The following is a 72,089-nucleotide window of genomic DNA, read 5'->3' on the forward strand; positions in this document are numbered from 1 at the left end:
ATCTACCAGTCACTCCCAAGAGGCCATACTCTATAAGCAATGTGCTCTTGAACTAATTCTCTTGTGCCAATAAAGGTGCACACAGTATTAAAGTGTTACACCTGGGCTTTAAGGAACAAAGCCGGGTGCATCTCATACATGCACCAAGAAGACAATATATATAATAACAGAGTGTATAGAGATAAATGTCACAATGACATTAGAGTATTTATTACATAGTAGAAGTCTTATTACAAAATAAAAGATAAATATAAAATGAACTAAGGATCATCCTTGGCGCAAGAATCAACTGGGGAAACGCCACCTAGATCAGATCAAATTCCTCGATGTGTGGCTCCTCCTGAACCACCTGCTCTTCTCCTATGGGGGGTGTGAGACAACAAGGGTGAGCTCACACATGATCATAGCTCAACAAGTTGTGGGGAACCAGTGGCATGAACTCACCAAAGGTGGGAGTTCACGAGATGTGTAAGGCTAATCAACAAAAGGGGTTAAAGCTGAGCATTGCTTTTAATTAGTTGGTCAAAATTTTATTAGCAGTTACTAGATGTAAGTAAATACCAAACCTTAAATAAAGTAATAAAACAAAATTAATAAATAAGCCCATGCAATGCAAATGACAAATTGAATTTAAGTTCCATAAATTAATCATCAGAGAGTTCTGAGCTGCTCATGACCGTGAGCTCGGCTAGTATACCAGTTTTACACTCTGCAGAGGTTGTACCCTGTACCCACAAGTCGTGTATCCCATGTCGCCAAGGTTAGCTAGACCCTTAGACACTACCGAGGTGAATGGCTAGGGATCCACTATGAGGCCTTTACAAAGTTCCACTAGCTTCCGAAAACTCGCTACAGTTTATGGGAAGAGCACTTGCAAGAATCCCCTGTCTGACCGCCATCCCAGCAAAATCAACCCGAGAACCTCCTTGCATGCAATCCCCTACTGCCCTTGCCCCTTTCGAGTAAGGTAGTCTTCCACTAGCTTTCCTAGTTAGTTGGCCAAGGGCGTCCCATTAAACCCTTGTGGTGGCACGTGTTTCTCAAGTTAAGCTCCATGTTCCAATTAACATTAATGAACTTGACATGAACGTAAATAGAATAACAAAATAACTGGAACATGGATATAATGAAATATTTATCCCAAAACCATGTAAAGCAATAGCAAAACTACCCAAGTGATTCAGGGATAACAAGGTAACGAGATAAACAATCTAGGGTGACCTATCGGGTCCCATCAAAATTAAGCCTATGCAGGGTAAATGATTACAAAGAACATTATTGGGTAACAAAAGTGAATCAAGGGCACAACTTTCCTTCAATGAGCTCCTGCTCAGCTACTTCTATCTGCTGAACCTCAGGATCCACAGTGGCTTGCTCGTCTACTCGCATCAACACAATACATACATAGTATAGCAAAAATTAACATCACACCAAACATGTAAATAAAATACATAATAATAATCTACACATTAAAATATGAACCTAGAAACAGGATTTAATAATTTTGGAGTTATGGATTTTAAGTTATGAATTTCCAAAGGTTTAATGTGTTTGAAATAGGATTAAATGCGAAATAAATTTCCTTACTGTTTTCATGTTAAAAATAGAGACTCTAGGTGATGGACATTAAATTTACAAAATTTTAGAAATTGGAATGGACCAATTTGGAGTAAGAATGGATTTTTTATGATTTATACAAGTTATAGGAATTGTTTTTATATTAAAAACTCATTTTCTAATTCATTTTCTTAATTTCATAACTCTCTGGACTGGGCCTCATTTTCTGTAAAGCGCAGGGGGGTTTGGCGCAATATTTCCACAAACTCTGAGCACAGTCAGGGTGGACGACAGGTTATTTTCTAAAATCTATAAGGGGTTTTCTGCAAAGTGGCCTGGCGAAGAGGTATCGGCCGATTACGGCCGTTGGATCAACAGCCGATGCCTTAGATTAGATTCCAGATCTCACGAATCGGTATGCTACACGGACTATTGGATCTAGATCCATCGGCTAGAATTTAATGACACCCAGGCTCGCCTCCCACCGTTGGATCTAACATCCATGGCCATCGATTGCTCGGTCAACGCGACAGGAGGCATCTGATCCCAGCCGTAGGGGACCGATCCAACGGATGAGCGCCCCCCCATTGGCCAGCACCCCGTGCGGCGCCGCCGCCCGACATGTGGTGGCGCACCGCCGGAGAACGCGTGTTCTTCGCCCAGAGAGCCCTATTTCCTTCTACTGCGTGCGCTACACGATGTGAATCAAGAGGGGATCTCGGTCGAGGCCACATACCGGCGTTTGGAGGTGACAATGCGCAGAACCCGGCGATGTTGGTTCCGTGGCGTGACAAGACCTCCGGCAAAGAATTCTGGTGACCCTGGTGCAAAATCCCTTCGCCCGAGTGGATGCACGGCTCCCCAGCGACTCTACCAAGCACCCAGACTTGTTGTTGGGTTCCCAAGCGATAGCGTGGGCGAGTTCCATGGCGGCGGAACCTTGTCCTGCAGCAATGGCGCCCTTGCTTTTGCCCATGACCACGGTATGAGTGGGATGACCAGGGGATGAATAGGTAAAGGGGGAGCGAGGTCTCTTTATCCGGGAGTTGGCGCAATGGCTCCACGCGTTAGTTGCAACGGAAATCCGACCCTACTGGTGCACGAACTTCGCGTGGGTGGTTGAGCCATGGAGCTCGAAAATCCCGGGACGCCGAGCGGGTTGTTGAGGAGGGGGATAAGCATGATGAGTGGGGCCCACCGCGACAGAGTTACAGGCATCGCACGATGGTGACAAGCCCGAGCGCGCAGTCCAGGCGGATATTCCTCCCGGTCGTTGTTGGGGACTTGTTCTCAAATGCTAAGAGTTAAGAACAAGGCAACATAAAAAGTGTTAAATGTTAAAGTCCTTCGTCCTTAAAGACATTATGTCCCTTCGGATATAATGAATTCCGGACGAAGGTTATGAAGGAAAAGACCTTCGTAAGCCCGATAGATGATGGAGAAGAATGCATGTATGAAATACGAATAATAATACAGGTATTATCATCAACTTATTTTTATTTTGCATTATCATATTCATAATAATGAATTATAAATGTACCTTCGGATTAACGAAAAGTAAAGGTAAAGGCGTGATGCGAAAAGCGAATGCCAAGTCAGCGTGAACAGTACGGGAGTACTGTTCATCTATTTATAGGCACGGGACACAGCCCGTGTAGAATTACATTAATGCCCTTTACATTTATCAAGAACTCTATAGTAATTCTTCGAGGTCTAATTTGGCTTTTCATCTTTAAGTCGGTTCCCCTTTTCTGCTGTCATGCCGAAGCTTTTCTGCGTATAGCTTCGTGATCATCTTATCCTTCGTCATGATCGCCTTCCATCCTACTCAAGCTTCGTCTTGACCATACTCTTGTATACTCGTGACCCGATTCCGAAGATACTTGTTCACACATTTCACTTGGAAAACATTGTCAAATCATGTTTTTGAGGACCTTCGGAAGCCGAAGGCCCCCAACAGTAGCCCCTCGCAATATTAATTTGCTGGAATGATAAATTCATATTGCGACATGGACAAAGGCTTTAAGCCGAAGGTCCAAAAAACACCTTCCCTTTGCTAGAATAGCAACAGTCTTTGACAAGCGGGACCCTCCAATTTTCAACGCACTAGGTGTATAAATAAGAGCTCACCACGAGTTTATTTGGCACGCTCTCATGCCATCTGCTTTTACTCACCCAACTTTTAGCCTGCGCGCAACAACACTTGCTTGGCTTTTTAAATTTTTAAGCTTCGGTTTCGAGAGCACTTTCTCAGCGTTTGCAAAGATGTCTGAAGATAAGAAAGTTGTTGATGATTCGAAGCTAAGCCTTTCTGAGGAGATGCATCTGGGCTTTCTTCAATCAATATCAAAGACTAATACAGAGAAGATTACTAGGGAGATTTTGGAGGGTTTATCTGAAGATACTGGTGACAGTGACAGTTATGATGTGGATAGTGGTGGTGAAGACTCCAAGATCGACCTTGGCGACCAAGCCATGCGGTTTTTGGTAAATCTAGTATTAAAGAAAATCATCTTGTCAATATGAGGGGCAGATATTTTCGGGACTTGTCTGTTGTGAGGGCTGACGAAGGAGAGAAGACTTGTCCGACTCCTGAGGAAAATGAAGTCGTGATATTCCGAAGCTTCTTGAAGGCTGGACTGCGATTTCCCTTGAGCAGTTTTGTCGTGGAAATACTGAAGATATTTGAAATCTACCTTCACCAACTTACCCCCGAAGCAATCATAAGGATGGGCATCTTTGTGTGGGCCGTGAGGAGCCAAGGTTTGGAACCTAATGCAAAAAGTTTCTGCAACATACATGAGCTATTGTATGAGACAAAACCCTGGGGTAAAGAGCAGTATCACAACAATTTTGGCTGCTACAGCTTCGGCGCCCGGTCTGGGTCAAGCTGCCCCGTGCCAACCTTTCGAAAGAGGTGGCCCGACGACTGGATGACTGAATAATTTTATGTGAAGAATGACTTGAAATCATGGGAAGATATTAAAGGTATCATTATGCGCCCTATCTGGCAACGCTTCGGCCTCAAGAGGCTGAAGGTGGAAATGAATGAAGTAGCCGAATAATGCCAGAGAGCCTTCGGTGTTGTTTGCTCTTTTATTGGGACAAGGGATTTGGTCCAAGAACACATTGCCTTCAGAGTATGGCCACTTGTGGAAAAATGGGAAATGCCGAAGGAGACCATTAAAGAAACTGACGAAGGTGGACTAGTCAGGCTAAAATACGCATTCAAATACGGAGATAAGTTCGTTGAGCCAGATGATGACTAGTTGAAAAGTATTGAGGCCATCAGTGATGAATTGCTTGGGGTATACTCAAAGGCCGAAGATACTGCATTATCAGCGGCCTTCGGAGGCCGAAAGAAGAAGAGACTCAACCGAGTATTTGATGCAATTGGATTTGTCTACCCTGACTACCGTTATCCAACGCGGGGTCAAAAAAGAAAGAATACATCTTCTGTGAAGGAAACTGCTTCAGCCGCTCCTAGTGAGCCGGCGCCGAAGAGGAAAAGGGTAAAGGTTCTCACACACCGGCCATGTTATATTGAACCGGCCACAGTGCCTGAATTTGTCAGTGAGACCTCTTCGACCACCGAAACTAAAGAACCAACTCCGCTGCCAAAAATCGAAGAGCTGGCCGAAGTGCTAGCAACAGAAAAAACAGAAGAACTGAGGACTGAAGAAACAAAGACATCAGAAGTTTTAAGTCCTTCAGCAAAAATTGAGGCAGCAAAAAGCCAAAAGGGTCCAGCAGTGACCCCAAAAAGAAAAAGGATGGTTAATGTGCTGGATGTTTTGGAGACAATTAAGTCATCAAGCACAACTCCGAAGAAAATTGTTGAAACTTCCGAAGTACATACTGAAGCCTTTGTTGCCGAAGCTTCAAAGCAACAATCTAAAACTGAAGCTGGGCCTTCAGAGCCCACCAAGGTAAAATCCTTGGAAGCCGAAGAAACAAAAATGGCAGAACCAATTTTGGTTGAAGAAACTGGCACTGCTGCCCCCGAAGCATCCTCCAAAGCCCTCGATTATATTGTACGACATGCTTCGGGAAAAAGATTATCTAAAGAAGGGATTTTTGAAGCTAATCACTATGCCCGAGAACTGAAGTATCCAAAGGAGGCCTTAGTATTCAATGGCACAAACGAAGATGACTTCTTATACTGCCTCCCAGACAACAAAGAATTATCTGTTTGCCGGGAGATGGCTAGAAGTATGGGGTTCCCGAAGCTTGAAGCTGGCCTCTGCGCTATGACAAAGGACGATCTTGCAGATAGCCTCGCATATAATAGTCTAAAGGTATGAAAATTGTATATTTGGAAATTTATAAATTTTGAATTATTCTTTTATTCTTATACTAATTCTTTTCATATAGGGTTTAATACTTAGCAACGCTTTGAGAGCGCAAAAGAATGCTCAAGACGAGAGCTATAATATTGCTTTCAACAACCTACGAACAGAGGTTATTAAGCTGAGCAACGAAGCTTTGGAAAAAGATAAAATTCTGCTTACATTGGTGGATAAGATAAAGGAAGACGAAGCTACTTCTAAAGCTCAAGCTGAGGCTCAGAAGCACGAAATCGTGGATCTTCGGAAACAGTTGGCCAGAGCTAAAGAAGAACGCATACTTGAAGAGACGAAACGAGAACTTAGCGATCAGTGGGCACATCATTTAGAAAGAAACGTTGAAGAGCTTCGTGCATCCAAGAAAAGGTGTTATGACAAATCTATAGAATGCACTAAGAAAATAAAAACTAGCTTCGTCAGCGTTGGCGCATTCTCGAGCGAGGAAAACTTCACAAGGGGTAATCCCGAAGGCCGGATTGAACGGATCAGTCACGAAGCTGAGGCCTTTGAGGAAATTTTGAATAGCCGCGGAGACATATGTGCGTTTTCGGGTGCCAGGGGGATTGCTACTATTTTAGAGAGGAAGGGCTGTGAGCATGTGAAATCTTTGGCACAATCCAAAACTGCTTTATCCTCCGAAGATATAAAAGACCCCTCGGCCGAAGCAAGCCTGGTCGGTGGAAAATTTTTCACCGACATCTGGGACAATGGTGGCCGGGAAATGGCCCAAGAAATTATTCAAAAAAGCGAAAAAGGCATCCATGATGCTAGAAAAGTAGCAGAGGCCGCTGAGAAAAGCGCAGAGCCCGAAGGGCAAATAGGTATTAACTAGTGGTTTTTGACTCTTTGTTGTAATTTTTTGATTTCGAACTTGTTCACGGTTTGTAATAGTAATAAATCCGTATCTACTCTTCCCTCAGAACCTGGTGAGCCATCTCTGGGCCCCCACACGAAGGGGGATGACGAAATTAGACAAATGGCTGAAGCCATCATGGATAAAGTTGTTGATCAGCTTCTAAACGAAGCTGCAGAAGTGGTCCTAAGGGAAGATTAAATGTTGTTGTAAAAACATTTAGAATGTAATGTTTGTTGAGAATCATGTGTAATATTGTGTAACTTTGGATGTAATATATTAGCTGTTTATAGTTCTATTTTTTTACGATGCATGAAACATCATATACATACCGTTTTTGAGCCTTCGGCGAAAAAACACCTTCCCTTCTTTTCATGCTTCGTAAATAATATCCGTGTTCTCATAAAATCAGTAACCAATCCTCGTAAAATCAGTAATCAATAGATCTTTCTATTTCAGAGTTTGACGAAGATATAACTCTTCAATGGCTATTGTTTGTGCCGTGTCACTATTTCTTCAAAACGATCTTCGAATATCAATATTGAGACCCCCTTCTTGCGTTGTTGATTCACTATGATGTATGATGTTATGCTATGCAAATGATGTAATGATGTGATGTTATGCAAAGTGATATTTGCCGAAGGTCAACATTTATTTTTCTCTGTAAGCCTCCCTTAGGAGCTTCTTCGCCTTTTACTTCAGCGGAATCAGCGTTTATTTTTCGCTGTAAGCCTCCCTTAGGAGCTTCTTCGCCTTTTACTTTCAGCGGAATCAGCGTTTATTTTTCGCTGTAAGCCTCCCTTATGAGCTTCTTCGCCTTTTACTTTCAGCAGAATCAGCGTTTATTTTTCGTTGTAAGCTCTGCATTCCCTTCGGAACGACTTTTGAGCAGAAAACTTACACTGCGCTCCCTTAGGAACGACTTTTTGCTGCTTCGAAGAAATTGCACTGCGTTCGTTAGAACAAATTTTCGATAATTCGAAGGTCCTCCTTGCCACCATAAATTCCTATGCTTCGACAACTTAAGCCTATGGAGAAGATATATTTTCATTATGGTCAAAAACGAAACTGTTACAAGAGATTAAAAAACGATAAAAAGCACGTAAACTTCCCATAATTGTTCCTTATTAAAAAGAAAGTAAGACTGAAATGCGAAAATGCGAAAAGCTGCTGTCGAGGTAGGATATTTGTCAGTAAATATGCTTCGACTCTGGCACAGTGCTATTAACTGTGCGAGCTTCGGACTCCTCTCTGAAGTCCCGCTGAAGGTGAGTGTGCTGACTCCCTTCTGGCTGCTGACCTCGTTGCGTTGGTGGTGGCGGTGGAGGCTGTTGCCAAGATGCTTGGGGTTGACTTGTCGAAGCAACAGAAGCTGCAGGGTGATTGCCTACATATTCTGGAATGTAAGGCGAATGGTACGAAGCTGTATGCATGACTTGCTTCGGCTGACTCCGTTGCGCTGCAGCTTCTGCTATCTCCTTTTGCTTCTGGATGGTAACATGGCACATCCTGGTGGTATGGCCCTTGTCTTCACCACAGAATAGGCAGTAAATTTTTCTTGGCTGATCCCCAAATCTTCCCCCGAAGCCCCTGGCGCCTCTGCCCCTTGGCGCTGGCGGCCGGAAAGAGCTTTGCTGCTGCCCCGAAGCTTGCGAGGAGTACTGTGGCCTTTGCTGTTGACTCCCTCTATCATCACTTTGAGTAGAGTTGTGAATTGACCTGACGTGCCTCGGATGGAATCTTCCTCCGAAGCCCCTGGTCATTTCAGAGAACCTAAATGCTTCCTCCCTTCTTTGGCGAAAATCATTGTCAGCTCGAATATACTCGTCCATCTTCTGGAGCAGCTTCTCCAAAGTTTGAGGAGGCTTTCTGGCAAAGTACTGAGCTGAAGGTCCCGGCCGAAGCCCCTTGATCATGGCCTCAATGACAATTTCATTGGGCACTTTTGGTGCCTGTGCCCTCAGACGCAGGAACCTTCGGACATACGCCTGAAGGTATTCTTCGTGGTCCTGGGTGCACTGGAATAAAGCTTGAGCAGTGACTGGTTTCGTTTGAAACCCTTGGAAGCTAGTTATCAACATGTCCTTCAGCTTTTGCCATGAAGTGATTGTCCCTGGCCGAAGAGAGGAGTACCAGGTTTGTGCAACACTCTTGACAGCCATGACGAAAGACTTTGCCATGACCGCCGTATTGCCACCATACGAAGATATGGTTGCTTCATAGCTCATCAAGAATTGCTTTGGGTCTGAATGACCGTCGTACATGGGGAGCTAGGGTGGCTTGTAAGACTGGGGCCAAGGTGTAACCTGCAGTTCTGTTGACAGAGGAGAAGTATCATCAAAAGCAAAATTTCCATGATGGAAATCTTCGTACCAGTCGTCCTCGTTGTAGAAGCCCTCCTGATGAAGCTCTCTGCGCAGAGGCCTTCGGTTCTGGTCATCTTGAGCAAGATGACGAACTTCTTCAGAGGCTTCGTCTATCTGCCTTTGTAGGTCAGCTAGACGAGCCATCTTTTCCTTCTTCCGTTGGACCTGTTGATGGAGCATCTCCAAGTTTTGGATTTGTTGATGCAAGTCGTCCTCCGGAGGCGTTGGACTGGTGGCCTTCCTCTTCTGGCTTCGAGCCTCCCTAAGAGAAAGAACATCCTGATTGGGATCCAGTGGCTGCAGAGTGGCAGCCCCTGTGGCTGAAGCTTTCTTCGGCGGCATGACGAAGGTGATGCTTGCCGAAGATGTTCAAAGTTCAAAAAATGGACGTGAGTTCACCGGAGGTGGGCGCCAATGTTGGGGACTTGTTCTCAAATGCTAAGAGTTAAGAACAAGGCAACATAAAAAGTGTTAAATGTTAAAGTCCTTCGTCCTTAAAGACATTATGTCCCTTCGGATATAATGAATTCCGGACGAAGGTTATGAAGGAAAAGACCTTCGTAAGCCCGATAGATGATGGAGAAGAATGCATGTATGAAATATGAATAATAATACAGATATTATCATCAACTTATTTTTATTTTGCATTATCAAATTCATAATAACGAATTATAAATGTACCTTCAGATTAACGAAAAGTAAAGGTACAGGCGTGATGCGAAAAGCGAATGCCAAGTCAGCGTGAACAGTACGGGAGTACTGTTCATCTATTTATAGGCACGGGACGCAGCCCGTGTAGAATTACATTAATGCCCTTTACATTTATCAATAACTCTATAGTAATTCTTCGAGGTCTAATTTGGCTTATCATCTTTAAGTCGGTTCCCCTTTTCTACTGTCATGCCGAAGCTTTTCTGCGCATAGCTTCGTGATCATCTTATCCTTCGTCATGATCGCCTTCCATTCTACTCAAGCTTCGTCTTGACCATACTCTTGTATACTCGTGACCCGATTCCGAAGATACCTGTTCACACATTTCACTTGGAAAATATTGTCAAATCATGTTTTTGAGGACCTTCGGAAGCCGAAGGCCCCCAACAGTCGTTATGACCCAAGCTCCACAACCAAAGGAGGGAGACCATCTTGATGGCTTGACCCCACAAGGCGGCGACCCAAGGTGCGCGGGCGCGGTACGAGAGTGGAAAAGGGAGATGGGCCAAGGAGGAGTGAATTTGGCCCAGCCGCAGGGTTTTATCCCTTTTCTGTTTTTTCTAATTTCTTCTTTATTACAAATTCATTTGAATTTTTTTAAATTCCACTTAAGTGCAAATTCAAGTTCATGTTAACTATGCAATTTAGTCACACCATCATGTGGTGAATTTATTCAATTTTAATATTGTTTTATATTGAATAATATTTCTTTCTTTACATTTTTATTTCCAAATTCTAAGATTTGAATTAGGTTTTAATCCTTAATTCACATTATTGATGTAATCTTATCAATATTTTAATTATTATTAAATGCACAAACAATTAAACTCCAGCATGATGCACATTTTAATGGCTTTTATTAATCCTTTGTTTTTAAATGAGGTGTTCACTTGTGATAGTAAGTGGATACAACACACACATCTAGATAAAGGAAAATAACTTTTCTCCTTTTATATTATATCTACAAATCAGGTATTACAAATCCTACCCCCTTAACAAGAATCTCGTCCTCGAGATTTAGGAAGGACTAGGGAAAAGATGGGGAAATTCTATGCAAAGCTCCTCTTCTCTTTCTCATGTAGCTTCGTCTTCTCCGTGGTGACTCCATTGAACTTTCACATCTTTATCACCTTATTTCTTGTAACTCGAGTCAAAGTGTAAAGAATCTTGATGGGATACTCCGTGTAAGTCAAATCACCCTGAACATTGAGCTCTTCCATTGGTAACTGTTCCTCAAGGACACATAGACACTTCTTAAGTTGTGACACATGAAATACATTATGCACATCAGATAGATTATCAGGTAGCTCGAGTTGATAGGCCATCTCTCCAACTCGCCTAAAAACTCTGAATGGTCCAATAAAATGAGTGGACAATTTGCTCTTGACTTTAAATCTCTTCATTCCACGAAGTGGTGACACCTTGAGGTACACATGAATCACCTTCCTCAAACTCCGGTGGTCTTCTTCTATTATCAGCGTAGCTCTTTTGCCTGGTCTGAGCTACCCTCAAGTTCTCTCTGATTATACAGACTTGTTCTTCTGCCTCTTGAATAAGTTCAGGTCTAAAGAACTGTCTTTCTCCAGTCTGATCCCAATATAGGGAGTCCTGCACTTCCTGCCGTATAAAGCCTCGAATGGTGACATCTTTAGACTAGCCTGATAACTATTATTATATGAGAACTCAGCATATGGTAGACTTTTATCCCAACTTCCTCCATGCTGAAGGGCACAAGCTCTTAACATGTCTTCTAACACCTGATTAGTCCTTTCAGTCTGTCCATCAGTCTGAGGGTGATAAGTCGTACTAAAATTCAACTTCGTATTCATATTCTCATGAAAGCTTCTCCAGAATCTTGAGGTAAATTGTGAACCTCGATCAGACACGATCTTCTTTGGTACTCCATGTAAACACACAATCCGAGCCATATATAACTCTGCTACCTGGGATCCTTTATAAGTAGTCTTGACCAGAATGAAATGAGCTACTTTAGTCAATCTATCCACAATCACCCATATAGCATCATATCCTTTCTGGGTGCGAGGCAATCCGGTAATGAAATTCATAACAATCTCCTCCCACTTCCACTCAGGTATCTTAAGTGGGTGCAGTAGTCCAGCTGGCCTCTGGTGTTCAGCCTTAACTCTTTGACACACATCGCACATCGCCACATGTGCAGCCACATCTCTCTTCAATCCATACCACCAATATTTCTGCTTCAAATCATGATACATCTTGGTACTACCAGGATGAATAGAATAATCCGAGTCATGGGCCTCCTTTAAAATAGTCTCACGAAGGCTTTCAATATCAGGAACACATATCATGTGCTTGAACCATATGGTGCCTTGCTCATCCTCCGTGAATTCCGTACCTCGGCCTTCCGTAATAAGATCCTTAATCTCTTGTATCTTAGCATCACCAATCTGTCCTTTGTGGATTTCTTGCTCCAAGGTAGGTTCCACATCAATAATAACTCCTTCAGTGTGAGCAAATATCCCCAGGTTAAGTCTCCTAAAATCCTCAACAATCTCATCGGGTAGCTGGGCAACAACAGCTGAATGAACATGCTCCTTTCGACTCAAGGCATCTGCAACCAAATTTGCTTTGCCCGGGTGATAGTGAATCTCCAAATTATAATCCTTAATAAGCTCCAACCAACGGCGTTGCCTAAGGTTGAGATCCTTCTGAGTGAATACATAGTTCAAACTCTAATGATCTGTGTATACTTGACACTTGGTTCCCATAATATAATGTCTCCAATTCTTAAGCGCATGCACAACGGCTGCCAGTTCTAAGTCATGAGTGGGGTAGTTCAACTCGTGTTTCCGCAACTGACGAGACGCGTAGGCAATAACATGTCCTTCTTGCATGAGCACACATCCCAAGCCTTGGTCACATGCATCACAATAAATGTCAAATCCCTTCTATAGATCTGGCATAACCAACACTGGTGGTGACATCAATCTCTTCTTTAATTGATCAAAGCTATCTTGGCATTTCTCGTCCCACTTGAACTCTCTTCCCTTCTCCAGAAGTGAGGTCATAGGCTTAGCAATCTTAGAAAATCCTTCAATAAATCTCCGATAATATCCAGCTAGTCCTAAGAAACTCCAGACCTCAGTAACTGTAGTGGGTATGCTCCACGCCACTATCCCCTTGACTTTAGCGAGATCCACTATTATCCCTCCATTAGAAATGATATGTCCAAGGAATGACACCTCATCAATCCAGAACTCGCATTTACTGTACTTGGCATAGAGTTGATTATCTCGTAGCTTCTGTAGCACCAATCTCAGATGTTCCTCATGATCGCTATCACTCTTGGAATAAATAAGAATATCGTCAATGAATACTACGACGAGTCTGTCCAAATACTCCATAAACACTTTATTCATCAGATTCATAAAATAGGCTGGTGCATTAGTTAGTCCAAATGACTTAACAGTCAACTCATATAAACTATATCGGGTCAAGAAATCCGTCTTGGGAATATCCGATGGCCTAATCTTCATTTGACGGTAACCCGATCGGAGATCACTCTTCGAGAATACCCTTGCACCTCTCATCTGATCAAATAAATCTTCAATGCGGGGTATTGGATACTTGTTCTTCACAGTGACATCATTAATGGACCTATAATCCACGCACATCCCTTGCGATACATCTTTCTTCTGTACAAATAGAACTGGCGCTCCACAAGGTGAAGAACTCGGACGAATATACCCAGCCTCTTGTAATACCGTTAATTGCTTCTTAAGTTCCTTTAGTTCTTCTACGAACATCCTGTATGGCAGTTTAGAAATAGGAGCAGTCCCAGGTAAAAGATCAATGACAACTCAACTTCCATATCTGGTGGCATCCCTAATAACTCCTCGGGAAAGACATCCAGAAAATCCATAACTGCACGGATGTTGTCACCCACAAACATCTCATCTACTAAGAACGCCGCTAGTCTGATGGTGGTAGTTACTGCAACTTCAACTTCAAATATTTGGCCTTTGGAACTGGTGAGTTCTACGGTTCCCTTAGCACAGTGTATATACTGCCTTTGCCTTTCTTAACCATGACATACCAAGGATCACGTCTATAGTGCTCTCTTCTAACACTATAGGGGTAGCCCATCTGGGTTAGAAACACAGGGTAAGAAAGGAAGAATTGTAGACAAGGCGAGTAATTACGAGGAATGTTACTATGGGGGATTTATTAGCTAAGTAGATTAGTGTGTCACCCACTAAAGCTAATACATTACCTTATAGTGGTACATGCTAAGATGCCCGACTATAATGTTTCAATCAATCAAAGAAACAAATCAGGCATTTATCATCAGAACAATCAACCAACATTTTTTATAGAGAAAATAGTTTTACTTTTGTCTTAGGTTCCCTTTCTCTAAAAAAGTTCATAGTTGTAGGATTCCAAGGTGTGAAATCCATCTTGTCTTAGAGTAGTAAAGGTAAGAATAATTAGAGTAGAATAGCAAAGGGTGAGACAGGATCAAGATAAGGTAAGTATGGAATGAATCAGAGTAAGATAAGTAGGTAAGGGTTTGTCCACTTCTATCTAGGTTTCGTCCTACAGTTAACATTCCTCTGATACCACTTTTGTCACACCCCGGGTTTAAGGGACAAAGCCGGGTGCATCTCATACATGCGCCAAAGAAGACAACATTATAATAATAGAGTGTATAGAGATAAATGTCACAATAATCAGAGTATTTATTACATAGCGGAAGTCTTACAAAATAAAAGATAAATATAACAGGATCTAAAATACATCCTTGGCGTCTCCCAGTTGACTTTCTGGCGCCAAGGATGGATTTTAGATCCTGTTATATTTATCATTTATTTTGTAAGACTTCCGCTATGTAATAAATACTCTGATTATTGTGACATTTATCTCTATACACTCTGTTATTATATATATTGTCTTCTTTGGCGCATGTATGAGATGCACCCGGCTTTGTCCCTTAAAGCCCGGGGTGTGACATAAAGGTCCTCTAGCATGTTTCAATCTCGTTCCCAAGAGCAGTGGCTGGCCTTCTAATGCCGAAGCGAGACCAAAAAGGGCGTTGAATAATCCCCTTTATATCTTCTCTCTCAACTAAGTTGTTCTTTACATAAAACCATTCTTCCATCCAGGATCCTGGCCACCTCTTCCGAAATGTTGGAAATGGATAGCTTACATCAGAGTGGGGCACGAAGCCGTAACAACCAAAATTATTATGATACTGCTCCTTGCCAGTAGTCGTCGTCTCATAGGACAGCTCGTGCATGTTGCAGAAGAATTTTGCACTCGGCTCTAGTCCCTGGCTCCTCGCAGCCCAAATACAAATCCCCATCCTAATGATAGCTTCGAGGGTAATTTGATGAAGAAAAATCTCAAAGGTCTTTAGCACTTCAACTAGAAATTTACTTAACGGAAACCGAAGCCCTGCCTTCATGAAGCTCCTATAAACAACAACTTCGTCTACTTCGGGCGTAGGGGCGATGCTGTCCCCTCTAGCTCTCACAATGGAAATATCACGGAAATATCTCCCTTTCATAGCATCAATCTGACTCTCCTTGTTGGATGACTTTCCGAAGATGGCATGACTCGGCCGCCAGGGCCGATCTTTGGCATCTTAGTTTCCACTATCCAAATCAAAGCTTTCGCTATCGCCAGAATCTTCAGACAACCCAGCTAGCATTTCATTGGTGATCTTCTCTCTGTTTATCTTTTCCATAGCCTCGTAAAATCCAGCTAGTGCAGGGTCAACAACCTTCTCTCCAGCCATCTAGTAAGCACTTGTGCAAATGCCGAAGCTCACAAATCAATCAAAATCTGGCAGAGCAAGAAAATCCAAGCTTGAAAAAATAGCGCAAGCAATTAAGATGGCACATCAAATGCTATCAATGCGGGTCCCTATTTATATGCCCAGCGCATCAGAACTTGGTGGGCCCTACATGTCATTGACTTTCGCTATTCTAGCGAAGGGAAGGTGTTTTTCGGACCTTCGGCTAAAGGCCTTCATTCACGTCGCAGTCTGAATTTGTTAATACAAAAACAAAATTAATACTGCGAGGGGCTAATGTTGGGGGCCTTCTTCTTCCGATGGACCTAAAAAACGTGACTAATCATATGTTTTCAGTGTAACATAGACTGTTACAGGTGGTTTCAGCTTTGGGATGAAGGTTCTCTTTCTAGTGAAAGTATATGTGATACGAAGATACAACCCGAAGGCAGAACAGGTGGACGTTGAAGCTGTGGTTAAAGGAGCTTCGGCTTAATATGATGACGAAGGTGGAAGAAGGAACCGACCTAAAGGGGAAAAGACTACTTAGACCTTGATAGTTTGCTTTATGATTAAAATAAAATGTCAGGGACATGGATGTAATTTTGTCCGGGCTGCGTCCCGTGCCTATAAATAGATGAACAGTAACACCGTACTGTTCACGCTGCATTGTAATCGCACTCGCGTCACTCTAACGTTCTCAGCTTCTGACAAGCCGATGGTATCAATGTAATATTCACTTGCGATTATGAAATGAGAATGTAACTAATTTGAATATGCGTCATCATTATTTACATTCTTTCATATTTCATTTACCTTCATTTATATCCGTTTACTGAGATGATGAAGGTACGCCCTTCACGCCCTTCATCTGAGAATCATTATACCCGAAAGGAGATAATGTTTCAAAGGACGAAGGTCTTTTATCATTAACAATTTTGTTGCTTTGTTCTTGATGTATAGCATCTGAGAGTGAAAGGAATTAGGCTTACACCTATTTCCTAATTGATTTTGGTGGTTGAATTGCCCAACACAAATAATTGGACTAACTAGTTTGCTCTAGTGTATAAGTCATACAGGTGCCAAAGGTTCACACTTAGCCAATAAAAAGACCAAGTATTGGGTTCAACAAAAGAGCAAAGGGACAACCGAAGGCACCTCTGGTCTGGCGCACCGAACTGTCCGGTGTGCCACCGGACAGTGTCCGGTGCACCAGAGGACTCCAAGTCGAACTCGTCACCTTCGGGAAAATCTAGAGGCGCTCCGCTATAATTCACCGGACTGTCCGGTGTACACCGGACAGTGTCCAGTGCTCCAAGGAAGAGCGGCTCTGGAACTCGCCAGCTTCGGGAGTTCGCAACGGCTAGTCTGCTATAATTCACCGGACACGTCCGGTGTACACCGGACTGTCCGGTGTGACATCGAAGCAACGGATACTTCGGCTACCTGCAGCGCATTGAATGCGCGCCAGCGCGCGCAGAAGTCAGGCACGCCCATGCTGGCGCACCGGACACTCTACAGTACATGTCCGGTGCACCACCGGACATCCAGGCGGGCCCAGAAGACAGAGCTCCAACGGTCGGAACCCAACGGCTTTGGTGACGTGGCTGGCGCACCGGACATGTCCGGTGTGCACCGGACTGTCCGGTGCACCATACGATAGACAGCCCCACCAAACGGCTAGTTTGGTGGTTGGGGCTATAAATACCCCCAACCACCCACCATTCATTGCATCCAAGTTTTCACACTTCCAACCACTTACAAGAGCTAGGCATTCAATTCTAGAGACACTCAAGAGATCAAATCCTCTCCCAAATTCCACACAAAGCTTTAGTGACTATTGAGAGAGATTTGCTTGTGTTCTTTCGAGCTCTTGCGCTTGGATTGCTTTCTTCTTTCTTGATTCTTTATTGCGATCAAACTCACTTGTAATTGAGGCAAGAGACACCAATCTTGTGGTGGTCCTTGTAGGAACTTTGTGTTCCAAGTGATTGAGAAGAGAAAGCTCACTCGGTCCGAGGGACCTTTTGAGAGAGGGAAAGGGTTGAAAGAGACCCGGTCTTAGTGACCACCTCAACGGGGAGTAGGTTTGCGAGAACCGAACCTCGGTAAAACAAATCCGCGTGTCTCACTCCTTATTTGCTTGCGATTTGTTTTTGCACCCTCTCTCGCGGACTCGATTATATTTCTAACGCTAACCCGGCTTGTAGTTGTGATTATTTTTGAGAATTTCAGTTTCGCCCTATTCACCCCCCTCTAGGCGACTTTCAATTGGTATCGGAGCTGGTGCTTCATTAGAGCCTAACCGCTCGAAGTGATGTCGGGAGAACTCACCAAGAAGGAGATGGAGACCGGCGACAAGCCCACTACAAGCCATGGGAAGACTTCATCGGAAGAGTCCCGCAACAAGGAGAAGAGGAAGGAGAAGAAGAAGGAAAAGAAGACTTCTTCTCACAAGTCGCATCGGAGTGGCAACAAAATAAAGAAGATGAGGAAGGTGGTCTACTACGAGACCGACACTTCATCACCTTCTACCTCTGGCTCCGACGCGCCCTCCATAACTTCGAAGCGCCATGAGCGTAAGAAGTTTAGTAAGATCCCCTTACATTATCCTCGTACCTCTAGACATACTCCATTACTTTCCGTTCCATTAGGCAAACCGCCAACCTTTGACGATGAAGATTATGCTAGGTGGAGTGATTTAATGAAATTTCATCTAACCTCACTCCACAAAAGTATATGGAATTTTGTTGAGTTTGGAGCACAGGTACCATCCGTAGGGGATGAAGATTATGATGAGGACGACGTGGCCCAAATCGAGCACTTCAACTCCCAAGCCACAACTATACTCCTTGCCTCTCTAAGTAGGGAGGAGTACAACAAGGTGCAAGGACTAAAAAGCGCCAAGGAAGTTTGGGACGTGCTCAAGACGGCGCACGAGGGTGATGAACTCACCAAGATCACAAAGCGGGAAACGATCGAGGGGGAGCTCGGTCGCTTCCGTCTTTGCCAAGGGGAGGAGCCACAAGACATGTACAACCGGCTCAAAACCTTGGTGAACCAAGTGTGCAACCTCGGGAGCAAAAAGTGGGATGACCACAAGGTGGTTAAGGTTATTCTAAGATCTCTTATTTTCCTTAACCCTACTCAAGTTCAATTAATTCGTGGCAACCCATGATATACACTAATGACTCCTGAAGAAGTAATCGGGAATTTTGTGAGCTTTGAATTTATGATCAAGGGCTCACGGAAGATCAACGAGCTTGACGGTCCCTCCACGTCCGAAGCTCAACCGGTTGCATTCAAGGCGACGGAGGAGAAGAAGGAGGAGTCTACACCAAGTAGACAACCAATCGACGCCTCCAAGCTCGACAATGAGGAGATGGCACTTGTCATCAAAAGCTTTCGCCAAATCCTCAAGCAAAGGAGGGGGAAGGATTACAAGCCCCGCTCCAAGAAGGTTTGCTACAAGTGTGGTAAGCCTGGTCACTTTATAGCTAAATGTCCTATTTCTAGTAACAGTGACAGGGGCAACGACAAGAAGGGGAGAAGAAAGGAGAAGAAAAGGTACTACAAGAAGAAGGGCGGCGATGCCCATGTTTGTCGGGAGTGGGACTCCGACGAAAGCTCTAGCGACTCCTCCGACGACAAGGACGCCGCCAATATCGCCATCACCAAGGGCCTTCTCTTCCCCAACGTCGGCCACAAGTGCCTCATGGCAAAGGACGGCAAAAATAAGAAGGTTAAATCTAAATCCTCTACTAGATATGAGTCTTCTAGTGATGAAAATGCTAGTGATGAGGAAGATAACTTACGCACTCTTTTTGCCAACCTAAACATGCAACAAAAGGAGAAGTTAAATGAATTAATTAGTGCCATCCATGAGAAGGATGACCTCTTGGACACCCAAAAGGACTTCCTAATCAAGGAAAACAAAAAGCATGTTAAAGTTAAGAATGCTTATGCTCTAGAAGTTGAAAAATGTGAGAAATTATCTAGTGAGCTAAGCACTTGCCATGAGACTATAAACAACCTTAGAAATGAGAATGCTAATTTATTAACTAGGGTTGATTCTATTGCTAGTAATGTTTCAATTCCCAATCTTAGGAATGATAATGATAATTTGCTTGCTAAAATTGAAGAATTGAACTTATCTCTTGTTAGCCTTAGGATTGAGAATGAAAAATTGCTTGCTAAGGCTAAAGATTTTGATATTTGCAATGCTACTATTTCCAACCTTAGAACTAAGAATGATATATTACATGCTAAGGTTGTAGAATTAAAATCTTGCAAACCCTCTACATCTACCGTTGAGCACACTTCTATTTGTACTAGATGTAGAGATGTTGATGTTAATGCTATACATGATCACATGGCTTTAATTAAACAACAAAATGATCATATAGCAAAATTAGATGCTAAAATTGCCGAGCATAACTTAGAAAATGAAAAATTTAAATTTTCTAGAAGTATGCTCTATAGTGGGAGACGCCCTGGCATCAAGGATGGCATTGGCTTCCAACAGGGAGGCAATGTCAAACTTAATGCCCCTCCTAAGAAATTGTCCAACTTTGTTAAGGGCAAGGCTCCCATGCCTCAGGATAACGAGGGTTACATTTTATACCCTGCCGGTTATCCCGAGGACAAAATTAGGAGAAGTCATTCTAGGAAGTCTCACTCTGGCCCTAACCATGCTTTTATGTATAAGGGTGAGACATCTAGCTCTAGGCAACCAACCCGTGCTAAGTTGCCTAAGAAGAAAACTCCTAGTGCATCAAATGAACATAGCTTTTCATTTAAAACCTTTGATGCATCTTATGTTTTGACTAACAAATCCGGCAAGGTAGTTGCCAAATATGTTGGGGGCAAGCACATGGGGTCAAAGACTTGTGTTTGGGTACCCAAAGTTCTTGTTTCTAATGCCAAAGGACCCAAAACCATTTGGGAACCTAAAGTCAAGAACTAAACTTGTTTTGTAGGTTTATGCATCCGGGGGCTCAAGTTGGATTATCGACAGCGGGTGCACAAACCACATGACAGGGGAGAAGAAGATGTTCTCCTCCTATGAGAAAAACCAAGATCCCCAACGAGCTATCACATTCGGGGATGGAAATCAAGGTTTGGTCAAAGGGTTGGGTAAAATTGCTATTTCACCTGACCATTCTATTTCAAATGTTTTTCTTGTAGATTCATTAGATTACAATTTGCTATCTGTATCTCAAATATGCAAAATGGGTTACAACTGTCTTTTCACTGATGTAGGTGTCACTGTCTTTAGAAGAAGTGATGATTCAATAGCATTTAAGGAAGTGTTGGAGGGTCAGCTATACTTGGTAGATTTTGATAGAGCTGAACTCGACACTTGCTTAATTGCTAAGACTAACATGGGTTGGCTCTAGCACCGCCGACTAGCCCATGTTGGGATGAAGAATCTTCATAAGCTTCTAAAGGGAGAGCACATTTTAGGACTAACCAATGTTCATTTTGAGAAAGACAGGGTTTGTAGCGCATGCCAAGCAGGAAAGCAAGTTGATGCCCATCATCCACACAAGAACATCATGACGACCGACAGGCCGCTTGAGCTACTCCACATGGATCTATTCGACCCGATTGCTTACATAAGCATCGGCGGGAGTAAGTATTGTCTTGTAATAGTGGATGATTATTCTCACTTCACTTGGGTATTCTTTTTGCAGGAAAAATCTCACACCCAAGAGACCTTAAAGGGATTCTTGAGACGAGCTCAAAATGAGTTCGGCTTAAGGATCAAGAAAATTAGAAGCGACAACGGGACGGAGTTCAAGAACTCTCAAATAGAAGGCTTCCTTGAGGAGGAGGGCATCAAGCATGAGTTCTCTTCTCCCTACACCCCGCAGCAAAATGGTGTAGTGGAGAGGAAGAATAGAACTCTATTGGACATGGCAAGAACCATGCTTGATGAGTACAAGACTTCGGATCGGTTTTGGGCCGAGGCGGTCAACACCGCCTGCTACGCCATCAACCCGTTATATCTTCACCGAATCCTCAAGAATACATCTTATGAACTCCTAACCGGTAAAAAGCCCAACACTTCATATTTTAGAGTCTTTGGTAGCAAATGCTTTATTCTTGTTAAAAGAGGTAGAAAAACTAAATTTGCTCCTAAGACTGTAGAAGGCTTTTTACTAGGATATGATTCAAACACAAGGGCATATAGAGTCTTTAACAAGTCCTCCGGACAAGTTGAAGTTTCTTGTGACGTTGTGTTTGATGAGACTAACGGCTCTCAAGTAGAGCAAGTTGATCTTGATGAGATAGGTATTGAAGAGGCTCCATGAATCGCTCTAAGGAACATGTCCATTGGGGATGTGTGTCCTAAGGAATCCGAAGAGCCTCCAAATGCACAAGATCAACCATCCTCCTCCACGCAAGCATCTCCATCGACTCAAAATGAGGATGAAGCTCAAGTTGGTGAAGAAGAAGATCACGCAAATGAGCCACCTCAAGATGACGGCAATGATCAAGGGGGAGATGCAAATGATCAAGACAAGGAGGATGAAGAACAAAGGCCACCACACCCAAGAGTCCACCAAGCAATCCAACGAGATCACCCCGTCGACACTATCCTCGGCGACATTCATAAGGGGGTAACTACTAGATCTCGTGTTGCACATTTTTGTGAGCATTACTCTTTTGTTTCCTCTATTGAGCCACACAGGATAGAGGAAGCACTTCAAGATTCAGATTGGGTGGTGGCGATGCAAGAGGAGCTCAACAACTTCACTAGGAATGAGGTATGGCATTTAGTTCCACGTCCTAATCAAAATGTTGTAGGAACCAAATGGGTCTTCCGCAACAAGCAAGATGAGCATGGTGTGGTGACAAGGAACAAAGCTCGACTTGTGGCCAAAGGATACTCCCAAGTCGAAGGTTTGGATTTCGGTGAAACCTATGCACCCGTAGCTAGGCTTGAGTCAATTCGTATATTATTGGCCTATGCTACTTACCATGGCTTTAAGCTTTATCAAATGGATGTGAAAAGTGCCTTCCTCAATGGACCAATCAAGGAAGAGGTCTATGTTGAGCAACCTCCAGGCTTTGAAGATAGTGAGTACCCTAACCATGTGTATAAACTCTCTAAGGCGCTTTATGGGCTCAAGCAAGCCCCAAGAGCATGGTATGAATGCCTTAAAGATTTTCTTATCACTAATGGCTTCAAAGTCGGAAAGGCCGATCCTACTCTATTCACTAAAACTCTTGAAAATGACTTGTTCGTATGCCAAATTTATGTTGATGATATTATATTTGGGTCTACTAACGAGTCTACATGTGAAGAATTTAGTAGGATCATGACACAAAAGTTCGAGATGTCTATGATGGGAGAGTTGAAGTACTTCTTAGGATTTCAAGTAAAGCAACTCCAAGAGGGCACCTTCCTAAGCCAAACGAAGTATACTCAAGATATTCTAAGCAAGTTTGGGATGAAGGATGCCAAACCCATCAAGACACCCATGGGAACCAATGGGCATCTCGACCTCGACGAGGGAGGTAAATCCATCGATCAAAAGGTATACCGGTCGATGATAGGTTCTTTGCTATATTTATGTGCATCTCGACCGGATATTATGCTTTCCGTATGCATGTGTGCAAGATTCCAAGCCGACCCTAAGGAAGCTCACCTTACGGCCGTAAAACGAATCTTGAGATATTTAGTTTATACTCCTAAGTTTGGGCTTTGGTATCCTAAGGGATCCACTTTTGATTTGATTGGTTATTCGGATGCCGATTGGGCGGGGTGTAAAATTAATAGAAAGAGCACATCGGGGACTTGCCAGTTCTTGGGAAGATCCTTGGTGTCTTGGGCTTCAAAGAAGCAAAATTCCGTAGCTCTTTCTACCGCCGAAGCCGAGTACATTGCCGCAGGCCATTGTTGCGCGCAACTACTTTGGATGAGGCAAACCCTTAGGGACTACGGTTACAAATTAACCAAAGTTCCTCTTCTATGTGATAATGAGAGTGCAATCCGCATGGCGGATAATCCCGTTGAGCATAGCCGCACTAAGCACATAGCCATTCGGTATCACTTTTTAAGGGATCACCAACAAAAGGGAGATATCGAGATTTCTTACATTAATACTAAAGATCAATTAGCCGATATCTTTACCAAGCCACTTGATGAACAAACTTTTAACAAACTTAGGCATGAGCTAAATATTCTTGATTCTAGGAACTTCTTTTGTTAATTTGCACACATAGCTCATTCATATACCTTTGATCATGTCTCTTTCATATGCTATGACTAAAGTGTTTTCAAGTCTATTTCAAACCAAGTCATAGGTTTATTGAAAGGGAATTGGAGTCTTCGGCGAAGACAAAGGCTTCCACTCCGTCACTCATCCTTCGCCGTTGCTCCGCATTTCTCTCCATCTTTTGGGGAGAGAGTCCAAAGCAAAAGGACTCCATCTTTGGTATAATCTTCACTCATTTATTTATGACCAAAGGGGGAGAGAATAATAAAAGGGCTCTAATGATTCCGTTTTTGGCGATTCATGCCAAAGGGCGAGAAAGTATGAGCCCAAAGCAAAAGGACCGCACCACCACCAATTTCTAAAATTTTAGTTTTTTCAAAGAGTATTTTCAAATTGGTATCTTACTTGTGATATAATTTCAAATTGGTACACCCTCTTCAAAATTAATATCAAAACCCTTTTGAACACTAAGAGGAGGATTTCATTAAGGGGAGTTTTGTTTAGTCAAACGAAAAGCATTTGAAACAGGGGGAGAAAATTTCAAATCTTGAAAATGCTTCGCAAAATCTTATTCATTTACCTTTGACTATTTGCAAAAGGACTTTGAAAAGAATTTACAAAAGAATTTGCAAAAACAAAACATGTGGTGCAAGCGTGGTCCAAAATATTAAGAATGAAAGAAACAATCCATGCATATCTTATGAGTAGTTATACTGGCTCAATTTCAAGCAACCTTTGCACTTACATTATGCAAGCTAGTTCAATTATGCACTTCTATACTTGCTTTGGTTTGTGTTGGCATCAATCACCAAAAAGGGGGAGATTGAAAGGGAATTAGGCTTACACCTATTTCCTAATTGATTTTGGTGGTTGAATTGCCCAACACAAATAATTGGACTAACTAGTTTGCTCTAGTGTATAAGTCATACAGGTGCCAAAGGTTCACACTTAGCCAATAAAAAGACCAAGTATTGGGTTCAACAAAAGAGCAAAGGGACAACCGAAGGCACCTCTGGTCTGGCGCACTGGACTGTCCGGTGTGCCACCGGACAGTGTCCGGTGCACCAGAGGACTCCAAGTCGAACTCGTCACCTTCAGGAAAATCCAGAGGCGCTCCGCTATAATTCACCGGACTGTCCGGTGTACACTGGACAGTGTCCGGTGCTCCAAGGAAGAGCGGCTCTGGAACTCGCCAGCTTCGGGAATTCGCAACGGCTAGTCCGCTATAATTCACCGGACACGTCCGGTGTACACCGGACTGTCCGGTGTGACATCTAAGCAACGGATACTTCGACGCCAACGGCTACCTGCAGTGCATTGAATGCGTGCCAGCGCGCGCAGAAGTCAGGCACGCCCATGCTGGCGCACCGGACACTCTACAGTACATGTCCGGTGCGCCACCGGACATCCAGGCGGGCCCAGAAGACAGAGCTCCAACGGTCGGAACCCAACGGCTTTGGTGACATGGCTGGTGCACCGGACATGTCCGTTGTGCACCGGACTGACCGGTGCACCATACGACAGACAGCCCCACCAAACGGCTAGTTTGGTGGTTGGGGCTATAAATACCCCCAACCACCCACCATTCATTGCATCCAAGTTTTCACACTTCCAACCACTTACAAGAGCTAGGCATTCAATTCTAGACACACTCAAGAGATCAAATCCTCTCCCAAATTCCACACAAAGCTTTAGTGACTATTGAGAGAGATTTGCTTGTGTTCTTTCGAGCTCTTGCGCTTGGATTGCTTTCTTCTTTCTTGATTCTTTATTGCTATCAAACTCACTTGTAATTGAGGCAAGAGACACCAATCTTCTTTCTTGATTCTTCATCATAATATTTATATTTTATTGATACCTTCGGCTTGTCAGAAGGTGTAAATGTGAGAGTGACGTGAGAGCGATTACAATGTAGCGTTGTTGGGGACTTGTTCTCAAATGCTATGAGTTTAGAACAAGGCAACACAAATGTTAATGGTTAAAAATCTTCGTCCTTCGAAGCATTATCTCCCTCGAGATATAATGATCTTCAGACGAAGGTCATGAAGGACATACCTTCATCATCTCAATAGGTAATAATGAAAGTAGAAACATATGAAACATGAAAAGAACATGGAATAATCACATTAAACCATCAGATTATTATTTATGTTCTTATTATATAATCATGAACAAACATTAATGATATTGATTACATTTGTACCTTCGGCTTGACAGAAGGTAAAAATCCAAGAGCGACGTGCAGATGATTACCAATCAGCGTGAACAGTATGGGGTTATTGTTCACCTATTTATAGGCACGGGACGCAGCCCAGTCGAAATTACATGATTTCCTTGATAACTAATTATAAACATGACACAAATTATCATGTACTGAACGGTCTTTTCCTCTTTAAGTTGGTGTCGCCCTTCGTCTTAAGGCGTGTCATCATGTCGAAGCTCCCTGGATTGTAGCTTCGGCATATACCTTCGTGTAGTGTCTGCTTGGATATCGTCCTGCCGAAGGTGTTTTTGCTTGGAGGACCTTCGACGAAGAAGAAGGCCCCCAACAGTAGCCCTTCGCGGTGCTAGATCGTTTTTCATAACGAGCTCGATCCGCGAAAAATCCCAAAGGCTTCGGAATGCCGAAGGTCTGAAAAATACCTTCCCTGAGCTCGTTGCCGAGAAACGATTGAAATACTCCAGGCGTCGGGTGGTCCACCGTTCAGGGAATACAGGCGATCTGGCGGTTCACCTTCCAAGCGCCGAGTGGTCCACCGTTCAGCAGGTGCAGGCGATTTGGCGGTTCACCTTCCCACCTGCAGCACTATATAAACAGACGGGTTGGTGCAGAGTTACCACAACAATCATTGCCATTGCACTGTTGTGCTGTTAAAAAATTTAACCATAGCCGAAGCTTTTTTCACTGCACTCTCAAGCGACCACTTCATCATTTAGAGTTAACTTCGTCAGAAGAGTGAGCTTCGTCAAAACTGCGAAACAACCATCAACTTCGTCAAAATCGCGAAAAATCAATCAAATGGCCAGAGTGCGTTCGACTGCAAGGGTGTCTCATGAGGGAGAAGAAACCGAGGTCACGGAGACAGCACCAATTTCCGAAGTCATGAATGTGACACCCTAGGTGTCTATTTCGTGTTATGTCGGGAGATTTATCCTAATCTCGGATGCTCATTGAAAATTTCTATCTCTTTATCACATTTATCTCCATTTATCAAATTACTCATGAATGTTTCACAAATTTGGAATTATTCGATCTCTAGAACATCCAAATTTGGAGCCTGTTAAAACTTTTTGTTTCTCGAAGCAAACGCAAATTTGAAAGTCAATCTCGCCTCGCAACTTCCGTCCAGACTCATTTATTCAGACTCCCGATAATTGTTATGTTATCCAATCGGTGTCCGATTCTGCCATCTCGACAGTCGGTCTATGTCCAAATACGTAGTCCGAATCCGCATTCTCCAGTGGAATCTCTATAGTGTCAACCTCTAATTATTTCTTATGCAATTCAGCTTGTTATATTTATGTCATCATTCATCTCTATCTATCAAGTGTATTCTAAGGATTTCTCAAAGTTTGAACCAAATATTTGTATGAAATTATAAATCATACGCTTGCTTGAAACTGCTCGATTAAGTAAAAGCAAATTTAGACATTCAACCAAGTTATGCCAACCTTTCCAAAACACTCTATATAAACTTTACAACAAAAGTTTTTGAGGGTCCATGCCAAGAAAATGTCAAGAAAATAGTCTGATTGCCTTAAAAATATAATTGAGAGCTTTATAATGATACTACCTTGACCAAAGTGAAACTTTTATTTATATTCAAGATATGAGGTTTGACCTTTAATAAAATTTGTAGAACCTGTGTTATACAACAAAATTTATATTTAAACTAAGCCTTGATTCAATCTCTAAGAATCTCAAACAGTGCCATCAAGACAGAATAAAAATCTGATTTCAGGATTCGAAAGTCTGAAATTAGTGTCGTTCGGGTCGACGTCTCGCGTTCCCAAATTTTTGTTGAACAACTCAAGTTTTCCCGAATATAAAAGTTGTTAATAATTAATAGCGGCACAACATATTAAAAGATGGCATTCATCCGATTCCGTTTGACATGCTTTGACATTCAGTTTTCACAAGTTTCCACTGATTTCTGAGCCACTGACAAACCAATTTTCGTGGGTCTATAACTCTCTAACCAGTGCCCGAATCACCTCAAGTTCTGTACTACAATTATAGAGTATAGATCAAGAAAGATATTTCGTGCACTGATCGAGATCTGAATCCAAACAGAAAATGACAAAAGCAGTTGTCCAATGCGTGCTCGACAGTTGCTGCAAGGAGGCAGCGCGAACAGCAAGCTGCTAGTCTGTGGCAGTGCCCACCACCCCTACCCTCCAATGGTGGTGACGCCCGTGGCTTTATAAGCACACCATGCTCTTCTCAGCACTCCCACGACCGCACTCGCCCCCTCTCAGCCCTCCTCTCCTCCCCTACCAACCGGACCCTCCCGGACCACCATTATTATGCTCGCAGCTCCGTGGCCGCGCCTGCTCGAGCCGTTTCTGGCCGGGCTGGGGCCGACACCGAGCATGGCGGTTGTTGGGGATGCCGTGGTCCGCGTCCCCTCGCTTTCCCTTGCCTCTGGTCAGCCGTTTTGCTCTCCCCGTGGAGGTACCTGGAGGTAGAAGACGGATGGACTGCGGGCACAAATTTTACCAAGTGCAGGGGGCTAACTGCATTCCGTGACCCACTTCAATAGTACCAAAAGGACCTGTTTGCTGGAATAAAGTCGTGGCCTATTTCAGGGAATTAAGCGCAAAGGTGATTTTTCCCTTTTTCTGTTTCTATTCCAGATTTTGTGCTGCAGCTTTGAAAATTCATAGAAAACCGTAGAAACATCGTAAAAAGTTAAATGAGGACTTTTTGGAATCCTTGTGAAATTATCTATGCCATGGATACATAAGTTGGAATGTTTTAGTAGAAATATTTGGCGGTAGAAATTCATATTTAAAACTGGTTTAGAGAATAAACGAACTTGCTTCTCTCCATAATTTTATTTATAAAAATCCAAAAATAATGAAACATGTTTTGTTAGTTAGATGTTGTCATACTCCATCAAGGAAAAATATAAAACTTATATGTTGTTCACTGTTTTCTTGGTGTGCTAATGAAATCATGTTAAATAGAAAAAAGAAGGTTTATTTGCTTGTTATTTTTGGATCTATAGCTCTAGTGCTCCAAATGGGTTGAAATTTTTACAGTAATCTCTTGGTCTGATGCTTAGTGACGGGTAAAAAGTTAATGAATTGTGGTGCATGTATGATTAAGTTAGTGATTTAACTTGTTTAATGCACATTAAGTAGTTTTAAATGATTTAAAAATAATGTATACATGTAAAAATGAAAAATGGTGTTTCACTTTCCTTACATGACATTATAGTAGCCTAAGAAAACTTAATATGGTTATGTACCTACAGAAAATAATTAGTTTTAGATTTAACTTGCTCTCATATGCTTTATTGCATTAACAATTTGTTACTTTTACAGTAAATAAAATATAAACGCTGAGCATGTGAAATTTATACATTAGTTATAAATTGTTATTACCTATGCCTCATAAAAGTTTCATCCCCAAATTAGATAGTTTCATATGGTGCTAAAATGACACACTTTTTATAATTATAAGAACAATTAGTGAAAAATTAGAAGTAAACAAAAGCGTGCATGGTTTTTTTGAAATGCTTAAGTACCTCAATATAAATTGAAGCTTGATAACTAAGTCATAATGGTTTAAACTTTAGAAATTGGTGGTAGTGTCTCTCCATGATTTTAATTGATGATTGAATTGAGTGCTATTGTGCTAGCAAACTGTAATTCCTGCACGTACAGTTTTTGTTGTGCGGTTAATCTAGTAAAGTAAAGTGTATTTTCTGTCGATATGTGCTATATAAAAGTTGTAATTAACTTGTATATCTAGCTCTTCCAAAAAATTCATGAGCTAATGATTAATGGTTTAGAAGTTATACTTTTCACTAGTTCAGTACCTGAATCTGTCCAATTTCTGAACAGATTTCAGAGATTGCAATGGTTGCTTAAGTTAATTTTGAAATCAGTTATTGGTGGTCACAATAAAGTTGTAGATAATTTTATTATATTACTTGTGTTAAAATCGGAGAGCCATAAGTCTGATCGTTTAGAAGTTGTGCTTTTCACAAATTCAGTAACTGAATCTGTCCAATTTCTGTACAGATCTCAGAGATTGAATTGTTTGCTTAAGTTAATATTACAATCAGTTCATGGTCATTATAGTAAAGTTGTATATTCTTCTCTTGTCTTGCTTGTGTTAAAATTTCATAACCACAGGCCTGATAGTTTAAGAGTTATGAATTTTATAAACTGGTTGTTGTGTTCTATCCAATGTCAGAACAGACTTCGAAAACTGAATTGTTTGATTTGGTTAAATATAGAATCACTTCTTGGTGATTATAAAAGTTGAGTACTACTTTTGCTAAGCTTTCCAAAAAGTCTTGGATCACTCTTTTTGGTGATCTGAAGATTAAGTTATGGATGTTTAAGGTGTGAAGACTGAATGTGTCCAGTTCTGGACAACAAAGCCTTCATAGTGTATTTTACCCTTGACACATATTAAACCAGCCAGGGATGTTTATAAATAATTTGTAGAACATTTAATTAGCTTTCCAGAAAGTCTAGGGTCACCTTGTTTGGATGTCTGAATCTTTAGTTGTGAATTTTTGAAGTCGCAAGTCTGAATCTATCCAAATCTGAATAAAGCTATCGTTTATCACTATTTAACCTTGTTAAGTGTCTAATCACATTGAGATGACAATACCAAAGTTATAGAGAACTTCTTAGACTTTCCAAAAAGTATTTGATCACTGTTTGTAGATGACTATCTTGTGAGTTATGAATGAAACAAGTAAATGTTGTGTTGCTGTCTTAATCTTGTTGATTGTGGTTGATTACTCTACTCTCTTGTCTTGCTTGAGTATGATTGATAGTGTTATCTCAGGATCCCTATATTAGTAGATTATATAATTGGAGATATACAAGTAACTAGTGCAGTAGTAAATTAAATGGTTGACGTCTAGTAAGAAATTAGCTTCGATCAACGTCAATTTAGCAAGTGTCACTATATGGACGAGAAACAAAATTAATGAGATGTTACCATTTCTAATAATTGTGCTCCTAATCTGAGTATTACTAAATAACCAACCTCAATAGATTAGTATAATAAGCAGTGTGATTAGGCTATCGCTTTCTGCGTGTGCTCTTGGGTGTGTGCTTGAATTAGATTATTGAGAATGTTGGTAGAACCCGATCAAGTAATTATTCCCTATTAAACTCAGTTTGTCTGTATGACGTTTAGGAGTCACAGTGAATGTACGCGTGCCTAAGTAGTTTAATAATAGAGTAACTAAGAAAGGATAAAAGTGAATGTGGTAAATGCTTGTACGTGTGATGTCGTGTTGTGTTGGTTAAATATAGGAAATGTTCGTCGTCATTCCAGTAATGTTGACTTGTTGTGCCCAATGACGTATAGATAGCTAGCGTTAACATATGGATGTTTATGTGTCTTACTAGTTAATGTTAGTTCGCTATCATGTACTTGGAGTATCTTGTGCTATTTCATTATATTCATACATATGCATCATGCATCTCATTTAGGACCGAGAGATGATGATCGTGCAAGTGATGTGGTGTCAACCACAAGGTGCAGTTGGTGGACAACCCAAATAAGGATGGACTTAACCAGTGGATGCTCGCCGAGCGAGTGTCATCTAGCAAACACTGTCTAAGTGTTGAATTCTAGGCAAGCCCCGGTTTTATGCATAACCAGTGATATATATGCTACTTTACTTCACTTAATGTTTGTAGGCTTGTAATGTGCACTTAGGTGTAGGAGTTGCTTGAAACCCTTAGTTGCATGAATTCAGGATTCCTTTTTGAGATGGATACTAGTATGCTAGGTCGAGTAGCTGCTTTGCTAATTAGGGATCTTGGTAGAACTTGAGTGATTTTTCTAGCACTCGCGCGAGGTCAAAAATTGGTTGTATCCATTTTTGATAATAGAATGATGATGGTCTATGGACACGGATCCATGGGGATGCATTGTCTATGAGACGAAATTAGAATAAGGATTAATGTGCGAATACCTGTGTCAAGCGTTTGAACGTACTAAACACATGTCAGGAAATATGGTAACCGGTAAACCAAGTACCTGAGTGAAGTCGGGCGCAAACTTTTCTCCTCACTTGTCCTGAGACTAGGTCTCCCATTCTAGATATGGTGGGTACAAGTGCGGCCACTGCACGGCGGTGGCCGGGGTCAGTGGAGCATTGTATGCCAAGGCGATGAGCCCTGGCTGCGAATGGGGGATCAATGGGGATGGTTGACGTGTGTGGGGACGGAGTGCCCCTACATGTCGTGTGTTTAGGTTTACCTTGCAAGGTTAAAACTCGATTCGAATCGTCTGCTTCTCATAGCTAATGAGACTACTTGATCCATTGTATTGCATTGAGTAATAAGTGGAAATGAGATACTGGCAAAAGATGTTGATTGATATAATGCTTGATACCATGTATGAGTAGACAGGTTCTCATCTAGTATAAAATTATTATTCTAGAACTTGAAAAGCTAAAACTTGATTTTAGACTCAGCTAGTGCTTTTGGCAAACCAAACCCCCTCAGCCAAACAACTTCATGTCTAGAGGTAGAGGAGTAGACTCCTCACACCGGGTAAGTCTAGCTGAGTATTAGTATACTTAGCCTTGCTTGTCGCATAATTTTTACAGGTACCTCCTTGATTTGGTTGATGGTGTGACTTGACCTCCATCCCTGCCAACGGGATAAACGGTCGAGTGGGTTACTGTTTCCGCATGAGAGGACCAGGAGGAGTAGCGTGGCCAGGCTTCGCCATGTTACTCGGTTTTCTCTGTTAGTCATTTCCACTGCATTAAAAACTTTGGTTACTGCTTTTGAAACTCCGATAATGAAATCACTATTGATACTTATTAAATTTGTGGTATTATGCTTTATTGTATTTCTCTGTGCCTCACCTTCATGTGAGCTAGTGGTATTCGATCCTGGATAAGTGGCTTTATCGGACTAGATCCGAGGGACTGACGGGTTATTCCGGTTTAAGTGTGTTACTGCCTTTAAAGGTGCGACTTGGGCACTTAAGCTGGAATAATTCGGGCGGTTCTGCCACAATGAAACAATCAGGTCTAGTTGTGACAGAGGGAACTACTGACGAAGGTACTCCTGTTGCCAAAGCTGAACAGACCGTTGCTGAATAAGAAAATATTGATGAAGATGAGGAAGATTATAGTATTTTGATCCCAACAAAACCTAGCCATCTAGATTTTGAGAAATCTACTGTGTCTGAAGCTGACATGCCCATGATGATGAAGCTGGGCTACTTTGGGGAAGCTGAAAGCAAACTTGTCCAATTTGCCAGAGAAGAGACCACCCAAGCACTGAAGATTGATGAAGTAGTGGTTTTCAAGAGCTTCTTCAGAGCAGGACTGTGATTTCCTCTGAATGAGATGATAGGGGAAGTCTTGAAAAATTTCAAAATATATCTTCATCAGCTGACCCCTAACGCCATTGTAAGGCTTAGCGTCTTCATTTGGGCCCTCCGAAGCCAAGAGATGAGACCAGATGCTGAAGCATTCTACCGAGTGCACGAGTTGCACTATCAGACGAAGACCACGGCAGACGGTCTTCATGAAAATTTTGGTTGCTATAGTTTTGCGTATCGCAAGGATACGAAGGCTCTAGTTCTCAGTTACCGCACAAAATGGCCAACCGACTGGAATGGTGAATGGTTTTATATTAAGGCTGATGAGAAGAAGAGGGGGAAACTGATGACGATGGTCATGTGCCCGCTGTCCTTAAACTTTGGAATGACCAGGCCCCTATGCAACATGCAGCTAGGGTCACCATGCCAGCTAGCCGGAGTAGAATTCAGGGTGGTGGCTATGCAAATCAGCACCAGGGACTTGGTGCAGGAATACCTGGCCAACCGGACGTATCCAACGTCAAGTGGCTGGGGGATGCCGAAGATGAAGGAAACAAAGAAGAAACATGAACTTGTTCAATTATCTTATCATTTCAAATTTGAAAAATAGTTCAGGGAACCTTGCCAAGAATGGCTAGAAATGATTGAAACTATGTGTAATGAAAGATTGGGAAACTATACCAAGAAAGAAGACCAATTGATGACAGCAGCCTTCGGCACCCGGCCAAAACAAAGGTTAAACTGGGTGATGGATGCTCTGAAATTTGAATACCCTAATTATGAGCGGCTTAGCAAGGGTGCCGAAGGGGTAAAAAAGAAAAGAATTGTCAGCGTTCTGAACAGACAAGTTGCTAGAATGCTGAAGGAGGATGAGAAGGTTTTAAAGAAGAGAAAATTGACTCCTGAGCCGAAGGTGGCAGCTTTGATGAAAAGAAAGGCTGAAATTCCAGAGCCAAAGGTGACTGAGGTAGAAGAGGAGACTCCTTCGACACCTCCTACTGCCGAAGTGGTAGAAATTTTAAAGGTAATGACTGAATCTCTACCTATCAAGCTACTAAGTCCTCTGGGACCAGAACTGACGAAGCTTTTACAGAAGAAGGACGAGCCTTCGGCTACAAAGAAGGCAGATGGGCAGAAAAAGCGAAGAATCGTTACCGTAATGCAAGCCATTGAACGGACGCCGCCGTCGGCCTCGGCATCTAAAATAACACCTATTGCAAGCATCGAGGCCACTGCCGAAGCAAATACCTCTGCCGAAGCTGCAGCTGCTGCTGAAGCCGCCAACCTTGAGAGTACACTTTCTGGAATTGATAAACTGCTTTTGGATATGGTTGCAGAAGAGACAGCTGCGGCTGCAGAGGAGGTCATGGCCATAGTGCCTGACAAAGGAAAGAAGATTGCTGATGCTGCTTCGGAGGAAAAAGACTTCGACCTTCGGAACCTGGTCGGGCAAGAATTATCCGAGGCCGAAAAGAAGGAGCTACAGGAGTATGGTATATCCTGTGGCTACTAGCCTGGAGCCATGCTCTTTGGTGGGATCGATGAAGGGGCCTTAGGAAGCATTCGCGACCGCACCGGGGCAAAGATAATCGGCACTCTATCGAAGAGTGTCGGTTTCCCGAAACTCGAAGCTGATATTTGCGGCTACCGGCGACAACATATCGTCGGCAGTTTGTTTTATTCCAACTTCAAGGTAAAATTCCTTTTTTAAGATGAAGCAAATTTTTCTTTTTTATTTTTGTGATGAAGCAAAATTTTCTAATAAAGGGTTATTTCTACAGAGTATGTTGCTGAGCAAGGCATTGAGAATGCAGCAAGACCTCGAAGACAAAAAGAACAAAATTATAATCGAGGGTTTGGAAAACAAAATTAAAGACTACGAAGCTTCTCTTGAGAAGAAAGATTTCCTGCTTTAGGCAATGGAGGGTTCACTTGCAGAAGCCCAAGCCGAAAATGTCAGAATAAACGAGGAACTTCTCCAAAAATTAGAAAGCTTCGAACAAGAGAGAAAAGATTTCCATGCAAAATACGAAGCCGAAGCTGACAAGAATATAAAGTTGCAGCAATCTCTGAAAGAGCTTCGGAACATCTGTTTAAACTTTGGCAACCGCTACGTGCAACGACTGAAAAAGGTCTTCAGCTCGGTTGGAGCCAACTCCGAAGAGTTTACCCCTTCAGCTGAAGACCTACCAAGCACCTTCGAACATATTAAAAACGAAGTTGAGGCGCTTGATGAAGTGATAGCCTGGCACGGTGACTTCTGTGCCTTGCTAGCTTCTCGCGGCACAGCTGCAGCGTTTATGAAGGCTGGTTGCACGCACGGAAAAACGGTAAACAGACCAACCTTCAGTCTGTCTCCAACAGACTTGGTTGATATCCCTAGCGAACCCGGAGTATTCGAAATAGGTTTATAACTCAGATTTGGGCGAAGGGTGGGCGAGATTTGGCTGGTGACGAGGCCCAAAGCTTGCTTAAGCCGGTATGAAACTTATACCTGTTGCTTGACATCTCTTGTAATTACTTTTTATCTTATACTGCTTGTTTGTCTGCAGGATGGTGGTGCCAAAGATTGATAATTCGAAGCACATTCCGAAGGCTGCTGAAGCAATTTTTAGGCCTGTCTGTATAGAGCTTAGAAGCATTTGTATTATCTTTGTAAAAGACATTGTAATAGAGAATTGAACATTACATTGTATACTTGTCCATACCTTGTAATATATTTTTACCTTTCCATCCATGTATAAATTGCTTTGCTGTGGACGAAACTTGTATCTTTTGAGCCAAAGGCGAAAAACACCTTCCCTTCTTTTCGTACACAACGAAGCATGTCCTTGCTTCTTCATGCTCATCGAAGCATTGTTGTCAAAGCTGGAGTATTTCTGTTTGTGCTTCATGTTATGATGATGATGATCCTACGAATGTCTACATGAATGTGTATGAATGCAATGAATGATGTAATGTAATATGCAAATGAATGTCCCGAACACACACGAAACCACACCCAAACTCTGCATCCCCTTGGGAACGACTTTTGAGTCTTTTAAGCTCTACATCCCCTTAGGAACGACTTTTGAGCTTCTTCACCTTCTATTTCGGTGGCTTTTAAGTTCTGCATCCCCTTAAGAACGACTTTTGAACTTCTTCACCTTATATTTCGGTGGTATTTGGCTCTGCATTCCCTTTGGAACAACTTCTGAGCAGAAAACTTACTCTGCGTTACCTTAGGAACGACTTTTGCAACTTCATCAAATTTTTGGCTCTGCATTCCCTTAGGAACGACTTTTGAGTAGAAAACTTACACTGCGCTCCCTTAGGAACGACTTTTTGCAGCTTCATCATGCTATGCATCCCCTTGGGGACGTCTTTTGAGCTTCTCCCTGTTTTTCTTTTTGCACTCGATGGTGCAGGCTCAGATTTTACATATTACATCTTTGGGGGATTTGGCCCCCGTAGGGCTAAATAAGAATGAAAAATTACAAGCTATGGCCCCATTAAAAACCTTTCTCCCCTCTTGAAAGGAAAAGGGTGCAATAGAAAACAAAAAAATATTACATCAAATTACACATAGTATTGCCGAAGCTCATCCGCATTCCAAGATCTGGGTATGTCGTTGCCGTCCATATCCTTCAATCTATAAGAACCGGGTCTTGACGAAGATATTACCAGAAAAGGACCTTCCCACTTCAGTTGCAACTTGCCCACTGTATCTGGGTTGGCCACTCTCCGAAGCACCAGATGTCCTGGCTTGATGTTTTTCAGTCGAACTTTTCTATCACGCCACCTTATTGTTTTGGCCTGATATTTATTGATGTGCTCTATAGCCTGAAGTCTGGTCCCTTCTATAGTATCTTTTGTTATTTGATAATCAGCTTCGTCTTCTGCTGAAGCTGTTGTTCTTATTGACCCTGTCTTTGCTTCTTCTGGAGTTATTACTTCATCACCAAATAGTAGCTTGAAGGGTGTAAATCCTGTTGACCTTGACGCAGTTGTGTTGTGGCTCCACACCACTTTAATCAACTCATCTGGCCACTTTCCTCTGGGCTGGTTGAAGATTAGCTTTATTATTCCTTTCATTATAATGCCATTTGTTCTTTCTACCAGCCCATTTGATTCTGGATGCCTGACTGATGCAAAATGAATCTTCGTACCGATTCGGTCACAAAAATCTTTGAATGTTTCGGCATCAAATTGTGTTCCATTGTCCACAGTTATTGCCTTCGGCACACCGAAGCGACAAACATTATTCTGCCAGAAGAATTTTTGGACCGTGACGGAAGTTATTGTAGCCAAGGGCTTCGCCTCAATCCACTTAGAAAAATATTCTACTGCCACTACAACATACTTCAAGTTGCCTTGTGCTGGTGGGAGTGGACCTAACAAATCTAGGCCCCATCTTTGCAATGGCCAGGTTGGCTGTATTAACTAGGTTAGCGACGAAGGTTGTTTCTAGTCTCTTGCACATTTTTGACAATTTTCACACTTTTGAACCAGATCTGCTGCATCCGAAGGTGCCTTCGGCCAATAAAATCCTTGTCTGAAAACCTTCCCCAGCAAAGGCCTAGACCCAATGTGAGATCCACACAAACCTGCATGTATTTCCTTCATCAGCTCTATACATTCGGTTCTGGATAAACACTTGAGAAGTGTAGAGCAGACCCCATGTTTGTATAACTCCCCTTCTATTATGACATATGGTCTTGTCCTTGCTTCTATTCTTTTATTATAAACTTCGTCATCCGAAAGACAGTTACCTTGGAGGAAAGATATGATTTCAGTCCTCCAATCTTCACTATGTACATGTGATATTGCAAGCACTACTCTCTCCAGAAGTTCAACAGAAGGTGATTTTATTATCTCAAAAAAATACTTCCGAAGGTAGCGGGAGCCCCTGTGCCGCTGACTTAGCTTGCAAATCTGCATGCTCATTTTCACCTCTTGGAATATTTTTTACAGAAAATCGTTCAAAGGAAGCCTCCAATCTTCGGACTGTATCCAAATATTTTTCAAGCTTCGGATCTCTTGCCTTGCTACTTTTGTCTATATGACAGAAATGACTTGGGAGTCAGTTTTAGGATCGCCCTTCTTATTCCCATTGTCTTTAGCTTCCGAAGACCCAACAGAAGAGCTTCGTATTCAGCAATATTATTTTTACATCTGAAGTCCAACCTTGCTGCGTAGCATGTTCTGACTTTAGAGGGTGCTAATAGAACAGCAGTCGCTCCTGCGCCTAAGGTTCCCCTAGAACCATCATAGAAAATGTCCATGCTTCGACGACTTTTGTTACTTCTTCTCCCTGAGCCCCTGGAGTCCAATCAACAATGAAATCTGCTAACGCCTGGGACTGAATTGAGGATCTATGTACATAATCAATAGTGAATTCATTGAGCTCAGCAGCCCATTTTCCGATCCTTCCAGTAGCTTCTCTATTCCTCATTATGTCCTTCAAAGGTTGTGATGAAGGAACAATTATATGATATGCTTGAAAATAATGCCGAAGCTTCCTGGAGGCCATCAACACAGCATATAATACCTTCTCCAATTCTGTATAATTTTTCTTTGATAAGCTTAGAACTTCGGAGACAAAATATACTGGTGCTTTTCTTTTGACTTGGCCATCTTGCTTCTCCTGTACAAGCGCCGCACTGACTGCAGAGTGAGAAGCTGCTACATATAGGAGTAACGGAGCCCATGGCGAAGGTGGAGTTAGAGTTGTCAAGTTTATCAAGTATTGCTTTGACTCTTCGAAAGCCTTTTGCTGAGCCGGACCCCATTGGAAAACTTCGGCTGACTTTAGTATTTCAAGAAATGGTAAATTCCTTTCTGCTGATCTTGATATAAATCTATTTAACAATGCCAGCCTTCATGCCAATCGTTGAGCCCCCTTCTTTGAATTTGGCGGCTCCATCTAAAGAATAGCTTCGTTTTTATATGGGTTAGCTTCGATTCCCTTCGTTGATACCAGACACCCAAGGAACTTGCCCTTCTTTACTCCAAAAACACATGTTGGGGGCCTTCGTCCTCTGAAGGTCCTCAAAAACGTAATTTAACAATGTCTTCCAAGCATGGTTTATGGACAGGTACCTTCGAATTCAGGATTAAAAGCATATGAGAAGGGCATGATCGTGACGAAGGCTACCGATGCTCCGAAGCTATGTGCAAGGGAGCTTCGGCTTAATCGCGGAAAAGGAACCGACTTAAAGGGGAAAAGGCTATTCAATCCTCATAGATTTTTCTATAAGTCAATAGTAAATGTAAAGGGCATGACTGTAATTTCTCACAGGCTGTGTCCTGTGCCTATAAATAGATGAACAATATCCCCGTATTGTTCACGCTGACTTGTACTTGCTCATGCGTCATACTTGTACTTTTACCTTCTGTCAAGCCGAAGGTACATTTGTAATTCATCATTGTCTCTATTTCTTCATAATAGTAAAATGAAAATGAATTAAAAATGCTATACAATTGTTCATGTTGTCTCTTATATCTTACATGCTTCTCCTTTTATTAACATATACTGCAATGATGATGGTATGTCCCTCATGACCTTCCTCTGAAGATCATTATATCCTAAGGGAAATAATGCTTCAAAGGACAAAGGGCTTTAACCTTTAACCTTTTGTGTTGTCTTGTTCTTAATTCATAGCATTTGAGAACAAGTCCCCAACATCGGCGCCCACCTCCGGTGAACCCTTTTCGACCACCTTCGGCAAGCACTGACCTTTGTCATACCGCCAAAGAAAGCTTCAGCATCAGGGACTGCTGCACTGCAGCCGCTGGACCCAAACCAAGAAACTCTTTCTCTTCGAGAGGCTCAAAGCCAGAAGAGGAAGGCCACCAGTCCAACACTCTAGGAGGAGGAGTTGGACTAAGAGATCAGGGACATGGAGATCATCCATCATCAAGTATAGAGAAAGAAGGAGAAGATGGCGTGACTGGCTGACCTCCAAAGAAAGATCGACGAAGCCACAGAAGAAGTGCGTCATCTTGTTCAAGATGAACAAGATCGAAGGCCCCAACACAGGGAGCTTCGTCAAGAAGGCTTATTCAACGAGGATGGGTGGTATGATGATTTTAATCATGATGCCTTTACTTTTGATGATGTTTCTCCCTTGGCAGCAGAACTGCAGGCTACCCCATGGCCCCCATCATACAAGGCACCTCAGCTCCCCATGTATGATGGACACTCAGATCCAAAGCAGTTTTTGATGAGCTACGAAGCAACTATATCTTCGTATGGGGGGCAACACTGCAGTCATGGCGAAGTCCTTCATCATGGCAGTCCGGAGTGTAGCTCAAACATGGTATTCTTCTCTTCGGCCAGGGACTATCACGTCGTGGCAGAAGCTTAAGGACATGTTGGTTACTAGCTTCCAAGGCTTTCAAACGAAGCCGGTCACAGCTCAGGCTCTGTTCCAATGCACACAAGATCACGAAGAATACCTTCAGGCGTATGTACGAAGGTTCTTGCGATTGAGGGCACAAGCGCCTACAGTGCATAATGAGATTGTCATTGAGGCCATGATCAAGGGTCTTCGTCCAGGACCTACTGCCCAATATTTCACCAGGTAGCCTCCACAAACTCTGGAGAAGCTGCTTCAGAAGATGGATGAGTACATCCGAGCTGACAATGATTTTCGCCAAAGAAGGGAGGAAGCTTACAGATTCTCCGAAATGACCAGGGGCTTCAGAGGAAGAATCCATCTGAGGCATGTCAGGTCAATCCATAACTCCACCCAAAGTGACGACAAAGGAAGTCAGTCCTAGAGGTCACAATATACCTCACAATCTTCGGGCAACAGCAAAGCTCTTTCAAGCCACCAACTCCAAGGGGCAGAGGCGCCAGGGGCTTCGGAGGAAGATTTGGGGATCAGCCTAGAAAGATCTACTGCTTATTCTGTGGTGAGGACAAGGGCCATACTACAAGAATGTTCCACGTCACCATTCAGAAGCAAAAAGAGATAGCAGAAGCCGAAGCTCGGCAGAATCAGCCGAAGCAGGTCTTGTACACTGCTTCGTGTCACTCTCCTTACATACCAGAGTATGTGAACAATCATCCTGCATCCTCTTTCGCTTCGGCTAGCCATTCACAGGTTTCCTGGCCACAACTCCCGCCTCCGCCACCACTACAACCGACTTATTCCCGAAGCCAGCAGCTAGAAGGGCGCCAGCACTCTCAACAGCAACAGGAATTCAGGGAGGAATCCGAAGCTCGCACAGTCAACAGTACTGTGCCAGAATCAAAGCACAACTATTGAGAGATATCCTACATCTGAAACATTTTTACGTTCATTGTCATTTTGTTTTCAATAAGGAACAATCAATTTAAACCTACTTTTAATTTCTTGTAATAGCTTCGCTCCTGTCAGAATGAAATATATCTTCTTCCCAAACTTTTGAAGCTCAAAAATTGTTGAAGCTCAAAAGACGTTCCTAAGGAAATACAGAGCTAAAACTCGCAGTGCAAGTTTCACCGAAGCTACAAAAAGTCGTTCCTAAGGAGCGCAGCGTAAGTTTGCCGAAGCTACAAAAAGTCCTTCCTAAGGGAGCGCAGTGTAAGTTTTTTGCTCAAAAGTCGTTCCAAAGGGAATGTAGAGCCAAATACCGCCGAAATATAAGGCAAAGCACGAAAAGTCAACGCAAAAAATACCGCCGAAATAGAAGGCGAAGAAGCTCAAAAGACATTCCTAAGGGGATGCAGAACTTACACCGAAAAATAAGCGGTGAAGCCGAAAAATAAACGGCAAAGAGATTTTGATCGTTCCTAAGGGGACGCAGAGATTGTGTGTTTCAACGTGGGTGTGTGTCTTCGGCATTAGCATCATTCTTTGCATCATATCATCGCATCATATCGCATAGCATCACATCATACATCAGTTCACACCAATGTCACGAATTGGAAATGAAGCCGATCTTCGGAGAATGCTTTACAAAAATGAAAAGGTGCTAAGGCACAAAGTAAGCTGAGAATTATAGCTTCATCAGCTCTGATGTGGAAGAAGAGATCTATGTTTATGAAGCATTGGTGTTTTTACGAAGCTTGGATATTTTTACGAAGTGTGGATATTCTCACGAAGCATAAATATTCTTCTTTACGAAACATGAAAAGAAGGGAAGGTGTTTTTTCGCCGAAGGCTCAAAAACGGTACGTATATAAAAGTTTCATGCATCGCAAAGAAGTGAATTGTAAAATAGTTTACATATTAGATTAAAAACTATACACATCAAATATTACAGACTTAGTTCAACAAATGTTACATTAATCACCTAAGAACATTTTTACAATAACTTCTATTCTTCCTTCAGAACCTTCTCTGCAACTTCGTTAAGCAATTTGTTGACAACTTCGTCAACAATAGATTCAGCTATGTTGATAATTTCTATTGCTTTCTTCGTCTCTGGGTCGGCTAGGGGGTCAAACGGCTCCAGTGGAGGAGGTAATTCAGTTATGATAGAAAAAATCAATCAGTTCGAAGTCACGAAAACAAACGACGAAGCTAAAAAAACCATTAAACGGTACCTATCCGTCTCTCGAGTTCTGCAGCTTTCTCAGCTTTTTTCGCTGCTTCACGAGCATCATGAATATCTTTTTTGCTTTTCTTCATTATTTCGTGAGCCATCTCTCGGCCGCCATTTTCCCAGATGTCAGTGAAAAATTTACCGCCCATTAAACTTGCTTCGGCCGAGAGATCCTTTGTGTCATCCACGGAGAAGGCATCTTCGGCCTGGGCCAAGGTTTTAACATGATTGCAACACGCCTTCTCCAAGATAGCTGAAACCCCTCTCGCACTAGAGAATGCGCAGACATCCCCGCGATCACTTAAAATTTCCTCAAAAGCCTTGGCCTCCCCGCTGATCCATTCGATAACACCCTCAGGATCGCCTCGTATGAAGTTATCTTCGTTTGAATATGCGCCCACGTTGGCGAAGCTAGCCTTTATCTTCTTCACGCAGCCCAGAGATTTTTCAAAACATCTTTCCTTGGATGCGCGAAGTTCTTCAACTGTTTTTTCTAAATAGTTTTTCCAATATTCGCTGGCGTCTCGGTTAGCTTCGGCGAGAGCGCATTTTTCCTTGGTCTCGGCCAATTGTTTCCGAAGGTCTTCGATCTCATTCCTTTGAACCTTAGCTCGAACTTTAGAATTAGCTTCGTCTTCTTTTACTTTGTTTACCAATAAAATTAATATCTTGTCTTTTTCAAGGCCTTCGTTCCTTAGTTCAATCACCTCTAAACGAAGGTTGTTCAGAGCCATTGTATACCCTTCATCTTCAATATTTTTCTGTGCTCTGAGGGCATTGCTAAGGATCAAGCCCTGCAAGAGGAGTACAACATTAAGTATAAACAAATGAAGGAATTCATTTTCAAATACAAAATTGACTTTTATACCTTTATGCTATTATATGCTAAGCTGTCAGCCAATTCATCCTTTGATAGTATTGAAAGGCCATCTTCTAGCTTCGGAAATCCGAAGCTTCTACCCATCTCCCGTCAGACGGATATCTCTTTACTATCCGGGAGACAGTACAAAAAAATCTTCCTCCCCGCTGTCATTAAACACCAATGCCCCCTTCGGGTATTTCCGTTTTTGGGCATAATGTTGAGCTTCTTGTTCTTCTTCCTTAGAGAGTCCTTTTCCCAAAGCATGGCGGATGATGTAATCAGTACTCTCTTTTAAAGCTTCGGGAGTAGGAGTGACAACCTTTTCAAGCGGAATTTGCTCTGTGGCCTTTTCTTCTGTTGCCTTTTCTTCAATTTCCGAATCTTGTCCTCTGGTTTCAGCACTTTTAACAACCTTTTCAAGTAGGAGTGACAACCTTCGGCTTCAGCACTTTTAAAGCTATTGAGCGAACACCGCCTTTAGCTTCGGCGTCCAAAATGATGAATGCTACAAGTGTTGAAGCCGAAGGTACTGCCAAAGCTGCAAAAATTGTGACCACAATGTTAGGAATTAACAAGCAAATATCAGACATGGTCGTAGAAGAGACAGTTGTGACTGCAGAGGAAAACATGGCCGCAGTGCCTAACAAAGGGAAAAAAGTTGTTGATACTTTTTTGGGAGGAAAAGGTTTTGACCTTCGGCACCTGGGTGGTCAGGAATTGTCCGAGGCAGATAAAGAGGAACTAAAAGAATATGGAATATCTTGCAGCTATCAGCCGGGATCTATGCTCTTCGGCAGGGTTGACAAAGAAACTTTGGATGTATTCGTGACCACGACGGGGCAAGAATAATCGGCACTCTGTCAAATAGTATTGGTTTCCCGAAGCTAGAATCTGACATTAGCGGTTAACGACGGTAACACATTGTCGGTAGCCTGTTTTACTCCAATTTCAAGGTGAAATCTTTGCCTAGATTCTTGTTATCTTTGTGATGGATTTAAATATTCTAAACTTAAATTATTTTTGCAGAGCATGTTCCTGAGCAAGGCACTAAGAATGCAGCAAGATTTTGAAGATAAGAAGAATGAAATAATAATTGAAGGCTTGGAGAACAAAATTAAAGATCTTGAAGCTTCTCTTGAGAAGAAAGATTTCTTGCTTCAAGCAACCGAAGGTTCCCTTGCGGAATTTCAAGCTGAAAATACTAAGTTAAACAAGGAACTTCATAAAGCTCAAACAACTTTAAAGGAGAAATCAGAGCGCTTCGAGGATGAAAGAAAAGAACTGCAAGCGAAATCCGAAGCCGAAGCTGAGAAGAATACGAAGCTGCAGGAATCGCTGAAAGACCTTCGGAACAAGTGCTTGGAGTTTGCCACCCGCTGTGTGCATCGGTTAAAAGGAATATTCAGCTCAGTTGGGGCCAGCTATGAAGAAATTGCCCCTTCGGCTGAAGATATACCAAAAGCCTTCGAGCATTTCGAGAATGAAGTTGATGCTTTCGACGAAGTTATAATGGGGCATGGTGACTATTGTGCTCTGTTAGCTTCTCATGGTACGACTGCTACATTTTTGAAGGCCGGATGCACGCATGCCAAAATAGTGAACAAGCCAAACTTCAGCCTATCACCATCAGACTTAGTCAATATTCCTGGTGAAGCCCAAAGCATTGGAAATAGACTTATTACCCAAATTTGGGCTAAAGGCGGGCGGGAGTTAGCTGGAGACGAAGCTCGGAAATTGCTTAACTCGGTACGAAACTTGTACCTGTTGTTTATCTTGATTTTTCTTTATTACCATTTCATTTACCTTATACCGTTGTATGTCTGCAGGATGGCGGCATCGAAGATCAATAAGCCAAAGCGCATTCCGAAGGTTGCTGGGCTGAAGCTTCTTTTTATGACTTCCCGTATAGAGCTTAGGATCTCTTTGCATTATTTTTGCAAAAGGTTGTAATTGAGAGCTGAACACAACATTGTACATATTTGTTCATACCTTGTAATATAATTTTACCTTTCTGTCCATGTATAAATTGCTTTGTTGTGGATGAAACCCATAGGTACAGCTTTTGAGCCCAAGGCGAAAAACACCTTCCCTTCTTTTCGTGTACATCGAAGCCTTTCATTGTATAAAGTGCCTCTGTGTTCTTGTCTGAGACAAAGCTTCTTCGTATTCAATGAAGCATTTTGTCGCCAAAGCCGGACAACTCTTTCTTTCATATTATCGTTCGTGCTTCATGTCATGATAATGATGATCCTACAAATGTCTAATGAATGTTTGTATGAATGCAAAGAATGACGCGATGAAATATGCAAATGTATGACCCGAACACACACGAAACCATACCGAGACTCTGCATCCCCTTAGGAACGACTTTTGAGTCTCTTCACTTTCTATTTTGGTGGCATTTAAGCTCTGCATTCCCTTAGGAACGTCTTTTGAGCTTCTTCACCTTCTGTCTTGGTGGCATTTAAGCTCTGCATTCCCTTAGGAACGACTTTTGAGCTTCTTCACCATCTATTTCGGTGGTATTTTGGCTCTGCATTCCCTTAGGAACGACTTTTGAGCTTCGGAACTTACTCTATGCTCCCTTATGAACGACTTTTGTAGCTTCGGAACTTACTCTGTCCTCCCTTAGGAATGACTTTTGTACCTTCGTTACATTCAGAGTGATTACAGCTCTGCATCCCATTAGGGACGACTTTTGAGCTTTTCCTTGTTCTCTTTGCAATCGATGGTGCGGATTCTGATATTACACGTTACATTTTTGGGGGAATTTGGCCCTTGTATTGCATAGGGCTATACAAAAAATGAAAATTACATACTATGGCCCGATTACAAAACCTTTCTCCCCTCCTGAAAGGAAAAGGGTGCCATAGGAAAGGATAAAAAGATTACATCAATTACACATAATATCGCCGAAGCTCATCCGCATTCCAAGACCAGGTATGTTGTTTCCGTCCATATCCTTCAGTCTATAAGAACTGGGTCTTGACGAAGATACTACCAGAAAAGGACCTTCCCACTTCAGCTATAGCTTCCCCACTGTATCTGGGTTGGCTATCCTTCGGAGCACCAAATGACCTGGTTTGATATTTTTCAATCAAACTTTTCTATCGCGCCACTTTATTGTTTTGGCCTAGTACTTATTGATGTGCTCTATGGCTTGAAGTCTAGTCCCTTCTATGGTATATTTTGTTATTTGATAATCAGCTTCATCCTCCGTCGAAGCTTTTGTTCTTATTAAACCTGTTCTTGCTTCTTCCGTTGTTATTGCTTCATCACCGAACAAGAGCTTGAATGGAGTGAAACTTGTTGACCTTGAGACAGCAATCTTGGGGACTTGCTCTCAAATGCTATGAATTAAGAACAAGGCAACATAAAATGTTAAATATTAATGTCCTTCGTCCGCTGAAGCATTATTTCCCCAAGGATTTAATGAACTTCGGACGAAGGTTATAATGACACAATTACGAAGGTTGTATCTTCGTAATTGAACTCTCAGAGATAATATAAGATAACACGAGACATAAAGCATTAAAGACAAGTAAATTAGAAGTAAACAACATCATTTACATATTATATAAACTTGATGTATTCAAATATAATGTTTAGGTACATTTGTACCTCTGCCTTGGCAAGAAATAATTTTCGAGTGATGTGATTGCAATTACAGGAATGCGTGAACAGTAAAGGAATACTGTTCACTATTTATAGGCACAGGACACAGCCTGTGAGCAATTACAATCATACCCCTCATAAAAGTTTACAACAACGACTCAAACTCTTATGGACTAAAAGGTCATTCTATCTTTAAGTCGGTTTGTAATTCCGAAGCTTCATGAACGGCACCCTTCGGCATCACGTACAGACATCTTCAGCCGAAGCTGTTTCTTCCTGCAGGACCTTCGGCGACGAAGCATGGTCCCAACAGTAGCCCCTTCGCGGTGCTAGATCGTTTTTCGTAACGAGCTTGATCCGTGAAAAAGTCTCTTAGGCTTTAGGAAGCCGAAGGTCCGAAAAACACCTTCCCTGAGCTCGTTGTCGAGAAACGATACAGTTTCCGAGCGCGTAGCGGTCCCACCATGCAGGTTCACTATTTTGGTCTTTGCGGCCCACCGCAGCGGGTGCGAGCAGCTGTTTGCCTAGTGTAAAAATCCTGACGATTCACCTTCTTACCTGCAGCACTATATAAACAGACAGGTAGGTGTGAAGTTACCACAGCATTCATTGCTATTGCACTGTTTTGCTGCCAAAAATTTTAACCATAGCCGAAGCTTGACTCTCGTATTCAGACGAAGCTTCAGTTTGGTGCCCACTTCGTCAGAAGAAAAGCTTCGGGAGAAAAGGTTATTTAATTCCCAAGAAATCTTTCAAGAAATTCAAAATTAAATGGCTAGAGTGCGCTCTACTGCTAGAGTTGAGCGTGAGGGAGACGAAGCCGAAGGAGCGGAGACTGTTCCTATTTCCGAAGCAATGCAGCGATCCGGACTGGTGACCTCGAAAAGAATCCCCACTGCCGAAACAGAACAAGATGTTGCCGAAGCGGAACAAGGAGATATTGAGGAAGCTGATTCTGACGGTGATTACCATATCGCAGTACCGAGCAAGCCTAGCCATTTGGACTTCGGAAAGTCGACTATCTCCAAGGCTGATTTTTCCAAAATGGTGAAGTCAGGCTATTTCAGTGAAGATGAGAAGAAGCTGATTCGCTTCGGGGGAGAGGAAACTACCCCGAAGCCAGAAAAGCATGAAATTGTTATTTTCAAGAGTTTTCTAAAAGCTGGGTTGAGATTTCCTTTAAATAGAATGATTTCTGATGTGCTGCAAAAGTTTGGGATCTATTTTCACCAACTGACTCCTAACGCCATTGTCAGGCTTAGCGTTTATATCTGGGCTCTCCGAAGCCAGGCAGTGGAGCCGCTTGCCGACAGCTTCTGTCGAGTACATGAGCTGCATTACCAGACTAAGGCTAGAAAGGATGGGTTGCATGAAAATTTTGGTTGTTATAATTTTGCCTATCGGAAAACCACAAAATTTCCTGTGATTAGCTACCAGAGCAAATGGCCGGCAGGCTGGAAGTCAGAATGGTTTTATGTCAAAGTAAACGATGACAAAAGAGAAGCTGGTACAGAGCCCTCTTGAACTTATCTTCGGAGAAACCAGACCCCGATGCAATATGGCAGCAGAAGGTCCAACTTGGACCGCACTGGCTGAATTCAAAATTATTGCAGAACACATTGGCACTAGATATTTAGTGCAGGAATTTCTGGCCTTCATAGTGTTTCCAACTATGAAGGAGTGAACTATGTCGAAGCTTAAAGGAGAAAAGAAAGAGGGGGAGCTTGTCCGACTACCCTATTATTATAAGTTTAAGAAATATTTTAAAGCACCCTGCCAAGAATGGCTCGACACGATCGAAGTAATGAGTAATGAAATTCTTGAAAATTACTCCAAAAAAGAGGACCAGCTGATGACAGCAGCCTTCGGCACTCGGCCGAAGCGAAGGCTGAACAGGGTGCTTGATGCTATAGGGTTTGAATATGCTGATTATGGTCGACTGGGCGGAGACGCTGGAGGCCCAAAGCAAAAAAGAATTGCCAGCGCTGCTGACGAAGAGGTCGCCAAGGTAGCCAAAAAGAAAAGGGAAGATTCTGAAAAACTTAGCCCTGAAGAGTTGAATCCTGAGCCGACGGTGGCCACTGCAAGAAAGAGGAAAACTGCATCTCCAGAACCAAAAACGTTGGTTCGAGAAGAAGGTACTCCTGCAACGCCTTCTGCTGTTGAAGTAGAAGAGATTATGAAGGTAATGACTGAACCTTTGCCTGTCAAGCTAAGTCCGCTGGCGCTGGAACTGACGAAGTTTTTTCAGAAGGACAAGGCAGCTTCGGCAGACGAAGGTCCTGCACTGCCGAAAAAACGAAGGATTATTCAAATAGCAGATGCAATTCATGGGACACCGTCACCGACACCGGCACCAAGAATTAGCATTGACCAGACTGCCGAAACCGCCGAAGCTAAAGGCGCCGCAGCCGAAGCCACCAGAGCGGAAACCTTCGAAGCTGAAACTGGCGCAGCCGAAGCTGCCGGGGCTGAAACCGGGGCCACAGAAGATCCGAACCTAGAAGAGACATTTGAAGTTATTGATAACATACTCCTAAAAATGACTGAGGAAGAATCTGTTGTGGCCGCGGCGAGCACAGCTACTGAAAAGGGGAAAAACAAGCTGAAGACATTTTGGAGGAAAAAGATTTTGAATTTCAAGATTTACTTGGGCAAGGACTGACAGACGCTGAAAAAGCAGAGCTTAAAAAATGTGCCATAGCCTGCGGATATAAGCCAGGGGCTACACTGTTCGGTGGGGTTAATGAAGGAAAGCTGAGGTGCCTTCGAAACCGCAGCGAAGCTAAAATTGTTAGAACTCTCTGCAAAAACATTGGCTTGCCGAAGCTAGAAGCGGACCTCTGCCGTTACCAACGACACCATATCGCCGGAAGCTTGCTTTATGCTAACTTCAAGGTAACAAATATTTTTGTTATTTTATTACTATTATTATTATCTTTTAGGTCGTTTTCTAACGAAGATCATTTCGACATAGCATATTATTAAGTAAGGTTCTAAAATGCAACAAGATCTCGAAGAAGAGAAGAACAAAGCCGTCATCCAAGATTTGGCTGAAAAAGTTGAAAATTACGAAGCTAATCTGAAAAAGAAAGACTTCGCCATCCAGGACCTTGAAATCATGGTTAAAGAGCACGAAGGTGCATTAGAAAAGAAAGATTTTGTTATTCAGACTATGGAGGGCTCTTTGGCTGAAGTCCAAACTAAGAATAACAACTTAAAGAATGAATTGCTCCAACAGTCAGAAAAATTTTAGCAAGAAAAGAAATATCTTGAAGCAAGCCTGAAAACTGAGGTGGATAAAAATTCAAATTTGCAGAAATCGTTTAAAGAACTTCAAGAGAAATGCTTAAGCTTCGGCAGCCGATGCGTGCAGCGGCTGAAGGATGTGTTTCATTCTGTTAGAGCTAGCTTTGCGAAATTTACACCTTCAGCTGAAAATCTGCCCAGCACATTAGAATATATTGAAGGCGAGGTTGATGCCCTTGACGAAGTTATTGGTGGGCACGCCGACTTCTGTGCCCTGGTAGCTTCTCGGGGCACAGCTACTGCTTTTCTGAAGGCTGGCTGCACGCATGGAAATATTGTGAACAGACCAAACTTCAGCTTGTCAGCATCAGATCTGATAGATATCCCAAGTCTAGCCCGAAGCATTTGAAATAGATTCATGACCCAGATCTGGGTAAGTGGCGGGCGAAAAATGGCAGGTGACGAAGCTCGAAGCCATCTTAAGCCGGTAAGAAACTTATGTTTGTTACTTTTACCTTCTCCTTGAAATTTGCACCTTTCTTATTCTGCTGTTTGATATACGCAGGATGACGAAGCTGAAGAATGACGAAGCTGAAGTTTGTCCAAGCTGAAGTTTGACGAAGCCTAGCCTGAAGCTTAATAGTTGCTTACAATATACTTTCCTGCAAAAATTCTGGAGAAACTCTTATAATATAGTTATGGAACAACTCATGTAAATTTGTACATACCTTGTAATATATTTTGTCTCCTTTATCCGCATACAGTCTACTTTGCTGTGGACGAAACTTCTCTTTTGAGCCGAAGGCGAAAAACACCTTCCCTTCTTTTCGTACACAACGAAGCATAAAAAAAATTTCCTTCGAAGCTTTTCCTCATTGCTGAAGCACCTGTCTTTTTTGTGTAGTATGATGATGATTCTATATATGTCTAAATGAATGTTTATGAATGCAAATGACATGATGAAATGTACTGTGCAAATGAATATTGGGACACATGTTCAAAAACCATAAGCACAGCCCTTCGTCCCCTTAGGAATGATACAAATCATTTTGCCGTTTACTTTTCGGCTTCACCGTTTACTTTTCGGTGTATCAGCGTTGACTTTTCGTTGTAAGCCTCCCTTGGGAGCTTCTTCGCCTTTTACTTTCAGCGGAATCAGTGTTTATTTTTCGCTGTAAGCCTCCCTTAGGAGCTTCTTCGCCTTTTACTTTCGGCGGGATCAGCGTTTATTTTTCGCTCTAAGCTCTGCATTCCCTTAGGAACGACTTTTGAGCTTCTCCCTGTTTCCTTTTCTTTTTTCCTTTGCATTTACATTTACATTTTTGGGGGATATCACTCTCATAGAATTGAAATAAGGAAAATTACATGTTGTGGCCCCATTAAAAACCTTTCTCCCCCTTTGGAAAGGAAAAGGGTGCCACAAAAAAGAATATATAAAAAATTACATTAAACTAAACATAATATCGCTGAAGCTCATCCGCATTCCATGATCTAGGAATGTCGTTGTCGTCCATATCCTTCAATCTGTAGGAACCGGGTCTTGACGAAGATACTACCAAAAAGGGGTCTTCCCACTTCAGCTGTAATTTGCCTACTGTCTCAGGATTGGCTACTCTTCGAAGTACCAAGTGTCCTGGTTCAATGTTCTTCAGCTTGACCTTTCTGTCACGCCATTTTATTGTTTCAGCTTGATATTTATTGATGTTTTCCACAGCTTGAAGTCTGATCCCTTCAATAGCATCTTTTGTACAGAGCAATCAGCTTCGTCTTCGTCTTCTGCCGAAGCTACTGTCCTTATTGATCCTGCTTTGGCCTCTTCTGGGGTTATTGCTTCGTCACCGAATAATAGTTTAAAGGGCGTAAAGCCTGTTGACCTTGACATGGTTGTGTTATGGCTCCACACCACTTTGATTAACTCGTCTGGCCACTTTCCCGTGGGCTAATTGAAGATTGACTTCATTATTCCTGTCATTATGATCCCATTAGCTCTTTCGACAAGTCCATTTGACTCTGGGTGTCGGACTGATGCAAAATGGATCTTCGTGCCAATTTGATCACAAAATTCTCTGAAGGCTTCAGAATCAAACTGTGTCCCATTATCCACAGTAATAGCCTTCGACACTCCGAAGCGACAAACAATGTTTTGCCAGAAAAACTTTTGAATAGTAAATGAAGTTATTGTGGCTAAGGGCCTTGCCTCAATCCACTTGGAAAAATATTCCACTACCACTACTACATATCTTAGGTTCCCTTGTGCTGGTGGTAATGGGCCTAGTAAATCGAGGCCCCACCTTTGCAACGACCAAGTGGGTTGTATTAATTGGGTTAAAGACGAAGGTTGTTTTTGATCTTTTGCACATTTCTGACAACCTTCGCACTTTTGGACCAGATCGCTGCATCCGAAGTTGCCTTTGGCCAATAAAATCCTTGGCGAAAAACTTTCCCAAGCAAGGGCCTAGATCCAATGTGAGATCCACACAGGCCTGCATGTATTTCCTTCATTAATTCTATACCTTCGGATCTGGATAAATACTTGAGCAATGGGGAACAAACCCCACGCTTGTATAACTCCCCTTCTATTATGACATATGGTCGAGCTCTTGCTTCTATTCTCCTGTTATAAGCTTCGTCGTCTGAAAGAAAATTACCCTGAAGGAACGATGATGATCTCAGTTCTCCAATCTTCGCTATAAACAGGGGATATGTTAAGGATTGCTCTTTCAAGAAGCTCGACCGAAGGTGCTTTTATTGTTTCGAAAAATACTTCCGAAGGTATAGGCAGCCCCTGGGCTGCTGACTTGGCCAATAGATCAGCATATTCATTTTCTCCACGAGGAATATTTTTGACAGAGAAACCTTCGTAGGAAGCTTCAATCCTTCGGACTGTATCTAGATATTTTTCAAGCTTCGGGTCTCTTGCTTTATAGCTCTTGTCAACATGACCAGAAATAACTTGAGAATCAGTTTTAAGAATGGCCCTTCTGATTCCCATTGCCTTTAGCTTCCGAAGACCCAAGAGCAGAGCTTCATACTCAGCGATATTATTTGTGCAACTAAAATCAAGTCTTGCCGCATAACAAGTTTTAACTTTGGAGGGTGAAACCAACACAGCAGCCGCTCCTGCTCTGAAGGTTCCCCAAGACCCATCACAAAACACTGTCCATGCTTCGGCATCTTTATTCGTTTCTTCCTCCTGAGCCCCTGGCGTCCAGCCAGCAATGAAGTCTGCCAACGCTTGGGACAGAATCGAAGATCTATGGACATAATCAATACAAAATTCATTGAGCTCTGCATCCCATTTTCCAATCCTTCCAGTAGCTTCTCGGTTTCTCATAATATCCTTCAGAGGTTGCAAAGAAGGAACAATTATGTTGTAAGCTTGAAAATAATGCCGAAGCTTCCTGGAGGCCATCAAAACAGCATACAGTACCTTCTCCAATTCTGTATAATTTTTCTTTGATAAACTAAGAACCTCGGATATGAAATATATTGGGGTCTGCCTCTTAACTTGGCCTTCAAGCTTCTCCTGGACAAGTGCTGCACTTACCGCTGAGTGTGAAGCTGCCACATATAATAACAAAGGAGCCCCTGGCGTTGGTGGAGTTAATGTTGTTAGATCTATCAAATATTGCTTTAGCTCTTCGAAGGCTTTTTGCTGGATTGGTCCCCATTGAAAGACTTCGGCTGACTTCAACACTTCGAAGAATGGTAAGTTTCTCTCTGCTGATCTGGATATGAATCTGTTGAGAGATGCCAGCCTTCCTGTCAATCTTTGAGCCCCCTGTTTTGTACTTGGTGGTTCCATTCGAAGTATTGCTTCGATTTTGCTTGGATTAGCCTCAATTCCCTTTGTTGAAACTAGGCAACCAAGAAATTTCCCCTTCTTTACGCCGAAGACACATTTTTCTGGATTCAGCTTTAGACCAGCCTGTCTAAAATTAGCGAAGGTCTCCTGTAAATCAGCAATGTGATTATCTTGCTTCGTGCTTTTTACAATGATATCATCAACATAAGTTAGCACATTCCTGCCTATCTGAGAATGGAGGACCTTCGCTGTCATTCTGCTGAAACTTCCTCCGGCATTCTTAAGCCCCTCAGGCATCCGAAGGTAACAATATGTCCCACTAGGGGTTATGAAGCTGGTTTTCGGTTCATCCTCCTTCTTCGTCCAGATTTGATGATAGCCTGAATAGCAATCCAGCAGACTCATAAGCTCTGATGAAGCTGCCGCATCAACTAAGGAATCTATCCTTGGCAATGGAAACTCGTCCTTCGGACAGGCCTTATTGAGATCAGTAAAATCGATACACATTCTCCATTTACCATTGGCCTTCTTCACCATAACAGTGTTAGCCAACCATTCTGGGTATTTTACCTCTCTAATAACTCCGGCACTGAGGAGTCGTTTCACTTCATTCCGAGCACCTTCGGCCTTGTCATCAGACATCTTCCGAAGCCTCTGCTTTCTGGGTCTGAAGGATGGATCAACATTGAGCGAGTGCTCAATAACATCCCTGTTAACTCCACAAAGATCATTAGCTGACCAAGCAAAAACATCTTTATTGTTGAACAGAAACCTTATCAAGGTTTTCTCCTGCTCTTCAGACAATTGAGATCCCAATAGCACCTTCTGCTCTGCTATATCCTCACATAAGAGCATGGGCTTCGGCTGATCAGCCGAAGCAGCTTTTTCCCTTCTGAACTTGTATTGCTCACAAGCTTCAGTTCCATCTATATTATGGATTGCTTTTGAGTCTGTCCAATTTCCTTCGGCCCTTCTGATAGCTTTCTGACTTCCATGAATAGCAATGGGCCCTTGGTCCGAAGGTATCTTCATGCAAAGATAAGCTGGATGAAGAATTGCTTCGAAGGCATTGAGAGTACCACGACCAATGATTGCATTGTAAGGGTATTCCATGTCAACAATATCAAACACAACTTGTTCAGTCCTTGTGTTGTTGATAAATCCGAAGGTTACTGGCATTGAGATTTTGCCGAGTGCTACAATCTGCCTTCCTCCGAAGCCGTAAAGGGGATGTGTGGCATCAAGAATTTTATCTTCGGGCTCTTGCATCTGTCTGAAGGCCTTAGCAAATATGATATCAGTTGCACTGCCTGTATCAACCAAAACATTGTGGACCAGAAATCCTTTGATAACACAAGAGATAACCATAGCATCGTTGTGTGGGTAATCCTTGAGTTGAAGATCCTCTTGGGAGAAGGTAATAGGAATGTGAGACCATCTTGACTTGATGAAGGGTCCTTGCACCCCGACGTGCTGTACCCTTCTCTGTGCCTCCTTTTTCTGGTTCTTGTTGGCTGGCTCTGAGCATGAACCGCCTGTTATCGGGAGTACCAGCTTCGGAGCCGAAGCAGCTCCAGCTTGAATGTTGAACGAAGCCATCAGCTCAGAAAAGTGGAAGTGAGTTCACCAGAGGTGGGCGCCAATGTTGGGGACTTGCTCTCAAATGCTATGAATTAAGAACAAGGCAACATAAAATGTTAAATATTAATGTCCTTCGTCCGCTGAAGCAATATTTCCCCAAGGATTTAATGAACTTCGGACGAAGGTTATAATGACACAATTACGAAGGTTGTATCTTCGTAATTGAACTCTCAGAGATAATATAAGATAACACGAGACATAAAGCATTAAAGACAAGTAAATTAGAAGTAAACAACATCATTTACATATTATATAAACTTGATGTATTCAAATATAATGTTTAGGTACATTTGTACCTCTGCCTTGGCAAGAAATAATTTCCGAGTGATGTGATTGCAATTACAGGAATGCGTGAACAGTAAAGGAATATTGTTCACTATTTATAGGCACAGGACACAGCCTGTGAACAATTACAATCATACCCCTCATAAAAGTTTACAACAACGACTCAAACTCTTATGGACTAAAAGGTCATTCTATCTTTAAGTCGGTTTGTAATTCCGAAGCTTCATGAACGGCACCCTTCGGCATCACGTACAGACAGCTTCAACCGAAGCTGTTTCTTCCTGCAAGACCTTCGGCGACGAAGCATGGTCCCAACAAGCAGTGTTGTGGTTCCACACCACTTTTATTAATTCGTCTGGCCACTTTCCTCTGGGTTGACTGAAGATTAACTTCATTATTCCTGTCATTATAATTCCATTTGCTCTCTGTACTAATCCATTTGATTCTAAATGCCTTGAACATTTCAGCATCAAATTGTGGTTCCACGCAAAATGTATTTTTGTACCAATCTGGTCACAAAAAACCTTGAACATTTCAGCATCAAATTGAGTTCCATTGTTGACTGTAATAGCCTTTGGCACAACAAAGTGACAAACAATATTTTGATAGAAGAACTTCTAGACTGTGGCCGAAGTTATTGTAGCTAGAGGCTTAGCTTCGATCCACTTTGAGAAATATTCCACTGCTACTACAACATATTTTAAGATTCCTTGTGCTGGTGGAAGCGGTCCTAACAAATCTAGGCCCCATCTCTGCAATGGCCAAGAGGTTGAATCAGTTGCGCTAGAGACGAAGGTTGTTTCTGGTCTCTGGCACACTTCTGACAGTTTTCACATTTCTGGACCAAGTATGCTGCATCCGAAGCTGCCTTCGGCCAATAAAAACCTTGTCTAAAAACCTTTCCCAGTAGAGGCCTGGATCCAATGTGGGCTCCACATAGTCCTACATGTATTTCCTTCATTAATTCATGTCCTTCATTCCTGGATAGGCATTTAAGCAATGAGGAACAAACTCCATGCTTGTATAACTCCCCTTCAATTATTACATAAGGTCTTGTTCTTGCTTCCATTCTCTTGTTATAAGCTTCGTCGTCTAAGAGACAGTTGCCTTGGAGGAAGGATATTATTTCGGTCCTCCAGTCTTGACTATGTACAGGTGAGATTGTGAGCACTGCTCTTTCCATGAGCTCGATTGAGGGTGCTTTTATTGTTTCAAAAAATACTTCCGAAGGCAGAGGGAGCCCCTGTGCCGCTGACTTAGCTAATAAATCTGCATGCTCATTCTCTCCTCTTGCGATATTTTTTACAAAAAATCCCTCGAAAGAATCTTCCAATCTTCGGACTGCATCCAAATACTTTTCAAGCTTCGGATCTCTTGCCGTGCTACTCTTATCCACGTGACCAGAAATAACTTGAGAATCAGTTTTAAGTATTGCCCTTTTTATTCCCATTGCCTTTAGTTTCCGAATCCCTAAAAGAAGAGCTTCGTACTCTGCAATGTTATTTGTACAGCTGAAGTCTAGCGTTATTGCATAACATGTTCTGACTTTTGAGGGTGCAACTGGGACAACAGCTGCTCCTACATCGAAGGTTCCCCAAGATCCGTCGCCAAATACTATCCAAGCTTCGGCATCTTTTGTCGCTTCTTCACCCTGAGCCCCTGGCGTCCAATCAGCAATGAAGTCTGCTAACGGCTGAGATTGAATTGAGGATCTTTGTACGTAATAAATGGTGAAATCATTAAGTTCTATAGCCCATTTTCCGATCCTTCCTGTAGCTTCTCTGTTCCTCATTATGTCTTTCAAAGGTTGCGATGAAGGCACTATTATGTGATAGGCTTGAAAGTAATGTGGAAGCTTTCTAGAGGCCATCAATACAGCATACAGTACCTTTTCCAACTCTGTGTAATTTTTCTTTAAAAGGCTGAGTACTTCAAAGACGAAGTATACTTGTGCTTGCTTTTTTACTTGGCCCTCTTGTTTTTCTTATACAAGTGTTGCACCAACTGCAGCATGGGAAGCAGTCACATATAGAAGTAACGGAGCTCCTGATGAAGGTGGGGTTAGAGTTGTCAGATTTATCAAATACTGCTTCAATTCTTCGAAGGCTTTTTGTTCAGCTGGACCCCACTGGAAGACTTTGACTGATTTTAGTATTTCAAAGAAAGGTAAATTCCTCTCTGCTGATCTTGATATGAATCTATTCAACGATGCCAGCCTTCCTGCCAACCGTTGAGCCCCCTCCTTTGAATTTGGTGGCTCCATCCGAAGGATAGCTTCGATTTTGCTTGGATTAGCTTGGATGCCTTTTGTTGATACCAGACAACCAAGAAACTTGCCCTTCTTCACTCCAAAGACACATTTTTTCTGGATTTAACTTGAGACCAGCTTGTCTGAAATTGGCAAACATCTCTTGCAAATCGGCAACATGATTTTCTTGCTTTGAGATTTTTACTATGATGTCATCGACATAAGTCAGCCCATTCCTGCCAATTTGAGAGTGAAGAACCTTGGCAGTCATTCTGCTGAAGCTTCATCTAGCATTCTTGAGCCCCTCAGGCATCCGAAGGTAGCAATAAGTACCACTAGGAGTTATGAAGCTTGTCTTTGGCTCATCCTCCTTCTTCATCCAAATTTGGTGATAACCCGAGTAGCAGTCCAATAAACTCATGAGTTCTGAAGAAGCTGCTGCGTCTACACGGGAATCTATTCTTCGTAGTGGGCATTCATCCTTCGGACATGCCTTGTTAAGATCTGTGAAATCGATGCACATTCTTCATTTCCCATTATCTTTTTTCACCATGACAGTGTTGGCCAGCCACTCTGGATAGTGTGGCAGAACCTCCCAAGTTATTGGGCCCACATGCACCTGTCCTTGTCTCAAAGACCTCAGACTGCTATGCATGTGCACCAGATAACTTAACAGGATCCGTCTGATTGCCCCAAGGACATCGGATAAACCACTTACAACCAAGATCGCGAGATTAAGTAACACAAATCACACACACCAATATTTTTGAAGCGGAAATCTTATTACCAAATTTTACAAGTTACAAAAATTTTACATTATTTTATCGGAGTGATTACAAAAGTATAAGTTTGAAATATATGCTAGCTCAAGTGACCATCCTCATTAAAAAGTATAGAAGGGTTACTTAGACTTATAAGAAGGCCGAGCCCACCGGCACTTAACACCATCATCAGCAGCACAAAACTATAACCTGAAAAACAATAGGGAATAAAACCCTGAGTATGGAATTACTCAGCAAGACTTACCCGACTAAAGAAAAGACTCTCAAGGGTATGCTGGCTAGAGGGATTCAAGGTATGGCTTATCAAGAATCAAAGACTCTGTTTTGCAGAAAAACATACTATGAGTGGATCCTTAAAAATCCATTTTTACTTGTCAAGTTAAGTAAAGTTACCTGCATCTAGAGTTCTTTCTACCCTAGTTCAATCACTTGACCTGCACTAGCCAATTTCTTATCAACCCTTCTTATTCACTGGAATGCTACGTGTAGGGCAGTGACCAAGTCTTCATGTCCGCGAAGTTACGGCGATCCGAATCGATTATACTCAGCTGAGGATCTCCAATCACACGACATATGTAGCACTTAACCCTTGCATATGTCAACTCGCCACCGGGGTTCTTAAGACCAGATCAGGTTCATGCCAACCGAGAGCACAACTACACCACCGTCCAGCCTCTTGCCATGGAGGGTACACGCTACTCTCGCCATCTCTGCACTCCCATTGCGTGTTATCTTATTCTGGTATTAGTCTGCCCGAGGCAAAGCTTACCCATGATGAGGCACGTGACCAGTTAAAGGGTCCTCGACCATCAAGCCTGCATCGACACGGTCCTTAATCGACTCAGACGGAGACACTACACCGAGACTCTCTTTCTCGTGCAAGTCACCCGCCCGGTCTCAGCTTTATCATTTCAAACCCAAAGTTTGGTACCTGGCAGAGGTACATCTTTTTCGATCTTGAACCCATCACGGCCGTGATGGATCCACCATCAAGTTTTATTTTTGAAAATATTCCCACCCACTGAAGCATCACCTTTGTTTTAAAACAAAACATTTTATTTTTCTACAGCAAGGCTAAGCATCAAAAATTCTTTTCAAAACGGGTATCAAGGAAGTGTAATCAATTTTCCAAGGAAGGAAATGCATCAACGGTTTAGCACACAACTCCTATCACCTAATGCATCAAACAAGGTGATAAAGATTTTAAAACATCAAGGAGGTGGCAAATGCATCGGGGCTTGCCTGAGTAACACTAGGTTAGTGTTTGTTAGGCGACCACTTGGCGAGCATCCTTGTCTTTGCACTTGATCAGGTAGGTTCGTCCATCAGCATCATCCTGCGGATTAGTCCGTGCTTGGGGTCGACTTGGGTCGTCTTCCGCATCACACGATTAATTATAGTACCTAATTGAAATGCATTATGCATATGAATGCAAAGATAAAAGTATCTAATGTCTTGAATATAACTTTCCGTCACGGATCTCCAAGAACTTAGGGTTTTCGGAGTCTAAAGTGAAGTTCATAGGGAAGGGGGTTAGGGTTTTGGGTTCTAAGTATCAAACATGGTCCAAATCATACCAAACATTACTCAAGGTTTCTAAATATTATTTAAAGTTCATATAAAAAGTTTGGTGAATTTTGGAATTATAAAATACTCTATAAAATTCCATAAGTATGGTTTTTGACTATTTTAAATACCCCCAAAATTCCCTATTTGAACTAAAAATCATGAAACTATTTTTATTAAATACTATAGAAAATTAGGAGTCTAGCAAAATTGGTCTGGTATTTTTAGCATTTTTCTACAATTTTCAAGGATTTCTAAAGCTTCTCGTAAAAAGAAAAAGAAAATCTTTCAACTGTGTTGGGCCAGAATTAACTCAACCGGCCCAACATTAAGCGGAATACAGGGGCACGCCCGTGGCAGCGCTGTAGGTTTAGCACAAAGGTCCTCGCCGGCGCCGGAATTAGTAACAAAGTCCTCAACTGACTTCTGCGAGTCACTGACACTTTACTTCCAGCCCCCCTTAAACTTCTTATCTTTTAAAATGGAATCCCCGACGTCGCCGGTGGCGCGGATGCATTCTCCTTGCGATACTACGGTGGAGAAGAGCTCGGGCAGCCATTGGATAGTGATCGGATCAAATCTTAACCTAACCCGCACAGTTTTGGAGCATGAATTTGGCTTATGAACACATGGAGCGGCCAGACCGTATCCACGGCGGAACTCTAGCACCATGGTCCTAGCTCGGCCGATTTGAGCAGCAGACCCTTCAAATTAAGATCACAGGGAGCACGAGCAAGACACGGGCGCCGCGATGCTTACAGAAATTGACATCGAGCCAACTGGGTTTTGGTGGGTCGACACCAGGGCAATCCCTGTGGTGTCGAGCTTGCGTTCTGTCCAAGCTAAGACCGTAAAGATCAAACGGACCCCTAGGTGAGCTTCACCAGCCTATATGGATGCTAGAACATACATTTCTAAGGGTTAAGCCATACCACAATTGCCTGGCCACGTGAAGCCGAGGTGTTGTCGAGGTGGTCACCGGACACACGCGGCGGTTTGATCAGTGGAACACGGCATGTCTAGAGTATGGTTTGGGGGATGCAGTACTGCTAATTGAAGCTGCTCACTATGGTAGCTAGTCGAAGTAAGGATTACTGGGTTGGTTCCTGCCTTCCCCCCCGGTTGCTCTTTATATAGGTAGGGAAAAGATCAAAGGGGCTGGATTCTTGAACTTGCAGCAAGGATAGCTATGAACACTAGATGCAGTCGTGGCTCCCTCAAGAGAATCCACACAATTTCACAGAGCCTAGTCAGGTAGGGTGAAGTTTATCCAGGGCAAAAAGGAGGGGGTAAGGATGGAGCGCACTGTAGTGGATATTTCTACCAGTGAGATTTCAGCTATGCGCAAGTCTGAATATCTTTGCTCCTTCTTATCCCAACCATTGCTCTATTTCACAGTGGGACACGACAAGGGAAGAAAAGATCAAAGCTAGATATTTCTGTAATTTTGGATCTACAGCTCTTGACTGACCCACCCAGCTTCATTTAGCCTGTTCTCTTAATTTTTAATCAAGACAGATCAGTCACTGTTAATAGAACTTGTTCCCGGATCAAGGGTCTATAAATTTACTATAAATCTCTTGGACCATTTCACTTTTCTGAATTTCAGTCTTCAGTTGTTCATCCAATTTCTTCCTTTCTGACAGGGATAGTTTGGGCACCATTACCTCCAAAATCTATATAATATCAGGCCAAAGTTTCTTAATAAAACTTGCTCATGAATACTAGCTTTCCAGTTGCTCAGACAGATAGAAATTCATAGCAGATCTGCCTGAACCCTAACCTTCAGTCTTATTCAGTTGATCCTTCCTTTTCAATAGAGACCTTTGTGGGCGCCTATATCTTCCAAGTTTACATAATGCCAAGCCAGGGTCCCTTAATAAACTTTGCTTATGGATACTACCTCTCCAACTTTGCTTCAATTCTTCTAGCATAAAGCCACACCTGATACTTTTTACAAGGCCTCAAAGTGGAGTAGACAGACAATATTCAGAACAGACTGGTCTGATTGACATTCTGAAACTGTTAGCCTGACAGCTCGACTTTGAGCAACTTTTTCTTCAATACTTGTACAAGATCAAGCCTACTTGTCTTAAGAACACTTAATCACCTTCTAATGGTCTCTAATTTATCTACACAACTCCCAGCCTTTAACCCTCTAGATTGATCACAAAAAGGCTCCAAATCTAGCTAGATACATTGCATTATAGGTTTCAGATTACTGTGTGTGGTCTGAAAATTCAGAGTAGCTCTGTTTTGGGGTATGTTTTCAAGAGATTTCATAGTGTTTTAGGGTTGAGTCTCTCAACTAGACTTACACCCCTATAGTAGCTCTACCATATTGATGTACTAATCTAGGACAGAATTCTCATGAGTGAAGAGAAATATAGCTCCAAAGATGGTCCCAAAGTACTGGAATTCAGACTTAGTTATATGGTTTTCATGGATCTTTTTACAAAGAGGTCCAAATCTTACTATTCCACTTGCAAATCCTTGAATATAAAAGTTAGTGGGTTTAAGGTGCCCCTTTTACTTTGATACTTGCACTTAGGTCCAGAAGTGTGCAACATTTGCATATAACCCCTTAGGGTTTCAGTCCAGGGTTTTTCCAGGGGTCTATTCATGGTTTTTGATACTTCTAGGGTTTGAATGCCACTTAAGTCCATCCGTGGTGACATTTTATGATTATTACAAATAAGTTTTGAGAATTTAACTCATTTGGGCTTAATCGACACCCTAAGCTCAGTTTAGGGTTAAGTACCCTACCCTAGGGTTTTACCCATGACATGTCACATCCATACAACTTTGTTTCAAATTTTTTCCTATTGAATGCATTCTAAGTGTGACAAACACATGATATGCTAATGCTTATGATGTTATGCTCAAGTTTTAGTGGCAGTAATACCAGGGGTGTTACAGCCCTCCCCCCTTAAAAGAATCTCGTCCTGAGATTCGAAGCGAAAGACTTTAAGAGTAGAGAAGCATGTAACCCATGTCCATATCAGAGATAACTAAGGCAGTTCCAAGCAAAGGTGAGTGTCTTAGGATGTTGTTTCTCTAGGGGACATAACATGTATTGCCTTAAGCTAGTTTAGAAATGTCCACCAATAGAGACGCTGTCTGCTAGAGGAACACATAAGGTTCCATGTGTGCAGTTTGCTTTTTCTGATGACACTGTAATATCTGAGTCTGTTGAGCGAGCGGCAATTACGTGATTTTACCCAAGCAGAATCAGATGCACCATCTTGGGTAAAACACACAAAAGGAGGTTTACCAACAAGTGGTCACGGTAAGTTTATAGCACACGAGACGGTGTGAATGTCGAATAACCTCATAGTTAACTCGTGTTAGCCAGAGAATCCAAGTCCATAAAAGGTGATATACATTCGAGAAAATCACCAGCGGAGGGATCTGTAGATGCGGACCTTGCAACCAGTCCATTTTATCAAGCACTAAGCATGACTCAACCTGATCACTCATGCTGGAAAAGCACACGTGAGGCGATCGAGGCATGACTAGAGTGATGATTAGGTGGTTATCAGTCGACTTAAATTGATTTTTGTAAGTATTTTCTCAGAATGGGTTGAACCAAAGTGAGTTTAGACAACTCGATAAAACGATCTCTAAACTCAACCTTTGTTCATTGGGCAGTTACAAGTTTGTAAAACCAACTTGTTGAACTACTTTTGATATTGAGCAAGTCCTCTCAGTACCATCGGTAAGCCAAGGGTTGAGAGTTCACTTTTGTTAACAGGAGATTATGCACTTGGGTAGAAATCCATTTGGTTAGGGAATACATGGATTAAATCGGAGAGCGAATGAACAAACTCCTGCATCTCAGCGGCAGGAAAAGTCAATCTCCATTTCGAGAGCTAATCAGTTGTTTCTCAACACTAAAAAGCTCCAAGGCTTCACCTTTACAAGAAGGATGTAAAGGGAACTTGTATGAGTAACCACTACCAAGATCAAAAGGAATAAGACCACACATGAAAGTGGTATGCCCTTTTGATCCAACGGAGATGACAGATGTTGCTTGATAACTTGACAAACAACATAGAAATTGTTTCAAGGAAGAGGTCTACGGAAGATAACATATTGATGTAATCTCATAATGGATTATGACTACTAATTGTGATACTAGCGTGTGACGAGTAGCGCAACCATGTGCGCACACAGAGAAGGCCCTCGGTTTCGTCATGGCACCATTGGTTTTAGTCATAACACCATTATCAGACATAACCAATAAGAAATCTCGCGCGACACCAATGGATTGGGCAAGGGTGACAATGTACAAAGAGATACTCCACCTATAAGAATAGTTACAAGTAGAGAGCCAAATAGATCATGGCCCGATGAAATGAACAGAGCATGGACATAACCTAAATTTGTTAATGAAGGGAGTACGATGGGAGATTGATATTTTAGCCCCAAGCATATTTCTATGACCATCGCAGAGATTACAAGGTCAAGGATTAAGTTGGTATGCCTTTGATAGATATGGGAAATCAAAGGCATCAAACTCAAGAAAAATGATCGGATAGGACTTTCCTAGGTTGGGTTGATAAAGCAACATGGCGATCCTTAAGAACAGGCAAACTAGATAAGGGACATCAGCTTGTGTCAATCGAATAAGGGCATGGTCTAAGATGAAGACATGACTCGAGATTCTTATTTTAAGCCTAGGTACACTTTATGTCCAACAAAGAAATTATCTAAGCATTTATTTGTATGTGTTTGGTCATGGAGTGATAATGGAAAATTCAACTTTGGGTCATGGTTCGCCAACTAAGAACATGGCCTAATTTTCGGTTTAAGCAAACAAACTACTAACCTTCTATCAGTACATCAAACACAAGAGCAAACACCATTTGCACTAATGGTCAAATTAAAACAAACTGAAAGCTATCTAAACATGTAGCTTTAAGACACCATATTATTTCAATCACTGGTTACTGGAATAAGGATGAGAGAAGCATTTTGGATATATAGGTGACAAACACAATGCAACAATCAGGATGCATGCTCGTCCTATACGTCCTCACTGATTTTGCCAACATACTGTGGCAATAGCGTTCTATATCGGTGGCATACTTACGACTCTCACAGTATTTTGCTAGTCGTCAGCTACACATACGTTTTCGAGGTTAGTGTACCTGCAGAAAATTCCATCACAACCCATTTCCCAATGATGCAAGTCACACATGACAGTTTATCACAGTTTATACTCCATATATTGCTATACAGAGGCCAGCTCATCATTAAGCGCCGAGCCACGCATAGGCGCCGTTGCCACACTTTAACCATAGGGCAACTCATTATGGTAACTCACCTTCTTACCTGAGCGTAGGTGCGTCGTTACAAGTACATTACACTTCTTAGTATTCCCATGTTTGTATACCAATACACATCCATGGGGTACTGAATTCCTAGAAAAGTAAATACTCCACATCGCAGCTTTCATATATACATATGTGTAACATGTATATAATCAAGCGCCACAATTAAGCACTCCCCTAGACCGACGTTTGTTCGGTCATGCTCTCACATCTCACCTTACCTGAGCGTCGATCCATTCAAGACTGAATGGCCTTAAAAATAACAATACACATGTATGCAATACCCACCCGGTTGTGGGTTATTGGTTTTGAACTTAGCCACCTGATAGTCCTTAATTTAGGGCTTAATAGAGGATGTCGCTAGCATTATAGTTTTTCAAAGCTATTTTTCAAAGCCAAACAATGTTTTTAGTTGAAAATAGGTTTTTCGAAACCAAAACTTTTGTTTTGAAAATACGTATGTGACCGTATATACTTAATCCTGCTCCGATACCAGATGTGGCAGAACCTCCCAAGTTATTGGGCCCACATGCACCTGTCCTTGTCTCAAAGACCTCAGACGGCTATACATGTGCACCAGATAACTTAACAGGATCCGTCCGATTGCCCCAAGGACATCGGATAAACCACTTACAACCAAGATCGCGAGATTAAGTAACACAAATCACAAACACCAATATTTTTGCAGCGGAAATCTTATTACCAAATTTTACAAGTTACAAAAAATTTACATTATTTTATCGGAGTGATAAAAAAAGTATAAGTTTGAAATATATGCTAGCTCAAGTGACCATCCTCATTAAAAAGTATAGAAGGGTTACTTAGACTTATAAGAAAGGCCGAGCCCACCGGCACTTAACACTATCATCAGCAGCACAAAACTATAACCTAAAAACAACAGGGAATAAAACCCTAAGTATGGAATTACTCAGCAAGACTTACCCGACTAAAGAAAAGACTCTCAAGGGTATGCTGGCTAGAGAGATTCAAGGTATGGCTTATCAAGAATCAAAGACTCTATTTTGCAGAAAAGCTTACTATGAGTGGATCCTTAAACATCCATTTTTACTTGTTAGGTTAAGTAAAGTTACCTACAACTAGAGTTCTTTCTACCCTAGTTCAATCACTTGACCTGCACTAGCCAATTTCTTATCAACCCTTCTTATTCACTGGAATGCTACGTGTAGGGCAGTGACCAAGTCTTCATGTCCGCGAAGTTACGGCGATCCGAATCGATTATACATAGCTGAGGATCTCCAATCACACTACTCTCGCCATCTCTCCACTCCCATTGCGTGTTATCTTATTCTGGTATTAGTCTGCCCGAGGCAAAGCTTACCCATAATGAGGCATGTGACCAGTTAAAGGTTTCTAAATATTATTTCAAGTTCATCTAAAAAGTTTGGTGAATTTTGGAATTATAAAATACTCTATAAAATTCCATAAGTATAGTTTTTGGCTATTTTAAATGCCCCAAAATTCCCTATTTGAACTAAAAATCATGAAACTATTTTTATTAAATACTATAGAAAATTATGAGTCTAGCAAAATTGGTTTGGTATTTTTAGCATTTTTCTACAATTTTCTAAGGATTTCTAAAGCTTCTCGTAAAAACAAAAAGAAAATCTTTCAACAGTGTTGGGCCAGAATTAACTCAACTGGCCCAACGTTAAGCGGAATACAGGGGCGCGCCCATGGCAACGCTGTAGGTTTAGCACAAAGGTCCTCGCCGGCGCCGGAATTAGTAACAAAGTCCTCAACTAACTTCTGCGAGTCACTAACACTTTACTTATAGCCCCCTTAAACTTCTTGTCTTTTAAAATGGAATCCCCGACGTCGCCGGTGGCGCGGATGCGTTCTCCTCGCGATACTACGGTGGAGAAGAGCTTGGGCAGCCATTGGATAGTGATCGGATCAAATCTTAACCTAACCCGCATAGTTTTGGGGAATGAGTTTGGCTTATGAACACATGGAGCAGCCAGACCGTATCCACGGTGGAACTCTAGCACCGTGGTCCCAGCTCGGCCGATTTGAGCACCGGACCCTTCAAATTAAGAGCACAGGGAGCACGAGCAAGACACGGGCGTCGTGATGCTTACAGAAATTGACATCAAGCCAACTGGGTTTTGGTGGGTCGACACCAGGGCAATCCCTGTGGTGTCGAGCTCGCGTTCTGTCCAAGCTAAGACCGTAAAGATCAAATGGACCCCTGGGTGAGCTTCACCAGCCTATAAGGATGCTAGAACATACATTTGTAAGGGTTAAGTCATACCACAATTTCCTGGCCACGTGAAGCCGAGGTGTTGTCGAGGTGGTCACCGGACAAACGCGGCGGTTTGATCAGTGGAACAGGGCATGTCTAGAGTATGGTTTGGGGGATGCAGTACTGCTAATTGAAGCTTCTCACTATGGTTGCTGGTCGAAGTAAGGATTACTGGGTTGGTTCCTTCCTTCCCCCCTGGTTGCTCTTTATATAGGTAGGGAAAAGATCAAAGGGGCTAGATTCTTGAACTTGCAGCAAGGATAGCTATGAACACTAGATGCAGTCGTGGCTCCCTCAAAAAGATCCACGCAATTTCACAGAGCCTAGTCAGGTAGGGTCAGGTAGGGTGAAGTTTATCCAGGGAAAAAAGGAGGGGGTAAGGATGGAGCACACTGTAGTGGATATTTCTACCAGTGATATTTCAGCTATGCGCAAGTCTGAATATCTCTACTCCTTCTTATCCCAACCATCGCTCTATTTCACAATGGGACACGACAAGGGAACAAAAGATCAAAGCCATATATTTCTGCAATTTTGGATCTACAGCTCTTGACTGACCCACCCAGATTCAATTAGCCTGTTCTCTTAATTTTTAATTAAGACAGATCATTCACTGTTAATAGAACTTGTTTCCAGATCAAGGGTCTATAAATTTACTATAAATCTCTTGGACCTAATCCTTATAGATTACAAGTTATGGTGCCCAAAAATCAGCTGCAATACACTGGTACCATTTCACTTTTCTGAATTTCAGTCGTCAGTTGTTCATCCAATTTCTTCCTTTCTGACAGGGATAGTTTGGGCACCATTACCTCCTAAATCTATATAATATCAGGCCAAAGTTTCTTAATAAAACTTGCTCATGAATACTAGCTTTCCAGTTTTGCTTAGATCAACCTGGCACCAAGTCTCATAGGACAGTCTCTACAAGGTCTCAAAGTTGCTCAGACGGAGAGAAATTCAGAGCAGATCTGCCTGAACCCTAACCTTCAGTCTTGTTCAGTTGATCCTTCCTTTTCAACAGAGACCTTTTTGGGCACCTATATCTTCCAAGTTTACATAATGCCAAACCAGGGTCCCTTAATAAACTTTGCTTATGGATACTACCTCTCCAACTTTGCTTCAATTCTTCTAGCATAAAGCCACACCGGATACTTTTTACAAGGCCTCAAAGTGGAGCACACAGACAATATTTAGAACAGACTGGTCTGTTGATAGTCTGAAACTGTTAGCCTGACAGCTCAACTTTGAGCAACTTTTTCTTCAATACTTGTACAGGATCAAGCCTACTTGTCTTAGGAACACTTAATCACCTTCTAATGGTCTCTAATTTATCTACACAACTTCCAGCCTTTAACCCTCTAGATTGGTCACAAAAAGGCTCCAAATCTAGCTCGATACATTGCATTATAGGTTTCATATTACTGTGTGTGGTCTGAAAATTCAGAGTTTTATTAGCTCTGTTTTGGGGTATGTTTTCAAGAGATTTCATAGTGTTTTAGGGTTGAGTCTCTCAACTAGACTTACACCCCTATAGTAGCTCTACCATATTGATGTACCAATCTAGGACAGAATTCTCATGAGTGAAGAGATATACAGCTCCAGAGATGGTCCCAAAGTACTGGAATTCAAACTTAGTTATATGGTTTTCACGGATCTTTTTACAAAGAGGTCCAAATCTTACTATTCCACTTGCAAATCCTTGAACATAAAAGTTAGTGGGTTTAAGGTGCCCCTTTTACTTTGATACTTGCACTTAGGTCCAGAAGTGTGCAACATTTGCATATAACCCCTTAGGGTTTCAGTCCAGGGTTTTTCTAGGGGTCTATTCAGGGTTTTTGGTACTTCTAGGGTTTGAATGCCACTTAAGTCCATCCATGGTGATATTTTATGATTATTACAATAAGTTTTGAGAATTTAACTTATTTGGGCTTAATCGACACCCTAAGCTCAGTTTAGGGTTAAGTACCCTACCCTAGGGTTTTACCCATGACATGTCACACATCCATACAACTTTGTTTGAAATTTTTGCCTAGTGAATGCATTCTAAGTGTGACAAACACATGATATGCCAATGCTTATGATGTTATGCTCAAGTTTTAGTGGCAGTAACACCAGGGGTGTTACAGATATGTTACTTCTCTGATGACGCCGGCACTTAGAAGTCTCTTCACTTCATTTCATGCAGCTTCGGCTTTATCATCGGACATTTTCCGAAGCCTTTGCTTTCTTGGTCTGAAGGACAGGCCACATTGAGCGAGTGCTCAATAACGTCTCTATTGACACCACAGAGATCATTGGTTGTCCAAGCAAAAACATCTTTGTTGTTAAACAAGAATCTTAACAAAGTTTTTTCCTGTTCATTAGATAGCTGGGATCCCAGCAATACTTTTCGCTCTGCTATGTCTTCGCACAAAAGCATAGCCTTCGATTGATCTGCTGAAGTAGCCTTCTCTCTTTTATGCTTATACTGCTGATAAGCTTCGGCTTCATCTATATTATGAATAGCCTTCGAATCCGTCCAACTTCCCTCAACTCTCCTTGCAGCCTCTTGACTCTCGTGTACCGCAATGGGCCCTTGTTCCGAAGGTATCTTCATGCATAGATATGCTAGATGAAGTATTGCTTCGAAGGCATTAAGCGTCCATCGAACAATAATTGCATTATATGGATACTCCATATCAACAATGTCATAGACAACCTGTTCTATTCTTGTGTTATCAACATAGCCGAAGGTAACTGGCTGTTGGGGGTCTTCTTCTCTGCCAAAGGTCCTCTAGGCAAAAACACCTTCGGCATGACAGTACGAAGGCAGGTGTGACATGAAGATATAAGCTGAAGATGATGCAGACAAAGCCAAAGCTACGATTGAAAGAGCTTCGGCTTGGTGTCATAATAAAGGCAAAGGACGATACTGACTTAAAGAGGAAAAGATTGTATAGTCCTTAATAGTTTGTATTACGATCATAAATAGTTATCAGGGACATGGATGTAATTTCGTCCGAGCTACGTCACGTGCATATAAATAGATGAACAGTACCCTTGTACTATTCACGCTGCATTGTAATTGCTCCCGCGTCACTCGCATTCTCACCTTCTGTCTAGTCGAAGGTATCAATGAAATATAAACATTGTGAACATTTACTCATGTTTATGAAATGAAATAAGAATATATATAATTTATTGCTATATTTTTATTATTTACATTCTTCTCTTGTACTTCATGTTTCTTCATTTATAGTCATTTACCTACAAGATGATGAAGGTGCGTCCTTCATGACCTTTGTCTAAAGATCATTATATCCAAAAGGAGATAATTTTTCGAAGGATGAAGGTCTTTAATCATTAACATTTGTGTTATTCTATTCTTGATGTATAGCATTCAAGAACAAGGACCAACATTGGCGGAAGACACTAGGTGAAGCTGTTTAATGCAAGAGCCAGAAGATAAGATACATGACGCAACACACCCTCTTTGTGGCTTTGAAGGAAGACAGATTGTGGCATTTAGCAAGATAACAATGCCAGTTACCTTCAGATATG

The sequence above is a fragment of the Zea mays genome, chromosome 3, assembly GCF_902167145.1.
Source record: "Zea mays cultivar B73 chromosome 3, Zm-B73-REFERENCE-NAM-5.0, whole genome shotgun sequence".
Classification (NCBI taxonomy): domain Eukaryota; kingdom Viridiplantae; phylum Streptophyta; class Magnoliopsida; order Poales; family Poaceae; genus Zea; species Zea mays.